The sequence below is a fragment of the Mastomys coucha genome, unplaced genomic scaffold, assembly GCF_008632895.1.
Source record: "Mastomys coucha isolate ucsf_1 unplaced genomic scaffold, UCSF_Mcou_1 pScaffold6, whole genome shotgun sequence".
Lineage (NCBI taxonomy): Eukaryota > Metazoa > Chordata > Mammalia > Rodentia > Muridae > Mastomys > Mastomys coucha.
Window position 1 is genome coordinate 122,820,359 of NW_022196912.1, and position 62,343 is coordinate 122,882,701.

General features: G+C 53.1%; 1 protein-coding gene and 1 pseudogene across 6 annotated transcripts; both read right to left on the minus strand.

The window, feature by feature from the left end:
• Positions 1 to 3,730: 3,730 nt before the first annotated feature.
• Positions 3,731 to 39,280, minus strand: Begain (brain enriched guanylate kinase associated). 6 transcript variants are annotated; one of them, XM_031355358.1, is made up of 7 exons: positions 39,143 to 39,280; positions 24,255 to 24,283; positions 10,241 to 10,402; positions 9,058 to 9,124; positions 8,408 to 8,515; positions 6,836 to 6,919; positions 3,731 to 5,850 (listed from the first exon to the last, which is right to left on the minus strand). In XM_031355358.1, the coding sequence occupies exons 1-7, from the start codon at positions 39,182 to 39,184 to the stop codon at positions 4,498 to 4,500; spliced, it is 1,845 nt and encodes a 614-aa protein (XP_031211218.1). In that variant the 5' UTR covers positions 39,185 to 39,280; the 3' UTR covers positions 3,731 to 4,497. The 6 variants fall into 6 exon arrangements, with proteins under 6 accessions (XP_031211218.1, XP_031211216.1, XP_031211217.1 ...); XM_031355356.1 differs by lacking the exon at positions 39,143 to 39,280 and adding an exon at positions 34,927 to 35,882; XM_031355357.1 differs by lacking the exon at positions 39,143 to 39,280 and adding an exon at positions 34,834 to 34,854.
• Positions 39,281 to 49,358: 10,078 nt separating this feature from the next.
• LOC116079622 lies at positions 49,359 to 49,637 on the minus strand (annotated as a pseudogene).
• Positions 49,638 to 62,343: the final 12,706 nt, after the last annotated feature.

The window sequence follows — 62,343 nt, forward strand, 5'->3', positions numbered from 1 at the left end:
GAGAGACAGGAAAGGGGGGGAGGAGAGACAGGAACGGGGGGAGGAGGGCAGAAAGGGAGGAGGTCTGGGATTTAGCAGAGAGGTGTGGTGTCACACCATACTCCATTCTACAAACTAGTCCCAGGCACAACTTGTCCCCTTCCCTCACTGCCCCAGTTCTTTATCTGTGAAGCCAGATTCAGGGGAGCAGCCTGCAGATGTGTTAGGGAGCTGGAAGAGTGTTGGTCATACTGAGTCTTAGGGCCAGAGGTGGCCCAGGGATGCTGTGTTAGAACATTTATTTTAGTGTCCAAGGCATTGAGGGGTAGCACCATCTGGAGAAAGCAGGCCAGGGCCCTGGGTTGGGGCTTGTCCTAAAGCTCCTGTGGCCTTGCTGCCACAGTAGGTCAGCCCAGGTACCCTCCTGCCCAGGTGAATGGCTGCCTCCTGTGCTCAGTTGCCTCAGGGCCAATGCACCTATCACTCTGGGGAAAAGCTACTGTCTTCCCCATAAGCACGCTCTCTCCCTCATTCAGGGAGCCATACGGATGTCACGTGGCTTCCTCCTTCCCCAGACAGTGTGTTCCAGCCTGTGTGTCCTGTGTGACACTCAGCAGTTGGAGTAAGCTCCCTGGGCAGGGCTTTGTGTCCTGCCATGTCCCTGGCACATAAATGTCCATTGATTGACTTCTGTTAGGACCCAGGCTTTAGGAGTAGTCAGGCACAGTTTTTGAAGTCTGCCTATTTCCTTCATTACTGCATGATCTTGGGCAAGCTGTGTGGTTGGTTACTCAGTGTCTCAGTTTCTCCCCCTGAAGAGCTGCATGGGGCCTGAGTTCACTGGATGCTCGGGTTACGTGGATCTGTGGGGCCCGAGTTCACTGGATGCTTGGGTTACGTGGATCTGTGGGGCCCGAGTTCACTGGACATTCGGGTTATATGGATCTGTAGGGCCCGAGTTCACTGGACATTCGGGTTATATGGATCTGTAGGGCCCGAGTTCACTGGACATTCGGGTTATATGGATCTGTGGGGCCCGAGTTCACTGGATGCTCGGGTTACATGGAGCTGTGGGGCCGGAGTTCACTGGACATTTGGGTTATATGGATCTGTGGGGCCCGAGTTCACTGGACACTCGGGTTACATGAATCTGTGTGGCTACCTTGTGGAACTGAGCCTGTTCAGGCTGGGTACCTGGGCAGGTTCTGTTCTAGGCTTTGCTGTGGCAGGCCAAGGGCTGGTGGGAGCCTCTCCTACTGTTGACTCTTGCTTTCAGGGTCTTAGCATGGGCCAGATTTAATCTCGGTAGAAGCTGCTGGCAGGAGCTGCCTCCTTCCTTTGCACTTGAAAAACCTCTTGGAGAGCTTTCAGAGTGGCTGCCTGCCGTCTGCCTAAAGCCATATAGACTAGGACTCCTTGCCCAGAAAGATGGAGAGCTGTGATCAGTAGCTCTGGCCGTGAACAGAGGACTGATGTGACCCTCAAAGAACTCAGGACCCCTGGTAGCATCTTCACAAGTGTCTCCCTGAGTGCACGCCTGAATAAGCTAGAATACAGAAGCAGGGGGGCCCAGCCTTCTCCAGCCTCTCACACTCCTCCTCCTGCGGCTGCCATCCAGGGTTTCTATCTTCCCCAGGTTATCTTCTGTCCCACTGCAGTGATTGGCTCTGGTCACCTGGCTTTTCCAGGAGGGTTAGAAGGTAGCTATAGAAGAGTTCCTTGTCTATCTTAGTACCCAGCCCTCTCCAGCCAGTGTCCCTAGGACAATGGGATCATGGAGCCCTGGTTAGACTCTGGGCCTGCCTCCTGATGGTGTGGGATTGGCTTCTCATGTGAGAAAGCCTTTGCTTTCTCAGCTACACAGTGGGCCGTTGGGACAGTGAGGGTAGGGAAAGAGCTCTTCAGACTGTCTCCTTGATGGTGCTACCAGGACAGACAGATGCCGTCTGAATCTCCCATGCTGACTCAGGTCCAGGTGAACAGTCATGGCTTTCATTGTGGTCACGTCTTCCCTGGGGCCATCCCTAGGGTCTGGTTTCTCCCTGGAGTAGCTGGTGCACTGTGCCTCTGTGTTTGCCCCCAGCTGGCTTCCTGGGGAGGAGGGCAGGTATGTCCCATGCTTCCCCTGTTTTCTTCAAATGCCTCTTCCAAAGAACATTCAGAAAGATTGACTTTGATCCTAGCTGAGGTGTCGGGAGTTCACCATTTGCAATTTAAAAATAGGAAAGCTAAATTTGGAAAGCACGGAGAAAGATGAGCCTGGAGTGTGGGTTCTCCCTCCACCCACCCTCCCCAGCCCATCTCAGCCCATCCCACTTTCACATCTGCAATCTGCAACATCAGATCAGAGGGATCCTGGGAGAGAAGCTGCCTTGTCTAGAGAGGCCTGCACGGGTTGGACCCACTCTTGGCTTGTCCACCTAGTCAGGTTGTGACTTTCATCTGTCTTACTAAGGAGGCCCCTTCTCAAGAAGCATGCTCCAACCACCTGTCCCTGAAGCCTGTAGCCTTGATTCCTTTTACTGTCTCCCAAATGGCTCTCCATACTCTGCTACCCCAGCTGGACACCATACAGGAGGTTGCCGACTGTCTAGAAGGCCCCAGGAAAGGACTGGTGTCCTCCAGATAGAAAGAAAGGGGGGAAATTAGCCCTACTTATGGTGATAACCAACCAGTGGGAGTGTAGCCATGCACTTCCCATTGGGGTCTCGGGGACAGGGCATGGATTGTTTGCAGGGGTTGAACATAGGGATGGGCATTGTTGTAGACTAGGCAGGGTCTGAGTGGACTCCAGAGAAGGTGGTCTGTGGATGAGGGGCTCCCTACCAGGGCTTACCTGGCAATCTGGGTATATGGGGACTGCCAGAAGCTACTGTCCCCTATGACAACAGGTATGAGCACAGAACATTGGAAACTAGTGGCCCCTCTGTCAGAGAAGCACCAGAGAGCACTAACTGTTTTAGCGTGTCCTGCCGTCATCTGCCTGGGCCTTTGCTGGAGTTACCTGGTGAACTGTGCCTCTCCTGCCCCCCTCTCCTCTAGGACAGAGGACTCTCCCTGATTTGGATTCTATGAGGCACTTTATCCTTGACACTCTGAGCCTAGCATTACATCTGTCTCCCAGCCTCCTGTGGGCAGGGCTAGCATGGGGCTGGATAGATGGCGCTAACACAGGGTACAAAAGGAAATCATGAAACCCCAACCCAGAGCTTACTCTAGAAAAGAAGTGCTGTGGCCAGAGGGATGCACAGCCCCCGGGTTCTGGCGAGCAGCACCCCAGTGCTCTGCCAGCTGCTAGCTTTGAAGGCCAAGGCAGAGCTGCTGCAGGGCATGTGGCTGGGATGAGGTAGTTCTCAACAGGAAAGGCCCCTGGATGTCCACAGGGAGCAGATGGAGAGCCCTTCTGCAGGAAGGAGCCACCGTCCTAGGCCTCGTTGAAAACCCCACAATGCATTTTCAGGAGTTGAATGACTGTGTGTCAGATGACCAGGCACACAAAGAAACCGAATGACATGAGCAGGAAGCGAGGACACAGACCCTCGTCTGTGTTTGACAGTGAAGCAGACACAGGCTTGCATGAACTGGAAGGCAAGCGGTATAGACCCTGCAGGGTGAGCCACAAGGAGGGAGACATGGCAGTGCCATCAGAGGACAGAGTTGGTGGCTCTGCCATACAGGAGCCAGTGAGGGACACCAGGTCTCTGCTTCAGGTACTGGCTAACGCTGTTGGGAAAGAAACAACGCAAATCTGTGCTCTTTCCACTGCTGTCCTTTATTAAGGAATGCGAAATACAGTACTAACGGACTGGCATGCATCACAGACAACAGGTTCACAGGGGTGGGAGGAGCCTCATGTCTGAGGTAGAGTCAGGTGGTGTTGGGAGGGGGAGGGGAAGGAACGAGCACCGGCTGTTCTGGGGGTGTCCCTGGCCTCTCTTGGGCCCACAGGCCGGGCCACGGAAGAGCTCAGGGTGGATCAGGGCAGAGTGCTGGCTGCACTGTGAGACGAGAGCATAAGACATTTTCTGCGCCCTAAGTGGCTTTGGTTCCCCCTCCTCAGTGTACAGAACTTCCCACTTGTTCCCTTGTTTCTGGCTTCTCCCCTCTTGTGGAGACTGGTCCCTCTAGGGCCCCAGCCTCCCCTTCCCTGGGGCAGGCCCCACGCACCCTCACTGGAAGTGAACTTCATGTGGGGCACGCCAAGGCTGCCATCCAGAATCTGGCGGCAAGTGCGCGAAGAAACACTCTTTTCCCTAAAAAAATAGCTTCACTTACAAAACAGGGGATGCTCACTTCAGGGAAGGGTGCAGAGCGGAAATATTCTGGGTTTGTAGCAGAGGCTGGGGTGGACAAGACGACGGCAGAGGGGGTCTCTTCAGGTTCTACTGGGGTGGCAGTAAGAGGGTCAGGAGGAACTGGAAGGGTTGTTCCTTGGCAGGGGATGGGACAAGGGGGTTAGCTACTCCCTATATGGGGCAGGGTGGTAGGGAGCTCCTGACTGCAGCCTGCTGATGGCAGTCAGTTGAGCAGGGTACCATAGAGCTGGGCTTTAGTGAGACTGTCCTTGCGGCTCAGCCCAGAGCCTCCAGTCCTTGGGAAGGCCTGCTGGGGGCTGAGGCGGGTGGGAGGGTGCATTTCGGGAGAGGCCTCCATGGAGCTAGGCTCCAGGGAATCCCGGGAGCCATGCTCGGGCTCCGGGCTGCTGCCAGCCCCACACAGCTGCACCCTGAGCCTATCTCCATCCCCGTCACTGGTCGCGTAGCCAGTGAGAGCATCAGCCGAACGGCTGGGGCTGAGGCTCAGATCGCCACCTGCTCGGAGGAAGCAGGGCTCGGCCAGATGACCCTGAGACAGGTCATCGCCCTCCGAGAAACTATCGGCCTTGTAGGTGGCATAGAGGGGGCTAGCCCGGCCCTCGGCCTTCTCGCCGGGGCTGCCACTGCCACCGCTGCCGCCGCCGCCGTAGTAACGGTCCGAGTAGGGCGAGGCGGCGCGGCCTGCTGCGGCGCCGGCCTGGTAGGGGTAGGCGCCCACATCCTCCACGCTCACGGGCCGCCACTGGCCTCGAATGTCCTCCCCGGCAAGCCGGTTCCCGCTCGGCTTGGCGCGCAGGCTCCACAGGTTTGGAGGCATGAGAGCCTGCTGGGGGCCGGGGGAGGCCGGGTAGCGGTAGGGCTCGGCCGGGTACGGAGACACAGTCCGAGCGAAGCTTGGGGCCACCTGGGCCTCCAGCGGGGAGCCCAGGGTGGCCGCGGCCTTGGCGAAGCGAGGGCCGCTCCCGTAGGTGGCGGAGGGCTTGCGGCTGAAGAACTCATCGCGGCTGCTCAGGTAGATGGCCTGCTGCGAGGCGGTCAGCGTGCTCGCCTGCGCGTGCTCCTTCTCCTCGGACGTGGCGCTGAAGCTGGAGTAGGAGCTGGACGTGGGCAGCGAGGCCGCGTAGCCCTGGAAGGCCTCGCGGCGGTAGGCCTCGGGGAAGGCCGCTGCTTCCGCCTCTTCCTCCTCCTCCGCCGCGCTGTCGGTGGAATTCTGCGCCCGCAGGAAGCCCACGTCGGTCACCGGCGTGTCCACGCTGGGACGCCGGTCATGCTCGTGCTCGTCGGGGCAGTAGAGAGCCGTGTCGCTGCAGTAGAGGTCTCCCTTGTACGGGGGCCGCGGGCCGGGCTTCTCCACGCCGTCGCGGTAGCCCAGGTCGCGGGCCGAGGCATCGGACATGCGCGAGGACAGGCTGCCGGGGTCCGGCTTCTCCAGCACCTTGGCGATGACGCAGGTGGGCACGCTGTCGGCGTAGGCCGGATGGCACAGTGGGGACGGCAGGCTGCAACCATGCTTCTCCATGTGCAGGCTCACACGCTGCTGGAAGTCCGAGGGCAGCTGGAACGGGCGTGAGGAGGAGAGGACAATGGGGACAGGTCATAGCAAAGAGGCTCAGCCCTGGCCCCGAGGCCAGGGCCACACCAGCATCAACAACAGAGACAGAGAGACAGACAACAGGCCTCCCTAGGTGTCTCACCTCACACCAGCGGGAACAAACTTAACCCCCACGGATGAAGGTGTCCTCGGCACCTGGGGTTCCCCATCACCTCGACCCACCCACTCTAATGGGCCCAACGGAGGTGCCAGTCAGTCTAGAGAAGCTGGAACCTAGCCAGGCTCCAGACCAGCACCCTTCCTGGGTCCTGCCTAGAGAGGGGCGACTTGTTCTTGCTGGACCCCAGTGAGGGGGGCCCCCTCCCCCATTCATCGCTGAACAAGACAGATTCAGAAAACAGATGCAACAAAGATTGAGCGGCCAGTGCTAGGCCAGGGGTCTCCATCGAATGCCTGTGGCAGGTAGGGGGTGTCCCACTACTGTTTGATCTATTTTGTGAGTGTCGTGGGTTCGGCCTGGCCTAGGGAAAGGGGTCATGGAAAGTGGTCTAGGTAGAAGATTCCTGGTGCGTGTGTGGTGGGAGAGACAGTGTGACCAGAATGGTCACGGGCAGGCAGGGTGGACTCTTGTCTAGTTTAGTTTAGTGTCGACTTGGGCTCTGCTGCAGCTCACTTCAATAGAGCCTGCCCTTCAGGTTCCTGACTCTAATAGTGACCAGGCCCCATGGTGACTGTGTGAGGTACACACAAGGGGCAGCCCTCAAATGAAACGGGTGTGTGTAGCCCAAGGGTGGGTCTGGGAAGTGTGGTATGGGGGCTCCTTTCACCGTCAGGAAGCCGGGACCCAGGTGCACGAGGGACGAGGGTTCAGGCTCACCGGGTAGCTTCTTCCTGGAGGGTGGGGAGAGGCTTCGGGGTGGGGTGGCCCAAAAGGAGCCGGGTGGTCCCGGGACGGGGCGGGCCTGGCTGTGGGGTGGGGCCACGTTACCTCGGACACCTTATGGACCCTGCCGTAGGTCTGGCTGCACTGCAGCAGCTGGGCCGCTAGATTGCAGTCCTTCCTATAGAGCTCCTGGAAGACAAGAGACGCTGTTTGGCGCAGCCGCCCTGGCCGGTGCCCAGAGCCAGCAGGGCAATGGGAGCGGAGAACAGAACAGGCAGGGTGGCTGGTCCTGGCTGGTCCCTGCCTGGGCTCCACACTGTCAGTGCTTTGACCTGCTGGTATGTGGAGGGTGCCCAGTCAACACTGGGCCCTCCACAGGTTAGGGCAGCAACAGGTGGGCCCCCATCAGCTCTGAGCCCCCAGAAGTTAGCAGGTTGGTCTACCAGGTCTGGGGTTCCTATTCCTGGAAGCTCCTGGAATCCAAAGATGACTCAGTGGGAGTGCTGAGCACAAGTCAGGGACAGGGATGAGCCCCAGCTCCCTCCCATCTTAGTCTCCTGCTGTGGCTCAACACACTTCATGGGGTTGACTGTCCTCTGTCCTCGGGGCCGGTTTGCCAGGCAGTGCTGGGGTCAAGGCAGGTACGTGACCCCAGGTGCAAGTGGGACCCTGCTCAGCCTTGTGAGCTGAAAACAGATGCAAACAGTAGGAATGAGGGCAGTTCCCTTTTGGAAATAAATCTCTGCTGCATGTGCCTGGGTTGGACTCCTCCTTCCTTCTCCATAAACTACCTCTGGCCCACAGAGCCCAGGACTACTGCCTCAGCTCCACTCAGCTGGGACCAGTGTCCTGACCTGCCCTCTCCTATCCCACCTTCGCACTAGGCCTGCATGAGGGAGGGAAATTGGGTCTTCCAGACCCTCTCAATTCCTCCCTGAACTTCCTAGGAACAGAGTTACAAGTCAGCCCCCGTAAGTCCCCACAGCAGCTGTCATGGGAACCAGAAGGCTGCGGGCACTGAACAGCCAGCCCAGGTCAGCCATGATGTGTAGGGCATGCCATCCAGAGAAGCAGATGACCCCAGGAAGGGCCCAGGCCACCAGGCCTCTGAGAACCAAGTCTCCAAATCCTAAGTGATCCACTAGTGAGACTACCAGAAGCTGGAGCTGGCACACACAGGCACTTCGCACTTCTAGCACACTACCCAGACTGTTGGCTGTCCAATTAACTCTGTACTTTCCCTATATAGACTCAGAGTTCAAAAGGGCAACCATTTTTCTTTCCTCAGACTATGTTGGCCAGACTGTAATCTCAGAACCTCCTACAGTCTTGCAGTAAGGAGCAGGGGCTAATTAATGTGTTCACAGTCAGCCCAAAGGGGACAGTGGCAGGGCCACTCACGGGCCCTTTCAATATCTACACAGTTGTGGTATCATACTGGGGCTAGCTGAAGTTACAAGCTGAGCGGCCTGGGATCTTGTGTGGGACAGAGGACTCCTGAATCCCATCTTCATTCCTTTCCCAGTTACCCTGAACACTGCTCCAAGTCCTCACTGCCCTACCCACACCCTTCTCCGGAGCCAGGCTGCAGTCTCTTGGAATCAGAAAGGCCCTGCCTGCCACGGCTTCCCCTGGGAAGCCCCCAGACAACATCTGCCACATGTCCACAGAACTCACGTTGTCCTCCGACAGCTTGTCAATGGTCACCTTAGCCTCCAGCAGGTGGCTGTTAAGCGCGACAATCTCGTGGCTCATGGCACGCTTCTCTTCCTCATAGTGCTGGCCCTGGGCAGTGGGGAAGGAGCGGCCTGTGGTTAGTGCCATAGCCCAGCTATTGGGTCAAGGCTTTTGTGAGCCAACAGCTGTTGACGACAAGGTGCCCAGAAGGCTAATGGTGCAAGGGCTAAGACCGCAGACTGACCCAGGTTTAATCCCACCCCACCACTGACCAGCTGGACCAGCCTAGGCCAGTGGATTCCACTGAGCCTCAGTCACCTGCTCTTGGTGTCCTGTTTCTGAGGTGGGGGGTGTGGCTTGCCTGCCCATATCACTCAGTGAGTTGGGAGAACAATGCTCAGCATGGCCCCCACCTGTCCTGTGCCTTTGGGACAGTCCTGCGTCAGTTTGAAGACAGGCAGGCACGAACACACCCAATACCAGACAAGACCAAGTGGGAACCTCCTCATTTTAACATAGGGGAGGTGCCAAAACTCCATGGCTGTCTCTGCACTGCCCGCACAGGCTCAGTTGCCCTGGACCCCACCTCCCTGTTACCCTGAGGGTACCTCCCACTCAGGGCCACACGGTGAGAAGTGCTGGGGCCTTACCATCCGGTACAGCTTGTCCTCCAGCTCCTGGTTGATCCTCTGCAGCGCCATGTAGTTGCTCTGAATCCTACAGCAGGAAGCAGTGGGGGTCACAACTTGCAAGGCCTGACTTTCCTACAACCCCAGCGACCTCACTGCCATCACGCCCTTCCTAACATGGCTGCCAGGCACCTAAGCTTGCCCCACCAGCTCTACCTGATTCAGTGTCTGCGCTTAAGTTCTCCTAGGCCATGGCTGAAGCCCCATTATCCTGCCCACCCACAGTAGGGCTCCTTGGAGAACACAGGAAGGCATATCCATCCACATGTCTCAGACGCTGGCAGGGTGGTTTACGGATCAGTTGTACACGAGAGGGAGACACATGTATGAGCGGCCCTGGGATGAGTGCCAGTGAGCAAGTGTGGTTCCACTTGGGAAAGCAGGTATGGCTTTGGATGACTTGCTGGTGGTTGGGGGACTGGGTATGGTGGCCCTGATGTCCTCTAGACAACCTTTGTGGTATTATTTCTGCCTTACCAACAGGAAAGGGACACAAAAAGATGCTTAATACAGTTAAGTGGCAGAGCTGGGACTTCAACCAAGGTCTGGCTGCACTGCCCAAGCTTGGCTTCTGCACAGCTTGACGGTGACATTCAGAAGCCCAGAAGAATGGGGCCATTCGATGAGGGACAAAATGCCCTCAGGACAGCGCCAGCTGCTACTCTAAATATTTAAAACAAATTCAACCTCCAGCAGTCTGTGTCGCCTTTGTATTTCTAAGCTGGGGATGCCCACAATAGGGCTTAGAAAAATAAACGCACAGAAGGAAAATATGTTAAGAATCACCCTCCTCTCAATGCATTCTGAGTCCCCAAGCCAATCAAGGATGCAGCTCCTACATTCAGATTCATCTCAGGAGATTAGTGGCCAGTGATGGGGTGGGCGGGGGCTGGAAGCAGACCCTTCTGTGCTGCTGTCAGCTTGTCCAGAGCCAGAGCAGATCGAATATGAGGGGGCAAGGAGCCAGGTCTGGAAGAGGGGGCTGAAGGAGCCTGCCACTAGTATCAGTGGCCCTGGGTTCAAGCCCCAGGTGGCCTGCTCTGCTCTTGGTTCTACAGGGTAAATGTCCCCCAGAGGTGAGATTGGTGTGATCCATCTCCTCCCCCCACCCCCGCCTCTCCCCAGTCCCCTAGCCCATCCTCACCTGCGCAGCTTCTCCGTGACCTTGTCCAGCTCCTCCTGTGCACGCCTCAGCTCAATCTCCAGGTAGTGGCGGGTGGAGTCAAACTCTGTCTCCAACTTCTCCAGCTTATGCGTGGTGTAGGACAGCCGCTTGCGCAGCTCGCCCTTCTGTTCCTGGAGGGCACTGCAAGACACCAGGCTGTGGCTCTGAGCATGGGGGAACTGAGGTGACACCAGCCAGCCAAGCATGCTGTGGGCATGTACTGTGTGCGTGCACTCAGGCATGTTCCCCCACTCTCGTACCCCACATGGCGGCTGTGCCAGCACTCAGGTCCCCTCAGGGATCAGGACTCTGTGCTGCCTTGTGGGAGCCCCAACACTAAAGAGGGTGGTAACTTCTAGTAGACTTGCTATAAGGCAGGGGCAGGGGGGACGTTCAGGAACCATGTTGGAAACCTCGGGTAGGAGGTGGCAGGTGCTGGGAGCCAAAACTCTGCCCAGATGTGCTGTGGGGACCTCCCTGACTCAAAATTCAGTGAGGGGTATGGACGGTGGGCAGGCGTACCCATCAGAGGTGTCTTCAACCCAGTGAGTAAGCTGCACGTGCCGTGGGCGGGCACACCTCCAGCCACCCGTATTAAGCATTCCTGGATTCCTGCCCAGGCCTAAGGGAAGGAGGCGGGTCCTCCTGGGCCTCAGTCCCCAAAAAGAGAATCCAAAGGAAACCCAGAGGCAAGGCACTGCTGCCCACACAAGCCCAGCTGCCAGGTGTTCTGCCAGTTGGCTCTAAGCTGCTCTCCTCCAGGCAGCCCGCCTGGATGCACCCACCCACCCACTCCAGGCAGCCACTACTACTTTGTGGGGTGGCAAGCTTCCTGAAGTACCCACTTCATCCAAAGCAGAGTTGTAGCCCCTGAGGTTGGGGGCTCCTTGCGGGGAGGAGGGGCTCCTGACTGTACCCTTCGGAATAGGCGAGCGCACTGTCCATCTGCTGGGGTGGCCCCCTCAGCCTGACTCTTCACACTCTGCCAGCCTCCGGGCCAGGCTCTTCAGAGGCTGTTGCTGCAGCATGTTAGGCCCCCACCTTCCACCTTGACCCTTTCAAGGGCCCGAGAGGCAGCCTGCCCCATCTACCTACAGCCACCTACCTATCTTTTCTCAGTTTGGATCCTGCTCACCCTGTTCAGACTGAGCCAAAGTCACCCCCATCCTTCCTCTCCCCTGCTCTGAGAACCAATCAACAGGAACAGACGCCATAGTACAGATCGGGTACCCACCAAGACAAATTGCTCCGCAGAGCCTTAGTTTACCCTGGGCATCGAGTAGGCTTCTTGACACGGGTGATCACCAGCCCTTCCTTCCCCTGGCACCCGAGCCCCCCAGCCATCATAGCCACCTGTCCCTCCAGGACAGCTGTTGGCCAACAGAACCCCCAGCTGCTAGATCTCCAGCCTGCTTGCTCCAGCGGTTCCATCACCCAGGCCACTGACCCAGACACACATCCTCAGTCATTGCTGGTGGTGTTCCTGTGGCATCTTCTCCCTTGCCATCTGGCACCTTCCTACCTGTAGGCCTTTGTCTAGCCAGAACTGCCACTGCACTCAGCATCATCTCGGGCCCCACCCACCACTATCCCACTGCTTCCAGCCTCTGAACCCTGAAACCTAGAGAGAGCCATGGCAACTCCTCCTTGTCCCTCCCTCACGTCTGGCCGTACCCTGGGGTCAGAAGCTCCTGGACAGGGAAGGCCCAGGTGGTTACTTGGGTATTGCCATCATCTCCAGCCAATGTCTTATTCTCCCATGGACTAACTGGACCTCTCCCAGGACCTCAGTGTCCACACTTGCAAAGCAGAATGGCCTTTCCATATACAGGGAGCACAGCTGCCGCTGGTACCTGCGCTGGATACAGGACCTGACACAATGGTATGGTGTTGGAGGTGTCCCCGTGGGAGTGGGGCTGCAAGACCACTGGGAGACTAGCTTAAGTTGTCGACTCCTGTGCTCCTAATGGGCAGGGATTTGGCTAGATAGGTGTAGCTGCTGGGTTGGGGCTTCCTGGTACCCAGACATAGCCTTTTTTTTTCCCCCAGGGGGAGTGAGGTTTATTTCAGTTTACAGGTTACAGGCCATTAAATTGTGAAGGGGAACCATGGAGACAGCCCCTTAACATACGCGCAGGGGAAGGGGGCTGAGGAGCTGAGAGCAGCCTGAGCCTCAGCAGCCCCAGGAGTGATGATGGTGGCTTCTTTTTGGTCAGTGTCCTGGTGAGGGAAGGGTGGTTGCATTGTAGGTCCTCTTCACCCACTAGAAGACCTGGGCAGGCATTATTAGAGTCCTGACCCCATGCTTCAAGAGGGGGCCTGAAGGCCTTCTATAAGGTCTCTCTGGCCACTCACAGGAGCCCAGCGATGGAGCTAGGCTGTATCAACAAGGTTTTGTGAGCCAGGAGACTTCTTCTGAGGCCATCTATCCTGGGGAGCTGGACGCAGACATGGGACACAAGTCCTGGGACAGACAAAGAGACACCAAGGAGTAGGGGTATACAAGGGGAGACAACAGGTGTGTTACCTGTCCCAGAGCGAGGGTAAGGACCTGGCCAGGCGGCCCTGCAGGACTCGGGGCTGCCCGAGGCACAAGGGCACCCAGGGGCTGTGCAGCCTGTGGGCGAAGAGGACGGAGCTGCTCAGAACATGTGGGGTGCAGCCGCGGGGCTGAGGCCAAGAGACAAGGGGGCAGGATTACTCAGGGGCAGCTGTGCATCTGATGGCCCCACTGGTGGCTCCAAAGAGCTCTGAGCTCACTGGTGACACTAAAGCCCCCTTGGGGTAGGGTTCCTTGGTCACCAGCTGGGTTAATTGGGGGGTTCTCTTCCTACCCACAGGCCTGCATCCTCTATCTTAGCCTCACGTATGTTGCAGGGAGAAAGTCTCCCCTCCTGCCTGCTCTAGATCTGTCAATCGCCTGTCCTGCACTAGGGCTGGGTTTCTGGCAGGCTCTGTTCCTGATGTGCATGACGTGCTGGCGAAGGGAACAGGCAGCCCCTCTCTACAGTGAGGCCACATTGGCTGTCCTTCAGGCTTTGGGGTGTGCAGATGACAGGTGTCTCTATCCTCGGCTAGGACCTTGCTCATCTACCCCATCCCCCACCCCAGCGCTCCTGTGCTGGAGCCTGACTGGACAGTGGGTGGGTATAGCAAAGGACACTGGTCTGGCTCAGACCTGATCTGACACTGCCCTGCTGGAGGATACTGCCACACCTGTGTGCCTGCCACACGGCCATGGCCTGTCTGGTCAGGCCTGACACATGGACTTGAGGGGACACATGGCAGGCATACTTAGGGCTGAGGTATAGTCAAGCAGCCACCGCAGTGAGCCAGTCCCACCCACAGAAGCTCCTGGCTGGCCCAGAAACTAGGTTTTCAAAAAGGGCTTCAAGAGAAGGCAGACGTGCCAAGAGCTGTGTAATCCCATTTTAAAAACTCACTGTACAGACCATCACAGAAGAAAAGAAATGCTCATTTGTTACGCCTGGGTAGTGGAATGCTGGGCAATTGAAAAAAAAAAAACTATACTATTCTGGGTTTGTCATCTTTTCTACAGAGGAAAAATTGGAAGAAAAACTTTTCTTAGGATCAAATTCTGTCACTGGAAGAAAAGTTCCCGCAAGCATGGAGTGATGAGATGAGAGCTGCAGGGGTCGGGGGCTGGAGGCTCTCAGCCCTTCACACAGTAGCCACTCCCAAGGCTGCAGAGGCTGAAGCAGGCTGGGCCAAGACCAACAACAGTGGCCAGCCACAGTGTCTTCCTCTAACACCTTACCAACTGGGCTCTGGTCAATGGCCCCTCTGCAGGGACGTCAGAAGCTTGGATATCTCGGCACTAGATGAAGTCTGGAACCCAAGGGGAAACTGAGGCTGCGAGGGGATACATGTCTGATTCTGATCACTTACAGGGCATTGTAATAGCACCACTATTGCACAAATGTCTGCTTTTGTTCTGAGCCAGGCAACACAGGGAAAGTGTGAGTGTAGCATCCGATACAGGAACCATCCTCCCAGACCTGAGGAAAGGCTCCAGGGATATTATGCCACAGTCCCGAGAGCACCAGCTATGTCTCAGGACAGAGATGTGGCCCACCCTATTCCTCTCTTGCACCCCATTCAGGAGAGGCGATAGGAGGAAGTGAGCTGGCTGTGGGCTGTACCCACCTCTAGCAGGGCCAGAGATTGCTCTAGCTTGGTCATCAAGGCTGCCTGCCCTGGGACCAAGCCACCAGCATGGATAAGAGCAGGTGATGCCCCGGTACTGGTGCGTTTCAGGAAGAGACAGGGTGGGTCTCTGTCATGTGCTGCTTCCCAGCATGCACAGAGCTCATTTCCTCCCTACTAGGCATGGAAGCAATCCTTTCTCTTAGGGAGGGAATCTGTTGACACGTCTGTCATCTTCCCTGGGGAAAAGCCTGACAAAGCAGCTGAGGGACCCTGGGGACCAGCAGGGGTCCTGAGGGTAGAGAAAGCTCAAGACACTGAAGGAACAGCAGGTGTGGACCAGAGCCTCCTCACACTGCTAGGAAGCAGGGACTGTCACTGCTCATCTTAGATGCAGACAGCCACCTGTGGAGCTCGAGGCTGCCTGTGCTCACTCCAGCATGCTCAGGCAAGAAAGGTTTCAGCCTCATCTGAGGACTCTACACCGTAGCTGAAGGCTCCTGAGCTAGCTGGGCCCGTCCTTTCGGCTGAGTTCCTTCCTAGGACTCACCAGCCACTGTCCTCACTCCCACCAGCCATACCACCCCACCCTCAACCCACCCCAGAACGTCTAGCCTCCCTCTTCTTTCTTGGCATACTCAGCTTAATGCCTCTCCTGCCTCTAGGGATCTTCTCTCACCATGCTGGGCCACCTGTCCTTCAGGGGACTCATGCCCATGTTTGCCTGGTGACTGCTTTCTGGTCTACACGGTGATGGGGTGGGGCTGGACTTTTAGTCATCGGTCCAGGATTAGTGGTGGGCCAAGGGTTGCTCTGGCCTTGCTTTGTGGGGCCCTGCAGAAAGCCTGTGTGCAGCTTTCTTCTCTCTAGCATGGCCCAAGCAGTCATGCTCCAACAACACCAAATTGCTTGTCATTCTTCACACGCTGCAAGCGCTTTCTCATTTTGGTGACTTTGTTCCCAAGTCCCCTCTGCCAGGATCTTGCTCTGCCTGCCCCAGGTTAACTCTTCCCCACCTGAAAGCCCAGCTGGTCAACTCTCCCTGGAGAGGCCAAAAACTGCTCCCCGGGATGTTCATGTTGTCAGCCTGGCTACCTTTGAATGCAAGAGTGCAGGGGTCTTCTATGTTACCTGGGCCCCCTAACTCCAAGCTCTTCTGACAATTGGATGGCTAAGCAGACCACACCCTGCCCTGGCCACTGTACCCAGCCTAAACACTCTCAGGCCACCACTGCCTCGGCCTCTATTTGCCTTGGAGCCTCATGGCTTTCCCATCTCCTCAAGGCCTGGAGTATTCTTCCAGGAGGATCCTCACCTACATGCCACCTACTCTGATAGGCTCTCCTCAGTCTTCTTACGGAGTGGATAGCTACAGTGGTGTGCCAGGTAACCTGCCCACCAAGCCCTATGAACAGTCTCAGGCCTCAGCACCTAATCTGACAGTGCAGGAGCAGGGTCAAGCATGACCCAGGGCTGGATTCCTGTTGTCAAGTAGCCTAGAATACCCCAGGTTACCTAACCTGAGCCTTAAGCTAACTCCCTGGGGACCCCATGTCCAGACAGTAGAAACGCTGCTAAACACTAAAAGACTTCCCCAGCCTCCCTGAGGCAGCTCTGGGCCACCACAACCCCATGGATTAGCCATAGCAACCTATTCCCCTCTTATTCAACCCCTAGCTCCTCGGGGGCCCTGATGGGTGCTGCATTAGGTCTGTACTGACATGGCTGCCCATCTTCAGAGTCTGTTGTGCAAGTGGTCACCACTAGATGGCTCTACCCTTCGTACCTGTGGCTGCCCCTCCCTCAAGAACTGGTGAGTCACTGACAGTGGATGACTGGACACTCAAGCCTGCACGGGAGCCCCACCCATCCTGTCCACCATCTCCTCTGAGCTCCCTTCCCCATCCCCCTTTTCCAGTAAGGTCAGGCCTGTCCTGGTCACAGGACTTGGGTGGGCTCAGCTCTGTGCTGTCCTGTCCCCAACCCCTGGTCCCAGTGTAGAGGCCAGATGCTAATGTCTCGCCACTGTATTGCCATCATGGTCACTGAGGTGTCACATAACCAACAGCCCCCGTGGAAGGGTCCTGCATGCATGCCTGTGGGCCTTTGTGTTGGCGGCCATAGCAAGGGGCGGTCTGGAAGGGGGTTGGCCCCAGGGATCTCAGGTCTCCACATACTGGGCATCTGCCCCGGCTCTATCTCCAGCTTCTATGGCTATGCAGTTCAGGCTGACAGGGACCCTCTGTCAGATCAGGAGCTACAGCAGGAAAAAGGCAGCCCCTCACCTCATCTTATCAGGCAGCTACAGCCCTACCCAGTCACCCTCCCCTGCCAAGAGAGCCATGTGCCGAGCTGTGTCCTAGAGAGCCCTTGGGGTTGGTAGAGCTAGATGCCCCGGGGCAGCTATAAAACCACAGGGCCGAGTAGAGCCCCACCCCCGGTAGGGCCATCCTCTTCTCTGTTCCTACACTCCTCCCCAAGGCTTTTCCGATGCTCTCACCCCCACCCCAAGGACAGGAGGTTCCTACCTGGACTCAGTCCCTGAAGATGGACTGACCTGGGGTGCCACCATTATCCTCATGTCTCTGCACCACCCCCAGCGCCTCTTCCTCTCCCGCCCACCCACAGCATGGAGCACACAGGAAGCCGTCCAAGGGAACCTCCACAGATGTCACCCCATGTGCCACCTACCCACATCTGCCTGACACCTGTGCTATGTGCCTGGGATAACCCTCTGGGCCCTTCCTGTTTTGTGCTAGTTCCATCACAGGCTTCCTTCCTGAATCAGTGAGCCCCTCCTTCTAGATCATTCTCTCCAGCAGTCCTGTGGGTGGCTGCTTTTCACACCTCAATAACCACCTTCCCTGATCTTCAGGCACTGTCCGTTCTGCTGCCGGAAATGTATTCTGTCCCTGCTGTCTGTCTCCATGGCCCTGCCAGGCTTGCGGTACTGAATAACGCCCGTCGCTCCCTTCTTGTCCCTCACCTGGCATCTGGCTGGCTGGCAACCCTTTCCCAGCATCCTTTGAGGTTGCTCCTCATGCCTGCTTCCTATCAGCCACTCTCTTCCCTTGGGTGCACACGCTCACAATAATCCCCAGTAGCAAATATCACGAGCTGCCATGGTCCCCGGTGCTTCTAATTCCAGTCGTCTCCATCCTTCTGTCCCACCTGTCTGTAGGGTACCTGAGAATCTCTTCACAGACAGCATCTCCCGTGTCTGAAGAGTTCTGGACATTCCCCGTCCCTCCCATTGACCCTGCCTATAGGATGGGCCCCTTTCTTCCTGTACTTCTCAACCCTGCCTCCTACCTCACCCCAGTCCCCACATCCCCGGCCTCTGGACCTAGTCTTGAAGCAGTCACCTCGGGTTGGGGAGATCACCAAGCTGTGCTTGGGTTGGGGTCAAAGGTAGGAGGGAGTCCCATCCTGGGGTGGGATATATAGATGTGGGACCTGGATCAGCCAGGGGAGGGCACAGCTCCAGGAGTGCCCTGCATTGGAGAGCTGGCAGCACTGGATTTGGGGGCATCCCAGTGGTGGGTAAAGTACCAACGAAGCCTGGAAGAGGCTAAGCAGAGGGGCTACATGGGCCCCAGTACTCGGCTTTATTGGGGCTCCTGTCTTTCCTGACTGGCACTCTCATCCCTGCCCCCCCCCCAGACTGTCTCCCATCCTAGGACAGGGTTAGTATGCAGGAGAGGACAGTGGACAGATGGCCTGTCACCTGTCCCCTAGGTGCCACACCCCTCAGAACTCGGGTCAGGGGGCTGTACTGTCACCTGGGCACCAGGCTGGCTTGAGGACAAACCTTCATCCCCTTGCCACTATCAACAACCATGGGGGATTCACTCCTGGGGCAGCTGTAGGAGGTCTGCAGTCTCTCTGCTCTGGAGTTACAAAGCCATCAAGATCTGGGATGGGACAGGGACATAGGCTGCTGGGCAAGGTGGACAGTCGCTGCCCGGAGCCCTCCAGGTACCCAGGTTCCATGGTGTCCCTTCTTCCTTAGCCCCACAGGTCCACTCCTCCATACGTGTGCATGCATGCTCTCACAGGCTGTCTCCAGAGCTGTGGTGCCCACAGCATATGTTAGTGCCAGCGTCTGGAAGAAGGCACCCCATAGGAAGGAAGCTGTCTTTGGGGTCCCTCAGTTTCCCTATCTGAAACAAAATCCCATGGGCCACTTGTGACCACCATGATGTCCTGAGCCCCTCTCTCTCTGCCCCAGGGTCATGAGGCCTCCTGACACCTACTGCCCTGGCTAGGGATGTGGGTTACCTGGACCACTGCGGGGCGTGTATGAAGCAGATGGCCCCGTCGCAGCTCGGAAGGCCCCATTCCCGTGGCTGTTTTCCTTTTTAAAGTTTTTAGATTTATTTTATGCATATGGGTATTTTACTTGAATATTTGTGTATGATGTGTGTGCCTGGTACCTCTAGAAGTCAGAAGAGGGTGTTGGATCCCCTAAAATTGGACTTGTGGACAGTTTTGAGTTGCTCTGTATGTGCTGGGAATCAAACCTGGGTCCTTTGCAAGAACAAATGCTCTTAGCGCCTGGGTCATCCATCTCTAGCCCTGCATGTGTTTTCTCATCCAGGCCTGCCACAAACCCTGGACTCTCTCTTTCCTGCCTCCATCGTCCTCCTCACTATGGGAATATGGTCTAGGTGGGGCTACATGGCTCCAAGAGCCATGTCCATTCAAATGTATTCCATCTATCTAAAGTAGGTACCACCACCAGAGAATCAGAGAGGTTCAGAAGTTTACTCAAGGTCACACAGCCACTAGGTAGAGACCTGGACATTCAAGCTAGGATGGTGGCTCCATTCTCGTAGAACAACTTATTCCATGAAGGAGGTTTGTAGGGCAGGGTTCCAGCTAGGCTGTAGGGTCAGGAAACTCTGAAGGGATAGACAGGTAGAAAGAACAAAAACTACTTCATGTGCCAGGCCTCTACAATAGTCTGATCCCTAAAGGAAGAATTCAAGAGGAGGTAGTCACTCACACCTTAGTGAGAATTGGGTTTCTTCTAGTAGCATCAGATTTTAGAAGTAGAGGCAGGAGCCTTGAAAAACCTCATTTATTGATGATCTGGCTAATTGGGAGTAGTGAGTGGGTGGGCTTAAGGGAAAAGAAATGAAGAGTAGGGGATCTGAGGTAGGGAGACACCCCCACACCCAAGCCTGTGTACCCCCCAAAGCACACATCTCCTCACAGCTGCCCCGTTCACTCAGGCCTAGCACCTGTCATGCCACATCTGTCAGCAGATCTGGCTCAGTGAGCCCCCTATGTCCTCAGAACCCACCTCCTGGTCCACCTCCAAAGCTTACCAGGTCCCTAAAGTGGTTATCTCCTGCCTGCCAGGAGCTCAGGCCTCTCTCCCGGCTTGCTCTTCGCCTATCTTCCCAGGCTTGCAAAACTGCCCCTCCCCATAGATGGTCACCCTCCCATTTCTGTCCCCAAAGCACGTTTAATTGTCAACTTTACTTGTTTAGGAAAACTGCTGTCTGCACTAACTGGTTAGGGTGTTTTCTTCTATATATTCCTTGATTACAATATCATTGGTAAACAGTGGTGCTTAATAAATGTGTTGAGTCTGTGGTCAATGAGCAAACTAAAATCCAAGTGACAAGTCAGATGACCAAGGCAAGACCTTCAAGGGAGGGGAAGGAGGGCAGGGTGGATCCGGTGAGTGGGAGCAGAAGTGGGGGTGGGGTGCTGGGAGCTACACAAGGGGCCTGGGGAGCGGGGGTCTGGAGTCTTGGTTGCATCCTCAGCCTTGGCTTCAGGAAAGGTACATGTGGCCCTGACAGCCACTTGTTTCTCTGGAGCCAGCCTCGAGTGTGTGCCCCCCTCTGCCACCCCCATTCCAGCATGGAAGTCAGCCTGGCCTGCACAAGGTTCCATGAAAGCATTAAGGTTGAGAAGTTCAACGTGTGGGTCAAATGCATGAGCGGTATCCCTGTGAAAATAATACTGACTTCAGGACACCGGGACCAAGTTCAAGAAGAAGGCGGCCATGCAGGGCTCCTGAAAATCCATTAGCAACACACAAAAGACTTCAAACAGAGAGCAGGAGCAGGCTGGGCTCTGTTCAAAGGTGGAGTACCTGCTGGCACTTGAGGCCCCGAGTGCCAACCCAGTACCCCAGCTTGAGATATGCAACAGTGTCAAAGCCGTGATGTCCTGTCCACCCAAGGACCACAGTGAGCAGCATACGGTGGCAGAAGGTGCTGACCTGCTGGAACTGGCTGTATAAAGAATACTCACAATCCACAGCCACACTGGATCCCGCGGGGGAAGTGCCTGTAGATGCCACCCAAGACAGATATCAAATGACAGGAATCCAGCTAGGAGAGACCCCATGCCTACCTGATGGGGGAAGCTGCCAAGGACCTGGGCAGTGGCGTTGGGTGCCTCTGTCCTATGATCATGTGTGCCCTGCCACACACACAGGACACTTGTCCGTGGATGTCTACAGCAGCTTTGTCTACCATGACCCTATGGCTCAAGGGGATGGCCATTCACTGGGGCGACTCCCTCAGCCAACCAGCCTCAGGGAACAGATGGGGATTCAAGTGAAATACAGTAGGAGCTCCTCATAGACTCAAAAAGCCAGGATCCTGGTGACTCTGAGGTTGGGGCTGTGTTTGGCGGAGGTGGGGGCATCTTGGAGGTCTGGAATGGCTGGCAGTGTGCAGGTGGTCCCCGGGCTGCTCTACATGTTAGATGTGCAGTTGGTCACCGGCTCTGTGCTGCTTCTCTGGAGACTACCATGGTACTGCTTTATGGACTGGCTTTGGCAGAAGGCGTGGCCACCAGTGAGGGGATCTTTGGGCTTGCCAAATACCCTCTGCACCTCAGCACAGAGGCAAAGCTGCAGCTCAAAGAGAGAGAGAGGGGGGCTGCCTAACAGGGCACCACACATCAGGCAGCTGAGATGCAGGGACGTCCCAGTGCTTGCTGCAGCGTCTGAGTTTCATAGACAACTGGAGGTGGAGTACCTGAGCAGGGATGTGCAGGACTCAGAGGGAGATGTTGGGCTGCAGCCCTGAGGCCAGGGCATCAATAAGTGTGGTTGTGTACCTACTATGCGCCAGTGACCCCCAAGCAGTCCTACTGTGTGCAAGTGTCTGCCAGGCACTGGAGGTAGCAGAAGAGAGGTCAGAGCCAAGTCTTGTGCTCAGGGTGCCCATATGTGGCACTGGGAAGGAGAGGAACCTCATTCCAGGTGTCTGGGACAGTCCCCTGACCTCCACTCCCCATTCCTCCTCTGTCCCATAATGCTTTCTGAGCCCTGAGGTCTTTGTGCTTTTGGAGAGTATCCTGCCTAACCTGTCTGTCATCCTGAGTCCCAGTTCAAGCACCCTTAAGAATACTTTCCCCAGTATCTCAGGAAGCTAATGTCCCTAGCCTGGAGCATCCTGGGCAGATCTCACTGTTCCTATCCTGTGTGCCTGGATGCTGCTGGGTCTCAGCATCCTGGGTAGATCTCACTGTTTCCTATCCTGTCTGCCTGCTTTGAATGGCTGGGCTGGGTCTCAGCATCCTGGACAGGGCTTGTGCAAAGACTGGGTAAAATCCCTAGCACAGAGGGTCATTTAGAACTTCAACGTTTGCTGCTGCCTAGCTGTATAGGAAAAGGCTTCCTGCGCAAGGAGGACCATGGGAAAGGCAGTGACTTGCTGAGGGCTCCATGGAGGATGGAGGGACCGTGCTGAGGAGTGAGAGTCTGGCAGGGGGACGAGGAAAGGGAGCGCCTGCTGCAAGTCTGCTGGCAAAAGGCTGCTACCAAAATCATTCTTCAAGCTAGCTGCCCAGGCTCAAGCCTGAGGTGGGAGTGTGAGGGGGTGGGGGAGCAGTGGGAGGGGCCAAGGCTGGACCTCTCAGAACTCAACCTAGTTCCAAGGTCCCAGGCTAGGGCATGGAGTAACCACATTCTCTGCCCCAGGAGGCAGAACCCAGCTCGTACCTTCCGTCTGGATACCCAAGATTCTTCCACTCAGCCACAGATATCTTTTACTCTTACCTGGGACTAGAGGGCTGCTCCATCTCTGGGGACAGTCTGCCTGGGACTCCGATGTGTTCCTGACCCCAGACTAGACACTTGTTTCCCCCTCCCCCACATGCCTTGGTAGGGACATTCATTCTGCAGCTGAGGAAGCTCAAACACAGAAGAGAGGGACCCCAAATCCTGTGACACCCTGGGGGAGGCCATGTGACTGGATCCCCTTAGCCTCTGGTTCCTCAGGCCCAACCCTAATCTCCAGTCAGAAACCCACTGTGGCTCTCAGTAACCATACCACCAGGAAAGGAATGTTCTGGAAGGAGCTGGGGAAACACAATGTTAGATGGCCAGCAGATGACAAGAATGGGCCCCTCCCCAATTCTGGAGGGAGGGACACTCCCCACTCCAATTCCAGGAGGTATACTGAGTCCCCTCTTCTAGACCTCACCAAATATGGTAGGTCATGTGATCCAATTCAGTCCCAGGGCCCAGGCCCCAGCCACTGCCCTCAGGCTTCCCCTTTCAGCTGAGGACAAAGTATCTACCTACCTATATCCCCAGTGAGGTTGTTCAGGGCCCAGGCTTGACACACATACCACACCCAAGACCCTTGGCTGGGCTCAGGGAGGGAGGGAGAGAATCAAGTTTAGGCAGTCTATCTGTTTTCTGGAAACCTCTTAATTTTTCTCCAGTCCCAGTTGGGTTGAATAGTGTCCCCTCCCTCAGTGTGGGGATGATGATGATGAAAGACAGTCAGGGAGGGGCACCAGGGAGGGTCCTGGCCTGGGGAGGGCCCGGGCTTGGGCCTGAGGTCATTGCTATGACCATAGATAGAACTATGGCTTCCTAGGCCTCAAGGCTTCCATTTGGGCCTGGACCATGCAAGGTGGGCCTTGGCCCACTGACATCAGGTTTTGTTCTGAGGTCCCAAGAGGCTGGACCCCCTCCCAGCTCAGGATGTGCTGGCGCCAGGCCTGTGATCTCTGCTCTTGTCTCCAGATACCTGGGTATCTGAGACCACTCATCATCAGAATTGAAGGTCAACTGGGAAGGCCCAGCCCCTCCCCTGGATCCAGGCCCCACCTTGGGCCAGGCCTGAGCTCGGCCAGGCCTACCCCTCAGGGACTGGTGGCCTGCTACCCAATTATTAACATATTGACAATTTTGGCCTTGGACAAAGGGTCCGGGAGACCATCCTGGCCAGGGGCGACGGTCCCCGAACCCAGAACCAAAGGACCGGGCCTAGTGACCACACACAGCCTAGGCCCTGGCTCGGGAGGAAAACACTGTGGGGGGGAGGGGGGCTGTCCGAAGGTAAGGGCGACGGCGGCCGGAGCCGCGAATATTCAAATGGGCTGGTCCCTCGCTTGCCGCGCGCGCCGGGGCCCCTCGGAGCCCGGGCCCCCGCTCTGTTTTGGGGTGCGCGGGAAGGCCTTGGGGGCGCTTCGGGCCGCGGCCGCGGGGTTCCCCCAAAATGGCTCCAAGACGCGGGGCCTGGGAAGCCGCGCGGGCTCTATCCCCGCCCGCCGCCATCGGCGCAAACTTCGCTACCCCGGCCCCGACAACTGTCGGCGCAACGGCGGGGACGCGGCGCCGGGGTCTTGGGGTCCCGGAGTCCCAGGGGGCGAGCGCGCGAGGGCCTTGGGGGCCGGCCGGGGATGACGCCCCTGCCGTGGTCGCCCCGAGCCCCGCGCGCTGCCCCGCGCCCAGCCGCGCACCCCGGTCCGCCGCCCGCGCCCACCCCGCGCCCACCGGGCCCCGCCGCGCCCCCTGGCCGGCTCTCCCCATCACCCCCGGCCCGCCCGCGGCACTCACCTGAGTTTCTCCATGTCTGCGGCAGAGGCCTGCGGAGAGCAAAGGAGAGGGTCAGCGCGCAGCAGGGCGCCCCGCTGGCCCTTTCCGTGGGCAGCCCCGCGTCCGCCCCAACCCGTGCCCCCGTGCCTCAGTGGGCGCGCCGGGCCGCGGCCGTGTAACAGGTGAGCCCGCCCGGGCCGCCGCCGAGTTACGCCCCCCGGGCCGAGCCGAGGACCGGTCGGGGACGCGGGGTGCAGCGGCCCGGGCGGCTCGCAGCCTCGTTAGTGGAGGGGCCCCGCCGTGCCCGTCGACTCTCGGGCGACTGCGGCCCCCGCTGCTCCCCGGCCCGCCGTTAACCCCTGCTGCCCCGTTCCCTCCCTCGGTCCCTCCCGAGCCCCGCAGCGCTGGAGCGCCGAGTCGCTGGAGAGTGTTGGAACCACGCACCCGGCCGGCGCTCACGCAGCTCGAGGGGAACGGCATCGGAAGCGAGGCACTCTTGCTTCTGCTCAGGACCCTGCTGCCCTCCGATCTCGGGGTTCGGAGCCTGCCCCCCCTCCTGGGCCCGAGGGATTAACCCCGGCGCGCCCGGTTCTCTGGCGGGGCTCCGAGCCACTGGCGCAGACCCGCCCGCGTGCGGCGTGGAGACCCTTCTGGCTGGACGGCCTCTCCTCGCGCCCGGGACCCTCTAGCCCCTGTTAACCCTGCGGGTTCCGGCGAGCCCCGGGGACGGCGGGCGGCCCGAGCGGGATCGCACTTCCTGCGCGCAACGGGCTCTCCTGCGCCCGGCCGATGCCGCCCCGGGGCTGCCCCCGCCCTCCCGCGAAAGGCAGTGCTGGAGTCTGAACCCTGGGACGACGCCACAGACCTGAGAAGACTGATGGCTGCCCATCCCGGACCCTCACGCCGGGCGCCGCCGCCGCGTCCGCCGGGAGCGCGCTCCGCTCGGTCCGGGCCCCACGCCGCCTCCCCCACCGCCCCGCCGAGCGAGGGCGCAGCCCGGCCTCGGAGCCGCGGCTAGGCTCGGCCAGCAACTTCCCCCGGCGCCCGAGCAGGCCTCCCCGGCTCTCCCCCAGCCTCAGTTTCCTCTCCTGAAATTTGGAGGAGGGAAGGCGGGAGGAGCTCGGACAGGCGCTCTGCTGCCCTGTAGCTCTGGCGGGCTGCAAAGGGACTGGGTTAGGGTGAGGATCCCAGGGGCGCCCGGTGGGCTCCCCTCCCCGCACACTTTAATAAAAGTTTACAAAAAGCACGAGCCCAGACCCCCGTCTACGAATCATCCTTTAGGACTAGAGTTCTCCAGTTAGAGTTTGGCGCTTATCAGCACGACCCCCAGCGCCTCTCTGCCCCAGGCCCACCTTTTCGAGTTCCCATCCCAGCGCTCATCTCCTGCATTGGGTCCCAGCATATAGCAGGCGCTCAATAAACACGGACAGTGCATGCCTGGGTCCTAATGGCACAGAAGTACGGCTTCTCCAGCCTTCCCCTGGCTGGCCGTGAGTTTCCACGCAGGAGCCCCGGATCTCCCCAGGACACCCAGCACCCAGCAGTCTTGGCCTCCTTGAGCCAGCGCAGGGTGGGAGGAGCCGTCCACTGGCAGGGTCAGAGCCAGCCAGGATGGAACCAACCCCCCCAATCCAAGTGTTCATCTGCCCATCCATCCACCAATGGCTCCCCACCCATTTGGTGCCTGACGGGGATTCTACCACCAGGGAGGAGCACAAAGGAGAGCAGCGGGCTCTCCAGAGGTTCATCTAGGGGTACACTTCCACCCCAAGTCTGGGGTCCACCTTAAAGAAAGCCACCTACCCCCTCCCCACCCCCTGGCCCAGGGCAGTAGATCCTTCCAGAAATCGGGGCCCTAGATCTACAAGAAGCCGGGCCCTCAAGCTGACAGTGCTTGTTCGGGTCTGGACGCCATTCTTAGAGGCCTCTTTCACCCAAAGGCAGGGGCCATCCCTCATCTGTCTTCGGCCTCCTCAATCACTCACAGTGAATGACCTGCCAGGGCATTTGTCTGGAATTAATAAGAATGTATTAAAATTTAATTTTAAAAAGCTAGCATCAATTATTTACATTGACTATTTCAGCTCTTCTAGAAGGCTCGTTTGTGAAACTTCCCCCCCCCCGCCCCCCAAGGGACAGGGAAAGAGGCAAGGAAGGTGGTGGGTAGCTTTGTGGCTAGGGTGGGGGCAGGGCTAGGCAGGAGACAATGGGAATGAGCCTCTGCCCTTTTCTCAGCTGTTTCTGATTCTGGCCCTTGGCTTTGATCCTCCTCTGACCCAGGACCGGTGGGACACCATGGCCCCTGGCCTTTACAGTCTGTCTTCACAAGCAGCTCTGCATGGAGAATCAGGGTAGCTACTGGGCTTAGATCCAATCAGCCAGAAGCCCCTGTCTTTGCCAGTGCCATCTAGAGCAGCCCGACCTGGTGAAGGAGGGGCTACCAGGCAAGGAACTGGGGACCTGAGGCTGGCCCCTCCTGGGTCATGGTGTTGTCAGGACGCATTTCAAGTTATGAGTTCACCTTCCCTAACCTCAGATGTGGGGAAGCACCTACGAAGGAAGGTGTAGGTTGGGACTCCTGCTCCAGGGGACCTCTGCTTTCCAGCACGTTCACCTGAGCCTGCTTGTGAACATACCTCTCTTTTTCAGGCACCTGCCACTGCTTGCAAGGCCTGTGATGCCCCAAGTGCTTCCCCATCACTCGTCCTGGGCCCCACACTGGGCTCCCTGTGACCCGGGTGGGCCACCTTCTTCCTGTCACCTGCATCTTTATTTCCTACAACATTCTCATGAAACAAGTGCAAAATGACAGAGGCCCAGAGGCGTGCCTCCACCTGGCACCTCCCTCTGTCATCAGGGAAGGAAGGCTTGCATATCTCATGTGCTCCCTTGGAGGAGGTAGGTGGTTGTGCCTTGGTGAGGACTGGAACACTTGTCCCTATCTAACCGTGACCCCACCCTTCTCCACACAGGCCATCTAGTTTCCTGTCTCAGGACCTACGCACATCTAGGATGCTATGCCCAGACTTCTGCACAGCTGATGGCTTCTTCTCTGGCTACCCAGGTAGTGCAGGACCCTCAGCATTGGTTACTGTGTCACAAGGTTACCTGTGGCATTTCAATGCACAGGTAAGGACAGCCTGTGTGGAAGTCCGTGCCTTTAACCCAGTACCGCTGTCTGTCTCATCCCCCACAGGCCATCCCTGAAGTCCACCTCTGCCAGCTGGAGGCCTGGGCTCCTCTTTACCCTGTAAAGAGTTCTGCCCATTGAAGACAGGCACAGGTCCCGCTCCACACACAGCCTGGGTACCTACTGAAGCCACTTCAAAGGAGTAAGTCAGCCTGCCCACGTCCATCCTCACCTGACCTTCCTTGGCTTTTTCTCTTTCACTTCCATCCTGACAGGAGTGGAGGAAGCAGCCTAAGCAGATGGGGGAGGGGAGCGCCTACCCCTCACTGACTGAAATGGAGACTCTCCTAATCCTGTCATTCAAGCAAGGCTCTCCCCCTGTCTGAGCCTCAGTGCTTCATGTAGGAGGGAGGGATGGAAAATCCCCTGGGGGGAGTGCTGGGATCCACAGGTGGCCCGTGGAAGGGGCTGTCCTAAGGACTAGGCTGCAAAGGGTGCCTGCTCCAGAAAGCCAGCCTTTATATGGCTATTTGGGGAGGACTCCCCCTAAGGGATCTCATTTTACTCCTGGAATTCTTACTTTCATTCAAAAAACATGGGTTGGGTGCTGAGACCCACTGTTAGGAAAGGCAGTATTTACCTGAGTTGTGAACACTCAGTACCCCGGGAGTCTAGATGAAGCTCCCTTATCAGGCCATCTGGGGGACACAGACTGCTTGGAGATGGTACAGAGGAGGGGGGAGGGAGGACGAGAGGATGGGACTCTGGTCTGGTCTGAAGCTGCCTGCACAGTCTGGAGGGAGTCGTTGATGGTTGATGGAGACATGGGAAACCAACAGGGTCGGGAAAGGCAGATCTGGGAGTGGCAGGCCAGAGGTGGCACTTATGCCCTGACATTGGTCAGTGTAGCCCACTGGGGTCACAGGAGCCAGGACAGTACTTATAGGCTCCATTGTGTCCAGAAGCGATTACCAGGGGCAGAGGTCTCCAGGAGGGTGAGAAGTGACCTTTGTGCCATGGCTGGGTCATGGGAGAGTTGAAGACAGGATCTAGCATCCCTAGGCAACCCCCCAAGGCTCTGTCTGTGCTGTAGGGTCCCCATAGCAACCTCAGCTGGTGGGGGCAAGGAGAAAACCCTTCCAAGGCTGCCTAGCAAGTTGGCATGGCTTGGCGCTGGCCCAAGAAGGGGCAAGCTGTCCCTAGGTACAGTAGACCCTGCCTTCTCGGGCTTTTCTGGGCTCTATGGGCTCACAGGGATCCCCCTGCAACCCTATTACATTCGTCACCAAGGCTTGTGCCTGCAAACTGGCCTACCAGGCTAAATCTGGCCTGCTAGCATGTTGTATTTGGCCTGTTTGAGGTTTCTTTCTTTCTTTCTTTCTTTTTTTTAAATGTTTGAGCCAACATTTAAAAATTGGAAGAGTTTACATTTTAAAATCCATATTTTTGGCTTCTACTGAAAAATTTGGAAGATCTAGCAACTTCATCCCACATTCCCACATGGTAAGAGATTGGGGGCATGAGGCAGCTGCCCTGCAGAGGTACCTAGCACCCAGAGACAGAGGCCCTTTCCAAACCCATGGGGAGATACTTGCTCTAGGTCACTCAATATCAAGGATATTGTCACAATCCTACCCTGCCATATCACTGGCTCTGTGTCTCTTGATTTCTTTGTGACACTTTCATTCTTAAAAAAATTATTGGCTTTGAAGTCACTCACACTGGGTTATGAGTGAGCCTCAGCCCCAAGTCTGCAGCAGCTGGGGGTTCCTGTGACTGTCCACACTGTCTTCTCATTTGTCTACCTGTGGTCACTCATCCAGACAGGACAGAGGAAGGACTAAAACCCAGCACCACATGCTGGTCACCTGCTGCCCACCCCCCACCCCCAGGAGCTGCTGAGGGCCAGGCACTGGCTCTCACAGGGTTTTCAGGCTGGTCCCATCCCATTATGCACCCCTGGCCTAACAGGTCCCCAAGACTCTCGGCTACAACCCCTTCCCATGTGCCACCCGGAAGTTTGTAACTAGAGCCTTAGGACAAAGCCTTCCAGAGGCCCGGGTGTCAGCAACTCCTCTGGAGCCTGATGGTCCTGAGAGGCAGGGTGTGGGGAGTGGAGGGGTAATGAGCTCACGGTTGCAGACAGTGGGGGTCCCTGACTATTAGCACCTCATGGAGGTGATGGGGGACATGATCAGGAGTCATTCACTGTTGGGAAAGCCGAGGCCCAGGGAGGCAGGAAGACCCATCCTGTCACACAGCAGGCAGCTGTGTCCCCCGTGGACCTCTAAGAAGCAGAGAACTCTAGGCCCCCCGGACTGGCTCTGCTGGCAGGCCACTTAGAGGCCATGAGGATGGACTGGGGGCTCCCTGCAGCTGGGTTCTGCAGTGTCCTCCCCTGCACACTGAGAAAGTTAAAATGAGACAGGCCATCCAGGAGCTTAGAGCAGGAGAACCAATAAGCATGTAGACCTCTTCCTGGATGGCCGACTATCCTGGTAGCTATAGTACTTCGCTAACTGAGTCCACAGAGAAGGGACAGGAATGACAGAATGTACTATCCTCAGTACATAGGGTATCTGTAGGAGCCTGTGGTGAACCAGGAAGGCCTGGCCGGCTGACCCAGCGATGCTTCTACTGTGACCTGGGTTGTTTTCTCAGACCCCAGACCTCGTTCACTGCTCTGAAGCCAGACCCTTCATGTTCACCTTAGTGATCCCTGCTCTGGGTGCTTATGGCTTGCTTTCATACAAATCACAAGAGAAGAGTATGATGAGGGGGTCAGACAGGACCTGTGGGGAACAGAGTCATGCTCATGCTGGGGATGGGGGACAGGACTGGGACTCACCCCGTTCAGGCTGGGGGAACAAGCTGGATCGCCCTGCTCTTCAAGGCCTGTGATGCCGGTAGCTTCCAAGGAATGCCAGGGACTCTGAGCCAGGTCCCTCTCTGAAGCTGTGGCTCTGGCCTGGGCTTCCCGGGCTGGGCCGGTGCTGTGGTCCCCTGGAGAGGGCTCCTGGCTGTAACCTTGGGAGCCTCTGAAGCTCTCCAGGGTCACTGGATCCAGCACACGCACAGTGACCTCATCCAGGAACTTGGAGAAAGGCATCCTGGCTTCCCGGTGGCGGCTCAAGCGGGCAAGGGATCCGCCAGAAACCTTGCAGTCTGTGCTAGGGGATTCTTCTGGGGAAGGAGAACCCAGACACTTCAGTGTCCTAGCCTTACAGCCACCTGCTTCCCAGCTTGGGTGGGATACAGTGTTCTCTGGGCCAGTGCTGGGGCTCTGTTTGTGGCTGTGGATCTCCCTCGTATGGGCTTCTGGCCTGGAAGGCAAGAGGGAGCTGGAACCTATCTGTCCAGAGCTAGGAGGGTCAGGGTTTCGGGCCTGGGAGTTGGCTCCAGTAAGCATCCTTCTCAGGCGGTCTAGCGTCATGCTTTCCTTCATCTGTCTCCACAGGCTGAGCACTCATACCCTCCCAGGTCAGGCCACCATGACTGGCCAATGCCCTCCTACCCATTGACCCAATGCCAGCACATGGTGGCCCCACCCCTAAAATTGATTGCCATTAAATGTGAGCTTTGAAGCTCAGTGCCAGAGACAGAAGGTCATGTTCTCAGCTCTGCCTGGTGGGCAGATAAGGGATGCCATGCCTGGAGCTAGGTACTGGGGACAGAAGGACAGACATCAGCTACCACTCGGTATAGGGGAAACCACACCTTGCAGCAAAAGGGCCAGATGCCAGGTGCCTACTAACTCTTTCTAAGAGTCCTCACTTGGGGCCCAGGAGATGGCTCAGTGGGTAGAGAACAAACATTAGGAGCTGAATTCAGTTCTGATAGGTACCCATATAAACATGAGAGTGAAAAGAGGGGGGGAGGCGGAGCGAGTGCTGGAAATGAGGATATCAAGGGGAGGATGGGGGGAGGACAGAGGCAGAGAGTACTGGGAGAGACAACTCTGAGACAAGCTAGAAACCCAGGACAATGGAAACTCCCAGGAATCTACGAGGTTGACCCTAGCTATGACTCCTGGCTATGGGGAATATGGAGCCTGAACCAGCCATCTCCTGTAACCAGGCAAGACTTCACGGGACACATTGGGGCACCAACCCATCCACAAAACCTTAGACCCATGATTTGTCTTGCCTACAAGATGAGCAGGAATAAAGATGGAGCAGAAATTGAGGGAAGGGCCAATCCATAACTGGTCCAGCTTAATACCCATGTCATGAGAGGAAGCCTACCCCTGACACAATTGATGATATTCTACTCAACTTGCAGACAGGAGCCTAGCAGAACTGCCATCAGAGAGGCTTCACCCAGCAGCTGATGGAAACTGATGCAGAGACCCACAGTCAAACATTAAGTGGAATTTGGGGAATCCTGTGGAAGAGGGGGAGGAAGGACTAAAGGAGCCAGAGAGGTCAAGGGTACTACAAGAAAACCTACAGAATCTACTGACTCGGGCCCATAGGGGCTCACAGAATCTGAACTGTCAACCAGGAAGCATGCATGAGATAGACCTAGGCCCTCTGTACATATGTAACAGATGTGCAGCTTGGTCTCCATGTGGATTCCTAAGAGCAGAAGTAGGGACTGCCCCTGACTCTGTTCCCTGCCTTTGGATCTCTGTCCCCCAGCAGGGCTGCCTTGTCTAGCCTCAATAGAAGAGAACCTACTGCAACTTGACATTGCCAAGGCTTTTTGATACCCATGGGAAGCCATCCCTTTTCTGAGGAGAGGAGGAGGAGGGGTGGATGAGGGCAGGGCAGGGGAGGGGAGTGGGAACACGTGGGAAGACAGAAGGGAGGGGAAGCTTTGATTGTCTGAGATGTAAATAAATTAACAACAACAACAACAACAACAACAACGATAATAATGGCGAGAGTGGATAGAGCTCTCTGTCACTCCTGCACTGGACGGAGGGAGGCTGCTGGTTCCCGGGAGCTCTCTGACTAGCCAGCCTAGCTGAACCCGGTGGAGAGCAACAGGAAGTCAACTAATGTTAACCTCTTGCCTTTAGATGTACACACACAATCAGGTACACACATCCCACCTCCCTAAAAACACAAAACAAAACAAAAAAGAAACCTGCATTTTCAACTGGGCTGGAAGATGTCCAACTAAAAGCCCATACCTTTGCAGCCAGGGAGATTAAAAAAAACACCAGTGCATCACTTAGGGAGCTCTTTAACACAGCTCAGGCATCTTCCTCATGCCCTTCAGGGGCCCACTCCTCTGCACCCCTGTTTGACTCTCTGTGGTTGGAGCTGTGACAGCCACACTGAGCCATGAAGCACACTTGTGGCAAAGGCCATATGCAAAGAAAAGAGGACCAGAAAGACAAAGCAAAACTGAATCCTGCTGACCACTGGGTCCTCACAGTAGCCCCGCACCTCCTGCCCATGTTGTCACCTTAACTGGAGAAAGATGGCCCTGCCCTGCTTAAGCCATGGCTACTCTAGTCTTGGTTGCTAGTGTCCATGTACCACTGAGATACACAAGGGTGAGGTGGGTGGTGGCGGCTGCCAACTCTGGAGCAGGGACTTGTAGTGATGGCCCAGGTGCGGCGACATGGGGTAGTGCCATGAGGCAGGAAAGCTGTGCAACTGTGCCACCCCTGAGCTTCAAAGGAAACAAAAGCCATGGCAGCCCAGGCCCTCAGCCAGCTGGCAGCCTCCCCTACTAGTCGCCACACTGTGCACCTGGAAGCCTGCTGGGATGCTGCAGGGCAAGCCCCCAGGGTTCCAGGGTTCTGGGTGCTGCTAGACACCTCTTTGAAGCCCATGATGTGCTGCAGGATTCAGCATGTAGTGGCCCCACCGAGGGCTCAGCTGTCCGATGTGAGAAAACTGCAGCTAGCTCTGTGCTACCCTGGCCATCTCCACCATCACTTTTCAGGCCCCAAGAGCCATCAAGTATCACCTGCAACCCTGTGATCACCTGCCTCCCACCTGTGGCAGTACCAGCTTTGTAAATCCCAGCCTGGGTGACCTGACAATGTCATACGTCCACCCAGCTTGCAGAACTCTGAAGATCCAGGGCTTTCCCTCCATTGCCCCCAGAGGAATGTGTCTAGTTCCTGAATGTGCCAAACTCTGTGTGCCCCAGAGTGTGCCTCTGCAACTACTGCATTTGCTCGTCTTTCTCCTTCTCATCTAACTTTTGACTAACCTTCAGAGCTCCAGTGCCGTAGTTTGTCTCCTGCTGTCCCCACAGTTAGATCAGATATGCCTGCCACAGTGTCTTTCATACCCACTGCCTTTCTCATGACATGGCCCCCAGCGGTCATCTGCTTAGTCTCTGTGGTTTTCACTTGAATGCCAGCTCTCTATACTGCACCTGACACATAGTACAGGCTTAACATGGCTTAGGATGGATGGATGGGTGGGTGGATGGATGGATGGATGGATGGATGGGTAGGTGGATGGGTGGGTGGGTGGGTGGATGGGTGGATGGACAGATGGATGGATGGGTAGATGGATGGGTGGGTGGGTGGTTGGATGGATGGATAGGAGGATGGATGGATGGATGGATAGATAGGTGGATGGATGGATGGACAGATGGGTGGATGGGAGTAGATGGATGGGTGGATGGGTGGGTGAATGGATGGGTGAGTGGATGGATGGGTGGGTGGATGGGTGGGTGGGTGGTTGGATGGATGGATGGATGGATGGATAGATGGATGAATAGATGGATGGATGGATGGATGGATGGATGGATGGATGGGTAGGTGGATAGATGGGTAGATGGATGGCTGTGTAAGGGAATAAGTGGATGATGAATGGATGGATGAATGGGTACATGGATAGATGGATAGGTGAGTGAATGAACTGGTAGACTGATGGATAAGTGGGTAGGTAGATAAGTGGATATGTGGGTGGATGGATAGACGAACAAACAAGTAGGTGAATGAATGGGTGGATGGACAGACAGGTGGATGGATAGATGGGTAGATGGATCCATGAGTAAGGGAATAAGTAGATGAATGAATGGGTAGATAGATAGATGGATAGATTAACTGATGAGTAGGTGAATGGATGGATGGTTGGATGGATGGATGATGGGTGAGTGGATGATAGATAGATAGATGGGAAGGTAGATGTGTGTGTAAGGTTGTGACTGGAGGGATGGGTGAATGGGTAGATGGATGATGGATGGGTAGGTGGAAATATGGATGGGTGTGTAAGAGAGTGGGTGGATTGATGAATGGATGAATGGGTGAATGTGTAGATGAATAAATGGAGGGGGATGTAGGGAATGGATGAATGAAGGAGTCAATGGATGGTAGCATGAAAGACATGCAAGTTCAGATATTGGCTCGAAAGTATCATCCCAACTTGATGTGAGCCTACTGTGGGCTGGAATTTGGATGAAGATGTGTGGAAGAATCTTCAGTCCCTGGAAGAACCACAGTGTCTCCGCCACAACACGCAACAGCTTCCCCACACTCCATCCCTGTCTTGTTACCTGATAGAACAGACCCCTCGGACTGGAGGATCCAAGCTTAGATCCTTTCCAGTGGCCCATCAGACCTTAGAGTGCTCCCTCATCTAACTGTACCCAGGCTTGCAGGGTAGGCAGGGCAGTAGGAAGAGTGGTGGCAGGGGTCCCAGCAGGTCTTGGGGTTCGCTGGCAGGGGCTCTCATTTGCCTGTGGCACCAGCATGTGTGGTCCCTGGAGGGCCTGGGGCCCTGGCCAGCAGGTCCTTTGAGCCTATTCCCGAGTTCCAGTCATATCACATGAGTTTCTGTTGTCATAACAACCTACTGGCTCTCAGCCCTGAGGATTCTGCTGTCCACCACAGCTCATAGTCTGAGCCTGGGTTACCAATGTCAAGAGGGGATCCCTGCTCCTGGAGCTCTTCAGGGCACCACTCTCCCTCTGGTGGGTTGCATGGTAGGTCTGTTCTCCATCATGGTGGCACAGAGTACCTGGTCTCATGGGGAGAGGTAGGGGAGGCAGACACTGCCTGCAGCTCCTGAGGCCTCACTATAGGCAGGCGGTGAGCCCGGAGAACCCAAATCATCTTGTTTTCATAATTCTCCAAGCTAGGGACAGCCACTCTGTCTCCCGAGGAAGATCTGAGATAAGGTGAGGTTACTGGGAAGTACACACACATGGCCCATCGCAGACCATGTACGGAGCAGGCGCCCTAGAGACCACGGCTTCTTTCCTGCATTCTCCAGGCACCAAATCTGTCCCATGCTCCCCTTCACAGAAACAGTTTTGAAAAGTCCCCCGGGACATTTAGCTTCCTACTGCTGAGAGCACAGGGATCCTCCGAGACAGCCACAGCTCTTGGCTATCAGAATCCACGGCGCCTCATACCTATTCTGTGGCTTATGCCACTCAGATTCGACCATCTCTTATTCCTCAAAAAGGGAGTGAGCTCAGGCCACCCAGACCTTCCTCAGTGTCCCCCCAACCCCGGGGGAGAGAAGCCCCCATGTGGCTGTCAGGCTGGCTGCTCATCTTTAGATGGGGCATCATGGATGCTCCATGCTTCCCTAAATTCATGTACAGAGGAGCTCAATCCTTGGTGGGGTGAGCACAGGGGTGCTCTTCACCACCACCACCACCACCATCACCCCAAAATCAGGGAGCCTCAGCATGAGGGCCTGATCCTCATCCAGCTCTGCTCAGTTGTCAGTCTCTGAAGCAGAGGGATTGAGGTGCGTATGAACAGACCGTGGCACCCAGAGGGCATGGCCTGATGCTCCACCTATTCATTGTGCCAATTGCCTTCCACCCACCGGTCATATAGCTATTCATCAGCCTTTGAGGTCTGCACCTGCCATCCGCTGACAGGCACTTATCCAGCCGTCATTTACAAACCTCACTCTGTCGGCCACCCGCTCAACTGTGCACAATTCCTGCGGCTGGTCTTTACGGGTGGATGTGGGCACGTCTGTGCACAGACCTGCCCTTCCACACCTAGGTCTAAGCTCTTCTCGGACCTCATCCATCTGATTCTACCTCTATTATCTTACAGGCATTCAAGGTCTTGCCTACCCCAGCACTCAGTCGGGAATCTCGCTATTCACACGACCACTCCCCCATGACTACAACCATGCGTTTTGAGGCTTCTTCTCCACCCATCTCTTCACCCACCTATTCCTTGACATCTAGACAACCACCCATCCATTCATCTATCCTGCCCCAGGACCAGAAATCAATCCACTTTGCATTCAGGCCTCAGCATTTCTGTCTACCCACTGGGTCCTCTCTCTAGATCAGCTCTTCCATGAGCTCCCATGCATTTCCTTTTCTCTTATAACCACTAGGCTTTCCTACCCTCCATCCATCTCTCCAGCTTTCTACTCACCTACTACTGGCCTGTCCTGCTGCATACTCCCATTGGTATCACCTCCCCTCCACCCTAGCATGCACCACCAGTGGCATGGCCTAGGGTCTCTTCACTTCTCTTCTTATCTCATCTCTCAACTTGGTTCAAAGCTTGCTGATCAGATACAACTTCAGTTCGTGAGCTCAGCCTAGGGCTGCAGAGCTGCTGCTATCCTGAAGGAGATTGTCTCTGAAGCACCATTCTGACCCCCAGGCTCGTTGTTAGCCTCTTCTTAACTAGTGGGACATAGAAATACCTTCCCATGCCCTGCTAGGCTGGGAAGGGTCTATATCTCTCACTAGACTGTGAACTCCTGAAGGCTGGTTTGCCTAAGTGGTAGTGTGTGTCCAAAGAAACTATGCCAGGCGGACAGAGAGAATACCTCAACCCATTCACCCATCTGTCCATTCCTACGGCTGACCCAACAGGGACAGCACTGTCCAGCTGTCACCAGTCACCTGCTGGGGCCTGCTCTGGGTCACTCTTCAGGCTGTCCCAGGGGCTTGGCCTCTGATGTCAGGCTCTGTAGAGGTCTAGAGCCTTGCATGAGGTCACACAGCAAACCAGTGCAGAACAAAGACTGGAACCTAGGGCTTCAAACCCTGTCTAAAGTTCTCCATTAGTCACGTGACTCGCTTGGAGGCAGGATGGGAGGTGAGAGGGCACCCTGGACAACTGTGGACTAACACAGTAAGGCTTGCAGCTCTGACCATCAAGAGTCGTAAGCTGGGAGGACTGCCCTGGCCTTTGACTGAGCGTTTCTGCACGATGTTTTTTGTGGTTCTTGGACTCATGCCTTCTCATTCCCTGAGAGCTTCATCCTGCTAACCCAGCGCTAACTTCATCTCCCCCAGCCTAACCTGTGGGCCTTCTCCTGTAAGCTATGGGGAATTCTTGTGGACTCTGTCCAAGCCCTGTTGACTGACTGCTGTCCCTCTCTCCCATCCACTCATTCATTCACTTATCCATCCATTCACTCTCCGAGATGCTGCTGCTGGGATGCTGCTGCCGACAATACCCAGTACACAGTCAGTATTCTATAAATGGCAGCCACTGCAGATGCTCAAGGCCCAGAGCGAGAGAGTGAGTAACTGGAAAGTCCTTGTCCCGACTGCCTCACACGGAGTTCTGCTCTTGGCCTATGTGGGTCCCTCCCCTGACCTCCAGCCTAGGAGCTCTTACATGCCATGGCCCAGGCAGCCCAGCCTTCCCACTTCACTTCCCAGGAGCCAGCAGTTCCAGGTTTTGTCACACAGAGCAGGCCATAGGAATGAACGAATGTGAGACAGTAACTTGGGAGGGTCCTTGGTGCTGTGCAGCAGCCCCTCACCATGTGCCTACATCTGCCACTGTACTTGCTTCCCAGAGCCGCCCTGATTATAGTGAGCTGTGGGAAAATTAAGGGTTTGCAGGAGGCTGCCAGGCCCTGCTGCTGCCTCCCCGCCCTGCTTGTCACAGATGCCAGGCAGAACCGCCCCCAAAGGCCACTCACCCTACTGGGCTGCCCAGGCACAGCACAGTGGATAAGGAGCTTCCTCCTAGAGACCTTCTCATAGCCTAGACTCGTAAGCAGCAGAGACCACTTACTCCTGGCCAGTGGGGGAACTGAGGCCCAAAGAACGAAAGAGAGCATCCCACAGCCTCCAGAGGCCCAGGGTATTGGGACCTCAGGATAAGTGAGTCCACGAAGATGATGCCCCACACCTGCCCAAGGCGTTAGTCCAGGGACTGCACTGGTGGGCCAACCCTGGCCATCAGGGCTGCACACCTGCATGGCCCCCTTTCCCTGCAGCCAACCCTTGCTCCAGGGGACCTTCCCAGCTCCCATCCTGCTCCCTCAGGAGATTCCGGGATGTTGCCCACGCAGCTCTTGCCCCAAAGGAACCTTGTTCTGATGGGGTGGGCACACACGAGGAAGGAAACACCTCTAAACCAGGCAGGAAGCGGAAATGCTAGGGGCAGAAATTCCCAGCCAACGTGCTGGGGCTCTGTGAGCAGGTCAGCTCCTTCAGAGTGGCCCTGGCTGAGCCCCTGCCTGCCCAGCCTCAGTTTCCTCGCCTGTCAATGGGGAAGGCTGCGGGCGGCCTACTCGGGCCGCCTGAGATGAAGGTGCCCGAGGCATGCGCGGGCCCACGCACGGCCCACGCTCGGGAAGCGGTCCCTGGCCAGTCTCCTTCCGGCTCTGCGGCCTCTCCAGGGCCGCCCCCCGAACGGGGTGGGCTCAGCCGGGCCCCCTACACCCGCCTTCCGCGAGTCCTCAGGCCGCACGCGCAAAGCAGCTGCGGAGGCCCGGCCGCCCCGCCCCGCGCGAGGGCCCCGGGCCCCAGCGCCACCCAGGGCGGCCGCGGGCGCGCGCAGGGACCGCCCCGGCGTGGTGCCCGCCGCCCAGCCCCGCCCCGCGCCCTGCCAGCCGGGCTCTCGGGTACTCACCGCCCGGCGAAGCCGGCCCGGCCGCCGGCCACCCGTCCACATGGCCCCGGCTCTGCGCGCCCGAGCCCGCGGCCGGGGCTCCCCAGCGCCCCGCTTCCCGCAGGGAGCGCCCGCCCCCCGCCCCCGGCCCGGCTCCCCGCCAGCCCCGGCCCCGCGCAGCCGCGGCTGCTCCGGCGCTTCCCCGCTCCGCGCCGGGCAGGGCGCACGTGGTGGGCGCGGGGCGCACAGGGCGCGGAATGGCGGCGCGCGGGGTGAATGAGTCCCGCGCGCATGAATGGCGGCGGGGCATGAATGGAGCAGTGTGGGATGCAATGCCTTGTGTCCCGGGCCCTGCCTGGGTCAACCTGCTGGGGGGGGGGGCGGTTCCTTTAGCATTTAGTAGGCGCCTGCTGTGTATCGGCCACTCAGGTCCCCGGGGACTGACTTGGCAGTGAGAGACGGTCGGGTGCCTGCCCTCAGGGGCTTTGCAGTTTACAGACAGGAAAGTGACTTTAAAGGGTGTAGCCCACTGCTCTGCCCTCTCAAAGTTCCTGCCAATGCCTAGCTCCCATACCTGCCATGGATTCCTTAAATTGCAGCAGCTCCCCACCCCCCCCCACCCCCCGTCCACTTCTGGGCCTGACCTGTAAATCTTTCTCTGGGAGCCCCATAGTAGTTGAGGGGGTCCTTCAAGAAGTAATCAAAAAGGGATAATGGCTTCAGGAGGACCACTGTGGCTGGGGTAGAGCATGACTTGGAGATTATTCTGGCCCTGGGTGAGGCACTCTGGCAGCCTGGTGCTGATAATCCCAACCAAACTGTGGAGGCTAGCGTAAGTCCTGAGAAACCAGGGTCTTCCCCTCCCCCCAGCATCTTTCCAGTCTAGTAGAGTCAAGCACGTGGGGCCAGGAAGAACTGGGGGTAGGGGAAAGAGACCGCAGAGCCTACCTTTGGCTTCTCTCAGGGCCAGTGGGTTCAACGGTTCGTGTGTTAGTGGTTTCCAAGGCAGATAAGGGTGTAGGTATTAGTAGCGACTACAGCATGTATGTTGACTTTGTACTGTGGTAAAACATGCGTATCAAGAGTTAGCATTTTAATCACCTTTAAGTGTACAGTCCAGGGGCAGCGAGTACATCCATGCTGTCACGGGGCTGTCACCACCATCCACCTCTTGGCCTTGTGTGCTGTGTACATTGCAGCTTCTCTCTCCTTTAATTAGGGGAGTAGCTGGTGCATTCAGGCACTGTGACAGTGCAGGAAAAGGGTGCTGACAGAGAAGGGAGAGAGAGGCAATAAAAGTGAGTCTCCAGGAGGAACAGGCACACAAGGAGGTAGAAGTTAGGAGTGGCCCCTCTCCTCCCCAGGGACATTATTCTGGAATAGGTGCAGAAGGGAAGGGTCAGGCGGACCTCACGATGCCCCTCCCAACTCTAGGAGCATGGCCCACAATTGAGACAGGTACAAGAAGGCAGCTCCGGCCCATGGTGGCCAGCTTATGCTAACTTCTGACTCACTGTGGACGTGTCTTTTGCTTTAGGGATCTAGGTTACCCCATGCTGAGGAGAGAGGTACCATGGGCCACCGATCCTGATCTCTGCGGTCCTCCTGACAGAGATGGAACAGTCCAGAGAGCCCTACTTTCCCCCATTCACGCTTCCAAAGGCCTGAAGGGAAAAAACACAGAACCAGATGTAGTCCATAGAACTGGGTTCTGGCTGTCTTTCCTGCCCCGGGCTGTAGCCTTTCCCTAGAGATGGGTCCTGCTCAGATGAAGCCAGAAAGTTGTTCTCCTCTGCCTTGACTCCTCTGCTGCCAACATGCAGGTGGCTGAGGAGGAGGGGAGGGGTCGGTGGCTCCTGCCCGCCATACTTCGGAAGTCTTCAGACTCAGGCCTGGGAAGGCTTCAACCAGTCTGGCTCTAGAGTTGTTCCTAAAGTCTTGTTTCACCCCTCTCCCACTAGTGGGGAGGGGACAGGGAGAAAGCTGTCCCTGGCTGTGGGTCTCTGTCCCTGTCACACTCCATGTGAAAGGTGGTACTGGTCCCCTGTTGCAGATGGTACAACTGAAGCTTAGAGGTCATGCCGCCACTAGCAAGGGGAAAGCTGATCAAGGATCTGAGCATATCACTTGTCTGGCCCAGTGCCCCCCATCCGTGTCTGGCCTTCTCCCAGGTAGAGGAAAGCCTAGGGCTGCCGCCTGAAGAGTCCCCCAGCAGTTGAGAGCCCAGGGCTTTTGCATTCAGAACAGCAGAGCATAGTAACCCAGCCGGCTTCCTAGAGGAGGCCTGTCTTCAGCTGGGCTGGGAAGAAGGGATGAAGATGACTGGATGTGGGGAACACTACCCTGGGTGGTAGAGGCCTTTGTCCTCAGTTCCTGTCCCCAACCCTCATCTGCTCCCCAGATGTCTGGACACTAGAGTTCCATAACTGTCCCGACATACTTGTGCCATCTAGGAAGCAGAAGGCTCCTTCAGAAGTATCCTGGTTGGACTTGGCCAGTCACAGGAAGAAGACCCACCCCACCCCCACCAGGAAACATTTGTCTTAGTGACGCCTGTTCTTCCGTGGTCCCTCTTCCTCCTTTCTGGTCACTCACTGCACTTCTGAGACTGTCACAGGGCTGTGCCTTTTACCACACTGTGGGTCTTAAAGGCAAGGCTCCTGCTGTCTCCCTAAACCTACAGCAAGGAACCTAGTTCCCACCTAAGGCACTATAGCCGCAGGCTCAGGAGTCTCTTCTGCCTCCAGGTTGTCCTTCTATCTCCATCCACCCACAGACATGCTTACTGTGTCCTCGTCCAACAAGAAGCAACATCCCAATGAGGAAAGCTCCTGGAAGGGCCGCAGGTCTGTCCAGATCTCCAACTTCTGGTCTATTCAGATCCCCAACTTCCGGTCCTAAGGAGGTGCTTGACTTTCCCTTCCAACTTCCAATACCTTCACATACTTGTCTCCCGGCAAGAGTGTGGCCCCATTTGGGTGCGTTGTGGTCCCTGTATCTTCCATTCCCACTCAGGACAGCTAGCGAAGACTAACTTGGGAGTGAGCCCCATCCCCTACTGGCTAGATCTCTGGCCCGAGTGCCTAGTGCAGGGAGACCATATCTAAGCTTCTGTTCTCTCTGAGTGTTCTTGGGTCACCTTTGGAATGGGCATCCCCCGTCGTGCGCTTTCCCATATACTTTTCAGAAGACACAGCGATTGGGTAAAGCCTGAGAAAGATTCACCCTACAGGAAGAGTCTGCAGTCACAGGCAGGGATCACAGGACCAGAAGACTCCAACGCTGGGCAGAGCCAGTGTGCCAGGCACGGACTCCCCACCGGGACGCAAGGTGGCAGCAGGGCCACAGCCGACTGGACATGAGCAGACTGCCCTCATTGAAAACAGAAACTCAGGCGGCCACCAATTTTCCTCACTCCACTGGGCAGGAAAATTATTTCTGCCTGTTTTGTCTGTCCCAGCCAGTATGCGCGCCTGTGAGAGATCTAGCCTGTCTGCCCTAGGAGACTGGAAGTTGTGCTGGCTGGGGCTGGGTGGCAGGGGGCAGGAGGCAAGAAGAACCCTGACTGAGCAGGTGAACAGAGTTCTCTGCCACCAGCCTCCTCTGGTGCCTATAGTTGGCAGGGCTATTCTCGGCCCCTAGCGTCTCTCTCTGGGCACTTTACAAGTGACCCCAGCAGAGGGTTGGCCTCATTCACACTCCAGGAGAAGGGCCCCCAAAGGAACTTTCCAGAGGGGCTCTCAGGCACAAGGCTCATGGGGACCCTGGGGACATCGCTCTGACTCACAGCCCCTGGGCCTACCTTAGCAGTGGCTGGGATGTGAGCAGAGATCTGACTGTTCCATCCCCACCCTCTGCAGTAAAACTGGTCTCAAGTGATTTAAAACAGTCAGGGGTGGCAAGGGCCAGGGGCATGTCCAACAGGAGGGGCTGGTGAAGCGTTGACCTCAGAGCACTGTGAAGGGGGAGATAGGGCTTAAATAGGTGCCCCACCTGCAAGGTGTTGCAGCCAGAGCGGAGGCTTAGAAGCACAGCGTGCTGTTCGTGCTGAGGCCACAGGTTGGAGCAGGAAACAAGTATGGTGGCCTGTTTGCCCAAACTTCTACAACACAAGGTTTGCTCTTCTAAAATGGGACAGTTTTGAAAACAAACAAAACCAAACAGGGTAGGAAGGTCACCTTAGGCTTAGAGTACAGAACTTTTGACGACTTAAGGTAAAGAGTTTGATTGCAAGTCATGAGGGCTCCAGCACTAGAGGAAAGCACGTGTTTAGCTATGAAGGCAACCTCTGCCAGGCTTCTCCCGGGATCTGGGGGTACTCCCGAGGGGCGGGCTGGTTTGGCAAGGGCATTTGCCTGTTCTAGGTTCAGCCCTGCCCACTTCCTGCTCACAGGACAGCCTTCTCCACATCATGGCCATAGGGCCAACTGGATTCCTGTTCTGCCTTGACACCTTAAATCTTCCCTCTGCCTGATTGATCAAGTACCTCTAGGGACAGGGGAGCCCCAGCTTGGAGCTTTCCAGGCATGGCCTAAATTCTGAGCTCACGGGGTCCACCCTTACCCAGGAGTGGGTCATGGAATGTTGAGAAAATGGTCAGAATAAACATGGGATTTCTTGGATTAATTCCAACTCAAATAAATAAAAAGGCTAGGAAGAAAACTCATATGGTAAAGTCCTTGCCCCACAGACATGAGCAAGAATGAGTTCGTATGTCCCAAAGAAAGAGTTTGATGCAGTGGTACATACCTGTTAATCCCAGCACTGGAGAGCCAGAGATGCTCAGATTTCTTGGACTGACCAGCCAGTCTAGCTGAATTTAAGAGCTTCAGATTCAGAGAAGACAGAGATAGATAGATAGATAGATAGATAGATAGATAGATAGATAGATAGGTAGGTAGGTAGGTAGGTAGGTAGGTAGGTAGGTAGATAGATAGATAGATAGATAGATAGATAGATAGATAGGTAGGTAGGTAGGTAGGTAGGTAGGTAGGTAGGTAGGTAGATAGATAGATAGATAGATAGATAGATAGATAGATAGACAGACAGACAGATAGGAACAGAGAGACAGAGTGAATGCGAAAGGATTGTTCTCTAGTTCTCAGATCCTATCACCTGACCGTAACTATTACAGAGGATGAGCAGAGCTTCCACCTGTACAGAGACATACCTGTGGGGATATCTGCCGAGCCCTGGCCAGTCCTGCCTTAAGCTGCCCTTACCCTCTTCAACGCCTGTAGCCCAGGACGATTACTTCAGAATCTAGAGGAAACTCCCCTCATCTTTCCTTTGCTACCTTGCTTCTCCGTAAGCTCTTCAGCTGTGCCCATGGCTCACTGCATGCACACACTCTAACTGTATGCTTCGCTACCCTACCTGACCGCAAGATGCTCCTGCTCTTTCAGCTGGTGGCCTTGAGCCCCCTTCTCCAGAAAGCTATCTCTTATGAAGATGAGAAACAGGGTCTGTGATAGCCTTCCTGGGCCCCCACGTGCCTAGGAAGCTGCACCCATGGCAAGGCTGGAAGACAGTGGCTCCAAGATGGGAGGAGCCCGTCAGAAGTCTTTCTGCTTTTTGCTTTGTGCGCATTACAGCTTTATTGAGGCGTGAAGTACACAGCTCATAGTTACAGTGTAATGTGATAAGTTTTGACATATGCAGATGCCGAGAAACTATCACCACAATCAAGAGAATGTGAATTTTCCTCAATTGCGAGCATTTTCTGGTTCTCATAGTAAAGCCTCCCCTCCCTCCACCCTAGCCGAATTACTGATCTACCTCCATTGTTTCAGATTACATTGCACATTTTAGATGCTTGTGTAAGTGGAGTCACATTCTATGAGCTCTTTTTCCCCATGGTGTATGCGGGAGTGTGTGTGTGTGTGTGTGTGTGTGTGTCTTTGTGCACAGAGCATGAGCCTGAGATTCACCCAAGTATGTGTTTCAATAGCTCATCCTTTTTAAATGGTGAGTAGTGTTCCATCAGATATGTTATTTTTTTCTAAAATATATTCATCTATGAGCAGACACCTGTCTTTCCCCAGGTTTTCTTTAGCTACTGTAAACAGAGCCGCCATGACCAGCCATGCACAAATCACCGGAGATAGATCCAGTTCTTCAATTTCCCTTTGGTAAGCACCTTTGAACAGAGCTGAATCACACAGTAGGTGCTTTGTCCAGAAATTGTCATGCTGTTTCCAAATGCTGGAAGTATCTTGCATTTCAGCCAGCAGAGGATGAGCACCCCAGTTGCTCCATATCCATGTCAACTCTTGGCATGTTCTTTTTAGCCACCCGTTTTCAGTTTTTATTTTCCAAATGCCAGCAGACGTGGGGGAACCTACTTCCCAAGTCTTTGGCCTGTGTTTTAATTGGGTAGGTTGTGTTTCATTACTCAATTGTAATGTCTTTTATGTGTCTAGATTTTACAAAACCTTTGGTTTGTCTTTTCGCTTTCTTAACAGTGAAAGAGTCCATCCTTACCAGTTCCTAGTGGTTTGTGTTAAGACAGCTTTTCTAAGCAGCAGCTGGTACAGTTTCTGCCAGTTAGTCTACTCCGTGTCTCCCAATCTTGCCGTTCTAGCAGGAACTCCTTGTAAAGCCCTTAGAGACCTTTGTGTAGGTGACTGCGTGTGCTTTCTGTTTCTACGACAACAAAATTAGTCTGGGTAAGGAATGAGGAAAGCAGTTTATTTGGCTCCTAGTCTTGGAGGTGCCTGGGTAGCAAGGATCTCATGTGGCTCTGACTCATGTGGCAGCAGTAAACAGTAAGAGGGAGCAGAACTGGAAGAAGGCAAGTGTCACCTGCCCAGGCCACCTTCCACTCTACTCCAGCGGGAGCTAACCCAGTCCCTTCAGAAAGGTGTGGTCTGGAGGTGCAGCTCAGAGATAGAGAAGTTAGTTACCCATCATGCAGGAGGCCGGGGTCCAACCCCAGCACCAACTCCCTGACGACAAAGCTCCTTCCAACTGCTGTGACGGCAATGCCATTTCAACACAGGGACAAACCATCACAACGGCATGTCATCTGCATGCATGCATCTTCAATTCTGGCTCTGCCGTCCCTGGCTTTTCTCATGTCCTTGCTTTCCTGCCCTATCTAGGGCTTTGACATAATGCTGAGGAGAATCGGTGGGAGTGGCCATCCTTGCCTGGGACAAGCTTTAAGGCCCTGGTTAACTCTAACCCACTTCAGCCAGCTGCCCTAGATTGGTCACTCTGGCTGTGATAAAGACAATGACCAAAAGCAGTTTGGTGGTGGTGGTGGCAGTGGTGGTGGCAGTGGTGGGTGTCTTACAGCTTACAGTCCATCACTGATGGAAGTCAGAGAAGGGACTCATGGCAGGGACTGAAGCAGAGGCCGCAGAGGAACGCTGCTTACTGGCTTGCTCCCCAGGGCTTGCTCAGGCTGCTTTCTTATAGAACCCAGGACCACCAGCCCAGGGGCGGCACTGCCCACAGGGGGCTGGATCCTCTCGAATCAATCATTAACCAGGAAAACGCCAAACAGGCTTGCCTTCAGGACAATCTGATGGTGGTGTTTCCTTGGCTGAGAGCCTTCAGGACAATCTGATGGTGGTGTTTCCTTGGCCGAGAGCCTTCAGGACAATCTGATAGTGGTGTTTCCTTAGCTGAGAGCCTTCAGGACGATCTGATGGTGGTGTTTCCTTAGCTGAGAGTCTCCAGGACAATCTGATGGTGGTGTTTCTTTGGCTGAGAGTCCTCCTTCTTGATGACTCCACCTTTTATGTCAAGTTGACAAAACAAAACAAAACAAAGCAACCTTAGCAGCACACAGCTCTACTAGGATGCCATTCTAAGTCAGGAGAGCCATCCTGTGTGTGCAGTACTGGACATTTAGGAGAGACTGTGATGTTTCTCAAAAATTACTTTGTATATCTATCAAGATGATCATGGGTGCTTTCTGTTTAGTTTGTTAACGTGTTGGAATCCATGTGTTTTCAGATAAACCATCCTTGTATGGCCAAGATCATTGCCTTCTTTGACAGGACTGATGGATGCCATTCTTTTCCATTCAGTTTGAAAAACGTTTGTGTGTATGCATACAAGTGTGTGTGTGTGTGTGTGTGTGTGTGTGAGTGTACACGAGGAGGGCAGAGGGCAGTCTTGGCTGCTATGCCTCAGAAATTCTCCACCTTGTCTCTCCTCGGACTCATCCATCTGTCTAAGCTGGCTGACTAGCGCTCCTCAGGAATCCACCTGTCTCTGCCTCCCCAGTGCTAGGACTTTAAGAGTGCTGGGATCAAACCAAGTCCTGCTTCAGAGGCAAGCACTGTCCTGACTCAGCTCCCTGTTACCTGCTAATATGCAAATGTTTTGTTAACTTTTTTTTTTTTTTTTGGTGTGTGTATCCGTTCTGTAGCCTTCTCCTCTGTAATATTGCTGTCTAGCCTTGGTACTAAGATCATGCTCACCTCAAAAAAAAAACAGTTGAAAAATTTCCCTTCCTCTTCTAGTTTTTGAAAGCGTTCCAAAAGAATAACTCCCATGTCTTCATTAAGACTTTGGTGGTTTTGCCAGAAAAGCCATCCGGATCTGGAGATTTCTCTCTCTCTCATCTCTTGCAGTTTACTGCCTCGGGTCTTGAGGAGCTCTGCAGTTCTTTTTTTCTTTTTTTCTTTTTTTTAAGTTTTTAATTAAAATATAATTACATCACTTCCCTCTTTCTTTTCCTCCCTCCAACCCCTCCCCCCATTTCTTCTCAAACTGATAGCTTCTGACTTTTCTTTGTGGAATTTCAAAACAAAAAATGCCATTTCTTTAATGAATACAGGTTGGCTATGAATTCCTTTAAAACATTTTTTTTTCTGGTTCACCAAAGATATCAGATTTGCTGGCATGAAGTTGTTTAAAATAGTGTCTTGTTATCTTTCCACATCTGCAAAATCCATGTCATCCCAGCTCTCCCCCGGGCTAATACTGGTAATTCATTCTCCTTCTCCTCCCTACCCGCTCCTTCCACTCTTTCTTCTCCCCCCAACCCTTTCCACCAAGACAGCAGTCAATTTTTTTTTTTTTTCCAGACAGGGTTTCTCTGTGTAGCCCTGGCTGTCCTGGAACTCACTCTGTAGACCAGGCTGGCCTCGAACTCAGAAATCCACAGCCTCTGTCTCCCAAGCACTGGGATTAAAGGTGTGCACCACCACTGCCACCACTGCCCTGCAACAGCAATCAATTTTATTCATGACCTCTCTTCCCCCTTCTCCCTTCTCTTTCTTCTTCACCTCCTCCTTCTCTCCCTCCCCCATCATGTAGTGCTGGGAATAGAGCCTGGGGCTCTAGCACTCTAATCAAGCATCTGACCTTTGACTTACATCTCAGCTTCTCGCCCCTTAAACCAGAATCTGATTTTCCTGTTCTGTTGAGTCTTCTACTTCAAGACTTCTGTTCTTTCTGCAACTGTTTCTTTTCTCTAACTACTTAGGAGTTTTTGAATTTGGGTAAGGGTGTCCGGAGGTTGAAACTTAGTTTCCTGTAGGCTCTAACTTAGCATGAAAACACTTCAGGTCACACACACACACACACACACACACACACACACGCACACACGCACACACGCACACACGCACACGCACACGCACACACACACACACCATGGCTCCCTTTGCCTCCACCTCCCAAGCTCTGTAATTACACGTTGAGCATACCAGCTCTCATTCTTTTTCAGCCTATGAGTGCTTTAGTGCTATAATGTTCCCTAAAATCATCATTGTAGCTTCATTTTTATATGTCAGTTTTATTATTTCCATGCAAGAAACCACTGCCTTTAAACATATTATTTATTTTTAAATATAGTATTTTATTAATTTTTTGAGCATTTTATGCAATGTATTTTAATCATATTCACCCCAAAGACTCCCTCTATTTCCTCTCAGATCCACACCTACCTTCCTACCCACGTGAACTTCATGCCCTAATTTTTTTTTTTAATTACACATTGAGCTCGATTTGTGCTGCTCCCATGCTCCTGAGCCTGGGGCCACCCATGAACACAGTGGTCCTGGCATGCCCAGAAGATACTGCCTCATGCTAGTCTTCCACAACCTCTGACTCTTTTTTTTTTTTTTTTTTAACAAAAACAATCTCACAGCATTTATTGTCACCTCATAATAATGTGCAAGTAAAACAAGTTGAGTAAATGTAGCTTGCAGTAGAAGACACCTTTAAACACACTGAGGTGCCTTCTCAGCGTCCCCCCAGGCTTGACCATTCATTACTAGTTGGAAACACTTTGGAGCAGAGTAATAATATCTCCTTTTAGCATGATCCAACCCAGTTGTTTTCTTGACTTTGTTTTAGAATGAATCTCTTCCTCATCATCTAATACGAGGTTCATGTACTCATCAAAGCCAATGATATAACCCTCTATCCGCATACTCATTTGTTCATACAGCCACACCTGAATTCGAGACGTATTTTGCAAGTATCTTAAGATAAGGTTGATGTGCTGCACCATCACCTTCTGCACCTTCTGGCCCTGGCCACGGTACGCCATGGTGGAAGTCACGAAGACCACAAGAATAGGAAGCAACCTCTGACTCTTACAATCTCGATGCCCTCCCCTTCTGTTATGGTCCCTGAGACTTGTGGGGGAGGGGACATGAAATAGACACTCCCCTTTGCCTGAGCAGGCCACTGACTGCTCTCTGTGTTCTCTCTTATGCTTTGACCACTTTTAAGTTTCCGAGCTCATTACACAAAGAAATTTCTTTGGTGAGGTAAGAGTAGTTCCTACCTAAGGGCATATAGATACACATTTAGAGTATGGTTTGATACTGTGTCCATTTAGAATACTAGTGGAGTTTTACCCTGGGGCCTGTAGACACCCAGCTGTGGGCTCTTGACCAGATTCACATCAGCAGACACGGAGCAGGCTTTAAATCCAACCAGAAGGCAGTTGGTTACCAACAAAACATTTGTACCATTATTGTGCCCATGTTTGTATCTTGGTACCCTGGTCACTAATATAGTTCACAAGGTTCCCAGCCAGGCAATACTGTTGATGGCCAACACTGCCACCCCACCCCCACCTCCTGCATAGCATCTTCTGGTACTTTGAAAGTTATCCACAGGGAGAAAGCTTCTGGTCAGTATCAACTTGATTTCTTCATGTCCTGGGGTATCTTTAGCAATAGAATATTACTGTTACATTCTGGTGGGCAACCAAGAGAAATGACAATAGCCTGTATTAGTTTTTTTTTGGGGGGGGGTCTTCAGAAACCTCACCTAGCACTAGGTTCTTTGTTTGGTACCCTCTGGCCTCTGGGAGGACCATTAGCCCTGGTAGAGGCCAACTCCAATGAGACCTTTTAAAATATTGATATCTACATATCTATTGATTATCTATCTATCTTATCTATGCACCCATCCATCCACCCATCTTTCATCTATCTATCTATCTATCTATCTATCTATCTATCTATCTATCTATCTATCTATCATCTATCTATCCTCTATAAACCTTAATAAAATATAGCCTTTTAACATCCTTAGTGTTAGGGACCTCTCTCCTCTTCCCCTCCTCTGTTTTACTCTCCCATCCCCCTCCCAACTTAAACCTCTCTCCCAATGTCCTCCTTCCCACTTTGTGTCACCTTTGTTCTTCTACCCTGCTCCCACCCTATATTAAGATCTTTCCAATTTTTCATCAGTGGTCTCTTCTTAGTTTCCTGGATCCTACAGACACTCCATGTTAAACACACAGGCCTAAAGCTTCAGTGCTGAGTTCTACAACTGAGTGAGAAGGACATGTGACATTTGTCTTCCCGGGTCTGGGTTCCCTCACTCAACATGATATTTTCTAGCTTCACCCATTTACCTGAACATTGAATAATTTCATTTTTTTTTACAGGTAAACAAAACTTCATTTCATGTGAGTACCACAGTTTATTACCCACTCATCGATTGGTGGACATATAGTGGAATTCCATGTTTTGGCTGCTCTGTACAAAGCAGCTATGAACATGAGTGAATATACAACTGTGTAGCGAGGTGTCCGGTACCTTGGGTAAATGCCCAGGAGTGAGTGATATCTGGGTCATGTGGCTAATCTATTTCTAGTTCTCTAAGGAACCACCACACTGAGTTCCACAGGGGTGACCCCAGTTTTCATGCCCACTAACAGTGAATGAGGGAATCCCCATCCCTCACATACTCAATAGTGCTTATTGTCTTGTATTTTCTTAATCTTGGGGTGAGATGAAATCTCAAAGTATTTTTTCCCTTTTTTTCTTTTTTCTTTTTAATTGGATATTTTATTTATTTATATTTCAAATGTTATCCCCTTTCCCCAACCCCCTCCCAGAAACCTCCCATCCCATCCCCCTCCTCCTGCTTCTATGAGGGTATACCCCCACCAACCCACTCCCGCCTCCCCACCCTTGAATTCCCCTACACTGGGGCATCAAGCCTTCACAGGACCAAGGGCCTCTTCCCCCACTGATGACCCGATAAGGCCATCCTCTGCTACATATATGGCTGGAGCCATGAGTCCCTCCATGTGTACTCCTTAGTTGGTAGTTTAGCCCCTGGGAGCTCTGGTTAGTTGATATTGTTGTTCTTCCTATGGGGTTGCAAACCCCTTCAGCTCCTTCAGTCCTTTTTCTAACTCCTCCATTGGGGACCCCTTTGGGGACTCTGTGATCAGTTCAATGGTTGGCTATGAGCATCCACCTCTGTATATGTCAGGCTCTGGCAGAGCCTCTCAAGAGACAGCTATATCAGGCTCCTATCAGCATGCAGTTCTTGGCATCCACAATAGTGTCTGAGTTTGGTGACTGTATATGAGATGGATCCCCAGGTGGGGCAGTCTCTGGATGGCCTTCAGTCTCTGCTCCACACTTTGTCTCTGTATTTCCTCCCTTGAGTATTTTGTTACCCCTTCTAAGAAGGACTGACCAAAGTGTGGATCTCAAAGTATTTTAATCTGTGATTCCCTTGTGGCTAAGAATGTTAAAAACTTTAAAAAATATTTCTTAACGATTTCCTCTTCGGAGAACTCCCTGTTCAGTTCTATAGCTCACATTTTAATTTTGGGTGGCTTGATTCCTTGGTCTTTTGCTCTGTTCACAGCAGCTAAGCTATGGCATTCTACTGTATGTCCACCCAATGAAGAACAGATAGTGAAATGTGGTACCTGCAATGAATGTTGTTTACCTATAAAGAAAAATGGAACTATGAAATCCAGCCATGAGTTCCTTGTATACTCTAGACAGCAACCCTCTGTCATCATATCAGATGCATGATGGGAAGGGACTTTCCCACCATGTCTGCGGCCACCGCAGTGGCTTAACAGTCTCCATGTAGTACAGTAGGTTTCTGGTTTCACAAAGTCCCTCCCATCTGCTGATCATTGGTCTCCTTTCTTGGACAGCTAGAGTCCTATTCACCTAAGCCTACACCCTGACGTGCGCTCCCCACTCTTGTACAAATTTTAGAGTTTCTGGTCTGTGTTTACCAGGGAGATTGGCCTATTGAGCCTCTTTTATTGTTATATCATTACCTGGTTTTGATATCAGGGGAATTTGGGCTTAGTAAATAGTTGGGATGTGTTATTTCCTTTTCCGGTTTACAGAATAATTGGGGTGGAATTGGAGTTGACTCTTCTTTGTAGAATTCTACACCGAACCCAGCGGGACCTGGGATAAATTTAGTTGTAAGACTGTAAATTTCTGCTTCAGTATCGTCTTGTACAGAGCTATTTAAATTATTTGTTTCATCTTTTCAACTTTGCTAAGTCATATGCGTCTACAAATCCATCTTTTTCTTTTATATTTCTCCAGTTTGTGGAAAACGAAAATTTTAAAGTAGGTCCCAATGATTTTCTAAACTTCCCCAATGCCTGTTGTAAGCGCTCCCTTTTCATCTCTAATGTAATTAATTTATATCTCATCTCTTTCTTTTTTTGGCTAATTTGACTGAGGGTTTGTCAGTTTGTTTATCTCTTTAAAGAACCAACTCTGTCTAATTGGTTGTTTTTAAAATTTCTATTTCATTATTATTATTTATTTATTTTTGCTATGATCTTCATTGTTACCACATTGGGGATGGTTTGTTCTAGTTTTCCCAATGCCTTATTGCCTATTTTCAGGTCTTTTGTTTTGAGATCACGCTGATTCCTTACTGTAGGTACTTAGAGCTACAACACCCCCCTTAGTTCTGCCTTCATTGTCTCCGTTGGTTTTGATAGGTCCTGTCTTCATAAAGGGACTTTGCAGTTTACTTCTTGATTGCTGCAGTGACCCATTCCTCATTAAACAGCGCGTTGTTTAATCTCCTTGCGTTTGTATATGGTCTGTCTTTTCTCTTGCTGTTGATTTCCAGCTTTGTCCCAACGTGGTCAGATAGAATCCACATTGTTGCTTCAGTATCTCTGTTGAGATTAGCATGTGCTGTATTTGCAGAAGGTTCCCTGGGTTGCTGAGAACACATGCCCTTTGGTGTTGGGCAGAAGGTCCTGTAGATGTCTGTTAGGTGCATTTGGTCTATGGTGTTTTTTAGCTTTGGTGTTTTATTGCTTTTGTTTGTTTGTTTTGTGCGATTGGTCTGCCATATGGTGAGAATTGAAGTAACCTGCTATTCCTGTGGTGAGGGTAACTTGTGATTTTGAACCTATTAGTGTTTTCTTTGTGAAATTCAATGAACCTGTACTTAGTACATATATATTTAGAATTGTTCTTTTCTCTTGATGGATTATTCCCTTGATCAGTATGAAGTGACCGTCATCTCTTCTGACTAGAATTGGCTTGAAATCAATTGTCATAGCATCGGTGCCTGCTTGCTACCTGGTCCATTTGTTCTTTATCTTCCGCAGTGGGGTTATTTCTTGGAGTTGATTGGTTAATATTTGTCTGTAACTTGGCTCTTTCTTTTCTCTTCTTCCTTCCTTCCTTCCTTCCTTCCTTCCTTCCTTCTTTCCTTTTTCTTTTTTGAGACAAGGTTTCTCTGTGTAGCCTTGGCTGTCCTAGAACTCACTTTGTAGACCAGGCTGTCCTCAAACTCAGAAATCCATCTGCCTCTGCCTCCCAAGTGCTAGGATTAAAGGCATGCATCCATCACCACTGCCCGGCTACTCGGCCCTTTCTTTTTGCTGCTTTCAATAAACATTTTTTTTTTGTTCTGTACATTTAGTGTTTTAATTATTATACAACATGGGAGTTTCTTTTCTGGTCTTGTTTGATGCTCTTTGTACCTCTTATGTAGTTGTGCTTCTATTTTCCTAGATTTGGGAATTTTCCTTTGATTTTATTAAAAGTATGTTTTATGCCTTTTGTTTGAAACCCATCTTCCCGTGTGCTCCATACAAAGGGCTTTACTTTTTCAGGAAGTGTAACAGTAGGTGACTAATCTGCTCTAATCTCCCCTGCCACGGTGGCTATAGCCCCAATGCGTTGGATTCTCAAATGAAACGCACACACATTCAACCTTCTATTTTCATATGCCTTAATCAGCTCAGTGGCTGGGCCTCTCCTAAACCTCCACGTTGCTAACGCCTCCCCTCTGATACTCCTAGGTTATTACTTACTAAAGTCTAGATTCCATCTTTGCTTCCCTAGACCCAGTGGGGTTAGCTCTGGGGCCACTCTTCCCTGGCTCTCAGGGAAGTGATTGGTGCACTGTCTTCTACAGCTCTCAAGCCTGAATCGATTTTCTTTTACAAGGAAGTCCCAGGCTCTTTGCATGCTCTCCTTAGACATTAAAAGTTGACGAAATGATCCAATTCCTCCGTTTTGTCTTTCTGTCCTGATAGTTTGTCTTCCATGTGATTCATTTTATTGATGAGGCGTTCCACTGAACGCTTTTTTGTTTTTAAATTAAAAATATTTTTGAAATTTATTTAACTAAAAAGCTTTTACATATATGAGCATTCTGCCTGCTTGCACATCCATGAACTGTATGCATACAGTGCCCACAGGGGCCAGGAGACAGTGTTGGATCCTCTGGTACTGGTACTGTAGATGGTGGTGAGCTACCACGTGGGTGCTGGGCATGGAACCTGGGTCCTTTGAAAACCATGAGTCATCTTGCTAGCCCCCACTACACTTGTTATTTGACTATTGTAGTTTTCATTTCCATCACCATTTTGGTTTGAGTGTCCATCAATATTTCTATCTCTTTATTAAGTTTCATTTTTATATTATGGGTTGACTTTATTTCATCAGCTACCAGTCTGTGTCCAATTGGAAAATATTAAGGTCATTGAATTGTTTGTTTTTGGGACAAGAGTCTCTCTGTTTAAACCTAGATGGCCTGAAAGTAGAGCAGGCTAGCCCCGAACTCACAGAGATTATTCTGCTTCTGCCTCCTGAGTGCTAAGATTAAAAGTGTGTGCTACCATACTTTTTTGGATTAAAAAACCATATTTATAATCAGTCTTTTGAAATTTGTATCTGAAATTTTTATCAAAGTCATTTTGATAGATGATCATTCTTATTGATGCGGGTAATTTTTGGGGAGGGAACAAATTGTCTTGGATCTGCCCATCTGTGGTTGGACTGCCAGTGAAGGTTGGTTGGCTTGTTCTTCTGATTCAGGTTGCCTTTCCTCTTTCCATTTGTTTGCTTGCTTGTTTATCTATCTAGCATTTGTGCATGTGTGTGTGAGGCATAGCACACATGTGGAAGTCAGAGACAATTTGCAGGAATTAGTTTTCTCCTTCTGCTGTGTGGGTTTTGGGAATCAAACTCAGTTGTTCAGGCTTGCTGGCAGGTACCCTGACTGCTGTCTTAGTTACTGCTCTATGCCTGTGAGGAGGCACCATGGCTAAGGCAGCTTACAAAGGGAAATACTGTGGGGGCTTGTTTACAGTTTAAGAGGGTGAGTCCACAGCCACCGTGGTAGAGAGCATGGCAGGAAGCAGGCGGGCATAGTATTGGAGCAGTAGTTGAGAGCTTACTGAGGGGGGGGAGGGGGAGGGGGGAAAGAGAGGGAGAGAGGGAGAGGGAGAGAGGGAGAGAGAGAGGGAGAGGGAGAGGGAGTAGAGAGAGAGAGGGAGAGAGGGAGAGAGAGCCTGGCATGGGCTTTTTAAACCTCAAAGCTTACCCCTAGTGGCATATTTCCTTCAACAAGGCCACACCTCCCCATGCTTTCTAAACAATTCCATAATGGCAGACCAGACATTCAAACAGACAAGCCTATGGGATCCATTCTCACTCAAGCCACCACACTGCTGGAGCTATCTCATTAGCTCCAAGAAACACTTTTCTAGTCCATTGTGATTTTTTTCCTATGACTTGTGGGTTACCTAGTGTTTGATTTAGCACCCAGATGTTTTGTGCTTTCCAGGTGTCTTAGTTTGGATTTCTATCGCTGTGAGGAAACACCAGGACCAAAAGGCATGCTTCCATATCAGTGCTCATCATGGGAGGAAGTCAGGACAGGAACTCAAACAGGGCAGGACCCTGGAGGCAGGAGCTGATGGGTGCTGCTTACTTGCTTGCTCCTCATGGCTTGCTCAGCCTGCTTCCTTACAGAACCCAGGACCACCTGCCCAGGGATGGCACCACCTACAATGGACTGGGGCTTCCTGCATCAACCACCAATTAAGAAAATGCCCTATAACTGGATCATATCAAGGCATTCTCTCAAGTGACTTTTCCTCATTTCAGGTAACTCTAGTCTGTGACATAGAACTATCTACTCTACCATGTATCTTCTGCTGCTGGTGTCTTAACTTAATTCCACTGTGATCAGAGAGTATGTTTTGAAGGATGCAAGCCCTCTATAGTTTTACTGAGACTGACTACCCCAGCAGACTTTATTCTGACAAATGTGTTGTGTTCTCTTCAGAAAGATGCTCCTTCTGCTGTGGTCGGGTAGACTGTCCTGAAGGGTTTCTTTTCATGGACTGTATAACTTTGTTCTACTTTCATAGGTTTTCAGCAATTTAATTATGATATGACTCCTCTCCCTAGCTCCTCATTCTCCTCTTCCACATCTTTTTCTTTCTCCTCCTTATCTGATTCTTATTCTTGTTCTTATTCTTTGATACAGTCTCTCATTCTGTAGCTCAGATCTGCCTGGAACTCATGGTGTTGTTTGGACCACTGAAATTAGAGGTGGGCCAGCAAGCACAGCCTGTTCTCTCTCTCTCTCTCCCTCTGTCTGTCTGTCTGTCTCTCTCTCTCTCTCTCTCTCTCTCTCTCTCTCTCTCTCTTTCTCTCTCTTTCTTTTATCCTTCCTTCCTTCCTTCCTTCCTTCCTTCCTTCCTTCCTTTCTTCCTTTCCTTCTTTCTCTTTCTCTACTTTATCCACTGGAATTCTCAGATCTCTAGATTTCTGATTTGGACAGTTTTGGACATCATTCCCCGCCCCCAAACTGCTTTGTTTCTCCAGCTTCCTTTCCTCACCCCAGAGAATCAGCTGCATGTGTATTAGTCCCCTCAATGTATCTTATAGTGTAGCAAGTCTTTCTTCATTCTGGATCATATTCTTCTCTCATTGTGAACAGACTCATGGATATGCCTTCCTGTTTGCTCAGGGTTCCTTTCACTCTTTTTTTTCCCCCCAAGACAGAGTCTTTCTGCATAGCCCAGGCTGGCCTGGAACTTGCTCTGTAGATCAGGCTGGCCTCAAATAGAGATCCACCTGCCTCTGTCTCTGGCTGGGGTTAAAGGCATGCGCTACCACTGCCCGGATCCTTTCATATGTTTAATCTGCAGTGAGTCCCAATTAGCCATTGCCATCTCAAACACTTCTTAATTATTTTACATTTATTTATTGTGTATGCACACATGTGTGCACATATGTGCATGTGCATACCTGTACCAGTTCAAGTTTAAAAGGTCAGAAGACAGTTTATTCTTGCCTTCTACCATGAAGGATGTGGGACTCAAACTCAGGTTGTCTGGCTTAGTCTCAAACATGTTGTGGTGGTTTGAATAAGAATGGCTCCCGCAGACTCATAGATTTATTTGAATACTTGGTCACCAGGATGTGACCAAGGACTTGGAGGTGTGGCCCTATTGGTGTAGGTGTGGCCTTGTTGGGGGAAGTGCGTCTCTGGGGGTGGGCTTTGAGATTTCAAGGGCCCTAGATAAGCCCAAAGCCCCCCCCCCTTGCTACTGTAGGTGTAGGTGTAGGTGTAGGTGTAGGTGATTCAGATGCAGAACTCTCAGCTCCTGCAGCGCCATGTCTGCCTGCACACCACCATGCTTCCTGCCATCATGAGAATGGATCAAAACTCTGAAACTGTAAGCCAGCCCCAGATAAATGCTTTCTTTTATAAGACATGGTTGCTGTGGTCAGTGTCTCCGCACAGCAATAGAACGCTGACTGGGACTCACCTTTACCCAGTGAGTCATCATTGCACAGGTGCCCAAACACCTTTGTTTTAACTCTCCCTATAAGCTTCATTTGTAGCTCCATTTGTTCCTCTCCATCTCCATTGCCAGCTCTGTTTCCTCAGGTTCTGCCTGTTCACTACCCACTGGCTCCTCCTGTCATCTGGCCACCTCCAAGACCTTTCCCAAGGCTTATGGTTCCTTTTCTGAGGGGCCATCACTTTCTCCTTCACCTGGTTGGTAACTTTGATTGGATGCCAGGAGCTGGAATTTGGCCTTGTTAGGAGCTGGACTTTTCCTATTCCAGTTTAAATATCTTTTGGCTTAAAAAAGCAAAAACAAAACCTAAGTCTGAATTACTGCAAGACACCTGGACCCTTTCTGGCCCACTTCTGTGCTTTATAAGCAGGTTCCATTCACCTGAGAGCCCAGGGGGTTATCTGACCCCTTGCTGAAGTCATGCTTTTCTGAGAACGTTTTTTTCAGGGTCTTATGAGAGCTTGGGTAGTACTGGCAATTCGTGGGGTGTGGCATGGGGGTGCCAGGCAGGGTGTAACTGCAAGAATGAACTGACTCCTGCCTGCCCCATATACCTGCCAACCACTGGTGTGTGTCCTCAAGAACCACAACCCCAGTGATCTTAATGACTCTTCACAAGACACACTCCCTGTATTAGTTACATTTCTGCTGTTGTGACAAAAGGCTATCAACAAGAGATCTTACGGAAGAAAGAGTTCATGTTGGCTTAACATCTATAGTGGTGGGGACAATGCAGTGGCTGCAGAAGAGACCAGAAATACCTCGAACATAAAGCAGAGAAAGTAGGAGTAGGTGGCAGCCTTACGCTCTTAAAGCCCACCCCACCCCATGACATACTTCCTCCAACAAGGCCACACCCCCTCAGCCTTCCCAGGTAGCACCACCAACTTAGGGACCAAGTGTTCAAATGGAGGAGGCTGCGGGAGTGTTTCTTATTTAAACTGCTAAACTCCCCTCTCCTCTCCTAAGAGGAACTTCAATTACTCTATGCAGTTTCTTCTACAAGGCCACCAAGCTGACCATGACAGGTGCCCTGTTCATGCCAGCTGCGGTTCAATTCAGGGGATACCAGGCCCTAGGCTACTCAGGGGGACCAGACAGGGATGTGAAATTATGTTAACATTCAGTAAAGACTGATACAGCCAGTACTGCCCTTAGTCTGCAGACATACACATCAGCACATGCACGTCTTAGGAGCAAAGTCTGGACTAAGTTCTGCCTGGGCCACACACTCCAGTGAAGAGTGGAGAAAGGAGCCTCGGAGTGTGGTGTAGATGCCCAGAGCCTGAAACAACTCACTCATGGCTGCTGTGGACCCTGGCCTTTCTCCTGGAGAGAGCAACTTTCAGGCCGCCCATGGTTTCCCAGACCCCCTTCTGTGCAGCAGGGAGATGGCTGGTCTCTTGTATTCATCTTCCAGAGTTGCAAAAGCTGATGGAAGTGAACTCCTGAGAAGTTTTGGGTCCACATCGCTCCAGAAGGTCACTTTAATCCCTGACCAGGAGTGGGTGGATGGCAGGAAATGCTGCCTGGCTTTGTCCCCACCCCAGGGCACACAGAGGACTTCAATATTATTAGGCATGTTTCTGGATTTTACATTTAGCAAGGGAGAGAGTGGAAACAATCAGGACAGAATGCCAGTCATTGTCCTTGCTTGGTGGCAGCACACAGCTGTGCTGGCTTTGTTCCTGTACTCTTCTGAAAAGGAAGACAGCGGGCGCTGGGCTGCCTGTTGGCAGAGCGCCGAGTGTCCCCGCTCTGATTTCAGGACGTGTCCCTGGTCTGCCCTGCAGTCCTATGAGTCCTAATCCTTGCCATGCCAGCCCCTTATGCTCCTCTCAGAGGCTGCTGTTCTCAGGCAGATGAGCAGATGGCCAATCCGTGGGTGCTCAGATGTCTGCAAGCACGTCTCTCACACCATGCCCAGGCCCTGTCATGTCCAGGGACTCTTGAGCAGGACTGTGGGAGGCCTCTCAAATTAAGAGCTGGGAGCTTGAGGGCCTGACCACCTGGGCAGATATAACATGCCCTGGGGGAAAAAATGGGGCTATTTCTTTAAAAAAATTACTTTTGAATATTTTGTTTAAATAATCTTAATTTGTTTAATATTTTGTTAAATAATTTGTAAATAATTTGTTTATCCTTTTATGAGTTTTACATATGTATGTAATCTATTTTGATCATATCTACTTCCCACTGTCCTGTCTAGCTCCTCACAGCTACCCTCCCACATCCCTCTCCAAACTTCCTGTCTTGTATAGCTTCTATAGTGCATGGCTGTGAAGCCATTCACTGCCCCTCTATACGTGCATGGCTGTGAAGCCATTCACTGCCCCTCTATACGTGCATGGCTGTGAAGCCATTCACTGGAGTAAGGGCAACCCACCAAGGCCACACCCTTAATGTAAACAAATTCTATCCCCCACCCAGGAGCATCAGCTGTCAAATGCTCCCAGCTTGGGGTTGGTATATGAGCCTCTCTCCCAACTACACCAGAATGTTGAAAGGTTTGAACTTGTGCAGGCCTTGTGTAGGCTGCCATAGCTGCGGTGAGCTCATGAGTATAATATTCCTTCCACATCTAGAAGACACTGTCGAACTCTGGTCCTCCCTGACCTTGGGCTCTTTCAACCTTTTCACTCTCTCTTCCATAAAGCCGTCACCTCCCAGCGTTAGGGAGAGGGGGGTGTGGCACAGATGTCCCACTTAGACCTGAGCATTCTGAGTTCTCTCTTTGTCTGCACCGTGACCAGTCGTGGGTCTCTGTATTAATCACTATCTACTGCAAATAGAAGATTCTCTGATGAATCATGAGAGCAGGGCTATCCTATGGCATAAAGAGAATTATTTAGAAGGCCGTTTGATTTTATGTTCATTTATCAAAATAATAAGAGTATGTTCTATGACATCCTAAGACATGGATTCATGGCCAGTGTACAGTACCAGGCATGAATTTTATTCTGTAAGCCTTAAATCCATCCAGGTGGTCATTGTTGTAGCTCACGGGGTTCATAGCTGGGGGAGACTATGTCTCCCTTTCCTCCCAAGCAGCCTGCAAAGCCCTTTATAGCACTGGGAGAGCCAGCCCGATCAGGACTAACTTGGTCTCTTCATGTCTAATGGCCCAAGTGTGCAGAATTGCCAGCCATGAGTTCTTACTCTCAAGTGTTTATGGGCAACTGTTTTAGTGTCCTTCTGTTGTAACAAATAAAATGACCAAAAACAGTTTAGGGGAGAAAAAAAAGCTTTATTCCAGCTTGCCGTTTACGGTTTTACAGTCCAGAACTGAGGTAAAGCCTTGGCGAGAAGTCCAGCAGGAAAAGGGAGGCAGGCCTGCCCACTACTGCACCCGGCACTACCTCTGACCAAGGGCTCACTTTACAGCCAAAGCGCCACATCAGGACTCATGGAGGAGGATGCTTGCCGGATGGCAGGCAGGCTTATATTCCGCTAGCTTTCTTACAGAGCCCAGGATCATGTGCTAGGGAATGGTGCTGCCCTGGAGGATCGACAGCATCTTCAGTAAGCGACGCTGGGGAAACTGGATGCTACATGCAGAAGGATGGAACCAGGTCCTTAGCCCTCACCTGCACAAGCCTCAAATCCAAATGCATCAAGGACCTCAAGGTAAGACGTGACTTTGAATCTGCTAGAAGAGAAAGTAGAAGTAAGTGTTCCACTCATAGGCACAGGTACGGGCATTCCGGACAGGAGGACGTCAGCAGCTCAGGGAATAAGATCAACAAGGGACAAGTGGGACTCGTGACATTAGAAAGCTTCTGTACAGCAAGAGAAACATTGACAGAGTGAGGAGGCAGCCTACAGAATAGGAACCTCTTTGCCAGTTAGACATCCAACAGAATGCACAAAGAACTAAAAAAAA

What these genes read in the sequence shown, in the direction of transcription:
- Begain (XM_031355356.1), bottom strand. Translation starts at nt 35,031, where the DNA reads ATGCTGGTGCCACAGGCAAATGAGAGCCCCTGCCAGCGAACCCCAAGA. An exon ending in AGGACAAGCTGTACCGGATG is followed by an intron (nt 8,516 to 9,057) that starts GTAAGGCCCCAG and finishes CCCACTGCCCAG; the next exon opens with GGCCAGCACTATGAGGAAGA. An exon ending in GGGTCCATAAGGTGTCCGAG is followed by an intron (nt 5,851 to 6,835) that starts GTAACGTGGCCC and finishes CGCCCGTTCCAG; the next exon opens with CTGCCCTCGGACTTCCAGCA.